This window comes from Tinamus guttatus, unplaced genomic scaffold, assembly GCF_059628265.1.
Source record: "Tinamus guttatus ecotype Peru unplaced genomic scaffold, ASM5962826v1 Tinamus_guttatus_pri_ptg000213l, whole genome shotgun sequence".
In the NCBI taxonomy this organism is placed as follows: Eukaryota; Metazoa; Chordata; class Aves; order Tinamiformes; family Tinamidae; genus Tinamus; species Tinamus guttatus.
In genome coordinates this window covers 2,346,375-2,418,463 of record NW_028288747.1, presented here as the reverse complement: position 1 = coordinate 2,418,463, position 72,089 = coordinate 2,346,375, and positions in this window count along the sequence as shown.

Below are 72,089 nucleotides of genomic sequence, written 5' to 3'. Positions count from 1 at the left end.
AACTAGCTTAAATGCACATTTGTGAATCACGTTCTTCAAGGGTTCAAAATGGATTAGGTTCAAAAATGGATGAGGTAAACCATTGCAGCCTCCCAAATGCATAAAACCTGAATACAAAGCTTTAGTTCATGAGGAAATACGTGTCAAATGAACTTTGCTTCATTTAGCTGCTTAACATTCATATTTCAGTTCATTTAACTATAATTTGATATTTTAATCCACTAGCTATAGATATTTAATCCTTAAGTGACCATTTTCTAATTTTATCAACTTCAACCACTTAAACCTTGAGATAAATCTCGTAGCATTAATTCTCTCTGAATGATTGCATCTTCAAATGCATATAAATACGTGCATTTCTATGAATTTTTAATTTTTTTCCAGACACAGGGTTTTACATGATCACTTTTCAACAGTACATGTACTTCTTCAAAATGAAGTTATTAACAAATTCAGTAGGTATTTTGCCCATTTTTGTCAGTTTTCAACTAATACAAGGGTGACCAATGAAGGAAGTAGTGCATTCTTCCTTCAATGGCTATAAATATCAGATCATTACTTAAAAACAGCCACATACAGAAGACAGAAGTACAACTGGTATACATATTTTTACTAGTAAATAAATCTATGTTCTGATTTTACAAAGTTTTCAGCAGATACTTCCCTTAATATCATAGATTATTTCAAAAAAATCTGGAAAAGAAAAAAAAAAGAATGCAATTGCAACTGCATGTAGTTTAAATATTCTGCCTGTTAACAATACAACAAAATTAAAGAGTGGACTGCTGACTCAGCTACATTAACCTTTCAAAAATCAGGTATCTTGATACACATCTTGTCTTCTATTTTAAATTGTACATAATTTTTCTATTATACCTTTATACACACCTTTTTTCTATTCTAACACACTTTTTATGTGAAAAAAATATTCATAACGTTGTTTGACTAATTTAGTTAAGAATCAATATTCTGAACCAGTTCTGGCAGCAGCAGGTTGTTTTACTTGCATGCAATTTAGAGCACAGCCCAAATTCTTCCAAAGCATTTGGGGCCTAAGCCATAAAGAATCAAATCAATTTCTTGGTAAAGTCTGCGTATGAGAAAAACTTGACTTGTCTCTGGAAAGTTGTTGATATTTTAAAGACAAGAACTTTGAAGAAGTTTGCATGACAGAAAAGCGCACAAAATGTTGAGACTGAAATAATATGAGATTTGTAATATTTATTTCTTATACAAAAGTGTATTTCTGTGCTAAACTTGAAACCTGTTATGATTTTATTTGCAGTTAATACTGATTTTACCTTGATCATATACTCTTAATAAACACACAGTATACGAGATCACAGATTACTTCAACTGAATGGAAGCTTATAAATCCCTCAAAGGATTCTGCAGATTTTATGATCAGAATCGCAGAAGCGCAATCAAAACAGTTAGTGAAAGCCAGCTCAAACGACAGGCTTCGGACTGAATTATCTCAGATGCAATGAGTATGATGAACCTGGGCATTATACCTATCACAGGCAAAAAGCCACAGCACCAAATCTATCAAAATCACAACTGAGTATTCTCCAAATTGAAAAACAACTCCGTATGTCAAGATAGTTATATGTTTCAGCCTAGGCATTTTTAGTTCTCATTTGTTTTGCTGGATTTATGTTAATGTATTTAAAACAATTAGGATTCTATTTACTTTAGTAAAGTAAAACATTGATCTATATAATAATGGATTTTTCAATTTTAGTAACTTTTTTTTCTGATTTCAGTATCAAATGCATAATCAAAGATGCCGAGTTCTATTATAATTTTCAAATAAAAAGGTTTCAGAAATAGAACTTTTTAATGCAAATTCAAACACTTCTATTTTGTGCTGTATATTTTTATAATTGACTATTTACATTCAAACATGATGTCCAGCTATGTCACAATCTTTTTTCTTGTCTGGCCACTTAAACTCTTCCAAACTGTTTGAATGCTACATAAGCTCTCATCATGGTTGGATTTTGTTTTGCTACTACCTGTAGTTTTGCAATTGCATGTGTTGATCTGGAATGTAGCATGAGCTAAATGCTTTTACCACGAGCTACAAGCTTTTGTAACCACAAGGACTATTATTCACTGCTGTGTGAAAGACTCTGTGCTCTCAGATTAATCGTCTTTTCTGCCAGTTGTGATATTCCTATTAAATGCTCCTTGACTTTATTTTTCGAAGGAATGATCAGCTTAAGAAACCCTCAGAACTTATGGGAAGAAAAAACTCAGAATGTGTTTTTTCCAAAGGACCATGGAGACTTTCAACTTCCTATTGCACCAAGGTCCAATCCTTAGCATATACGAACAAAACAGATACGGATTTCTACTAAACGCAGTAAGATATATGGAGAAAAAGGTGGGTTTTAACACACAAGGTCTTAAAAACTTTTCCAAATACAAATATCCACTACCACATGTATTTTATAGCTACCATTACTAAATATATTAAATGTTTTTATGAATGGAGTGTCTAGATTGTGCTGGCTTGAAATATAGTATAATTTAAGAAGCAGAAGAGAAAACTTCAAATTCAGTATGATTGCACACAAGTGTAAGTTCAGAGTTTTGGAGTTCTTTTGCAATGTGCTACTTTCACGTTCATTCAATTTCTTTCAAAGTAACAGAATCTTGCTGTGATCAGTCAGAGATCATGCAGCATAAATGCAATTTCAGTAAATATAAAATGTTCCATGAAATAATTCTCCTAACTTTTTATAAAAAAAGCTATAAAGTAACATCACAGTGAAAGACTCCTGCACTGCCTTCTCTCTTAGGTATTAGATAACTTGATGATACTTGAATGCCTACAGCCTGATTGGCGGCACAGCTCTGCTGAAGCAAACGCAAGGTCATGCTACATTAAGGAAGTTTACAATACTTGTTATGCTTTACACATCCTACAGCTAAGGCTCTTGGAAATGAATTGCCTCACAGATTGATGCAAGTGACAGACTCCAGCACACACTACTGTTTGCACCCAATTGGGGCCATTATCATTCATTACAATTTTGGGGTTTGTTTTTCTTAGGTAAGTAGTAATAATTTTCACTACACAAGGCTTCAGTGCACTTTTTTTACCCTTTAAATTGCTTTCAGCATTAAAGGTGCCACAACATAATTTATACTCTCATGAGCAGTACTTACTTCAGTGACAGTTGCCACAGAAGTCACAAGGATGTCTTTTCCAGATCCTCCCACTCAGCACTTCCTAGAAGGCAGGGAGCAGCTCACACTGTCTACAGAGTGCAGTGTTAGGGCAAATCAAACCTCTGAGTCAATGAGTCTTAAAAACCTGTTGAACAGCCTCAGCAGAGAACCTGTAGCCTACAGATTTTGGTGTAGTCACTGTGACAGACTTGGTTTGCTCTCTATTTAAAAGTCAAATATAACAAATATAACATGACATTATTATTTACCTTTTAAATCCTGAAGTTTCTGAATTTAAAAAAGTGTATGACTAATAGAGAGAAATCTGTATTACCATAATAGGATATACTAAACATTAATAACAAACACCTTTAAACTGCTTTTATGAAGAATTTAAAAATATTTATAACATATCTATTTAACTGTTTCTATCTTTTTTCCAGAAGAATGTATAACATCCAGAAGAATGTATAACAACATTAAGAAAAAAAAAAAAAAAAAAACACTTCAACCCAAAAAGCTAGGACTACCTTCTTCCATTTAGATACAAGAAAACACCAAAAATGTATCAAAGAAGTTAAAGAATGTTTTCACTGAAATTGCTCTCTCAGTAACATAACCATCTGTTGCACCACGTTGCATATTGACATTGTACACTTGAATTACTACAATTTGTATTATATTATCCACATCAAGGCACTCATCTCCTACCAGTTGGTGTAAGCGCATCAGGACTCACCTTTGGGCACTTGGATGCACACACTGCAGACAGCAGCGAGGACACTGGCCACTCACATTGCCCTGTGGTCCTGCAGGCCATGTCAGGCCTTCCTGCAAGCTTGGCAGTCCACCTCCAGGTCGTGTTGCTCTGCAGCACTATTCAGTTCTATGAGCAATACTTCTTACTCATCCTCTTTCTCGTTTGTGTTCCTGTCAGCTCATTTCTCTAGCTGACAGAGATTGCTTTGAATAGACATACTTTGCCGAAGTAAAAACAGTTTGGAAACTTCATTTGGTAGATTCAGAACTCTCCGATCTGTGATTTTCCACACAGCTAGTATGTCATTATCTTATGCAGGCACCCAGTGATCTTTCTTACTCCCTTGGCTGACTCCCATGATTTCCTCCATGCTTTTTATTCTAGAAGATCTCCTCAACTAAACAGTAGCTCTCCCCACATAGTTAAATTAATCAGCATGTTTCTTGTATCGCCTGGAAGTTGTGTGTTTAGTAATTAAGTAATTTGTCTTCCCTTTCACAACCACAGTGAACAGAATTAGTACCCTTTCCACAGAGACATTTTCCAATACAGACCACCAGAGCAATCACCCATCTTCAGTATGCTTTAAGACATACTGCAAATGTGATCTGGACCCTTTGCAGGGTCAATGAATTGATCTCATTTAATACACTCATTTCAGGGACACATGCACATGGCTTGCACTAACATTTCAGCCTTAGTAATTTGCTGCTTAGACATGCATAGAGTAAAACAGAAAGTACAATTAAACCTCCCGCTCTAGATGCTTTAAAAGCTTTGAAGCTGGCTGAGCTTGCCCCCAAGGGAAAGCCCCTCACACAGGGCTGTATAGGCATCCTTACAGAGCACCCTCGTGTAGAGAAAGCCCTATAGAGCCTGGGGCCAAATGTGCTATTGTGACATACTGCTGACAACACAGTGAGCATCACCGATTTCTGCTATTCTCAAGGTCTTCACTATCCCTATAGATTCTTGATTCTAGATTCTTCTCAAAAAGTAGGTATACACCTCTCCAGAGATATATCACTCATTCAGTTAATAATAATTTATCATCTCAGCCCAAAAATGAACACATTGTCCCCAACCTCAAAACAGTACCACACTACACACGATCCCAAAATTCAGAGCAATACCCCTGCATAACAATCCCCTACATGCTGCTACAGTCTATCTTAAATAGCAAAATTAGTGCACTAATTTTAGGAAGAATATTCAGCAAGAACTTGAAACCTCTTGAAAACAATGTATAGCATTGCCATGCTAAAAATGTATTCCTAGCTGAAAAGATTTAATTCAAAAAACAATTATTTCACTGATTTTCTGTTGATAATTAGTTTTAAAATCTATAATCCGATTCCAATCGTTTTACATTGAATATATATTTTTGGATAATCTTCAGAAGTACTCTCACTTCATGCCTTCCTGCATATTGCTTCCAATGTCTAAAAAAAATCTGTTTTAGTGGAGGGAAACACTTGTACACTAATCATTATACAAAAGAAGTGTTTTGCACAGAATGAGACCATCCAAAGTTACTGACTTTGAATTGAAACTTACCAATTTAAAAAGCTCAAAACATGCAGGCACCACCTAGCACATAGAATTATTTGGAAAGCTTAATAAAAAAAAAAGTGAATTCCTTGTAGTTAACTTCCTGAGTATGAGTTTGGAAAATAAATAAATAAATGTGCACAGCCTAGTTTTGTGGAAGCCTACAGAAGCAACACAGCTAACCTGCAGAAGTTTGTAAATATTTAGCCAGTCTGCCATGCTTAACAGCATGGTTTTGTCCCTCCCAGATTTGTCTAGGAATCATCTGGTAACTTTGCATCCTTAGATTTTAATGGCAGAACAAGGACCATAGTTTTCAGCAAGATTCTTTTATCTCTATCATAGACTTGAAGGCAGGAATCACTTTTATGAATAGCTCACATCAGTTCAACTACTTTTAAAAAAAAATAATATCATACAATGCAAATGTGCCAATGACTAAAAAGGCACCTCTCCTAGTTTTACAGTACGATGTATTTTATGTTACATTTAAAAAAAAATGCAAAAGGTTATCATCAGTCTGGAAATAAGTAGAAGAGAAGAAAATGAAAAATTGTAACTATCAAGTATGGAATTGAATTATTACACATTTAAGAAAAACAGGCAGTACCGGAAACTGGATTAGAACACATCTTATTCTAAACAGAATATTCACTTGAGCCATGCAACAAGATACATACCACAAAAGTCTATTCTTTCTTCAGAACAATCTCCTGATGACTATAAGGAAAATGTGGAATGTATTATGATGACATATGGCCAATTTTACGTGAGGAAGACAGGTTATGCTTTACATCAGTGCCTCAAGGAACGCAGACTACTAATACTGCTATTACCAAGCAATTTAAATCATAGTATAATTATGCAGACAGATGGATTCTGAAACCCTTCTAGTTTCTTTTCAGCATTTAAATTGGAGTGAAAGATAACCAGAAAAGTTTTCAGTTATAAAATGCCTGAGAAGTAATGGATGAAACTGACAAAACGTGCAAACTAAGCTTAGTCGAAACCGCTTAAGAGAAATCAAAAAGGAGTATTTTATTCTAAGTACATGGTAACATCAGCATAACTTTCACAAGTATTTAACACATGCATGGAGAAAAAAAAAAAATCAGGAAAGCAAAATGTCAGCAGAAAGACTTCAATGCACTTCTGCAGGTTTTCTTTATTTAGTATACCTATGATTATTTTACCTTCAAAAAGTTGAACATTCCAGAATGGTTGGAGGTAACATTTTTGAAAATTTTTCTGGAGCAGCAGGTTAGAGAGCCCACAAGAAATAACCAACCCTGTAAATGATCCTGAGTAACACACAAGACTTCGACTAACATCTTGAAGGGGAAAAAATAGCCATAAACCACATTTTTCCTTTCTGTGATGTAAGTTTCATCTACTAACTAGGTTTCTATCACATTTTTTTTTCCCCCCCAAAGTCTTCATTTTGCAACAAGTTTGTTATGCAATACATTTAGCAAAAATATTGTATTTGGTTTTTGACTTTACCTTATTTTCTAAAGAAAGTTCTCGTGTATATGATAGTCTGGCTATCTGTCTGGTTTTGCTAGAGATAGTTCTTTGAACTTTGGCGAATTTTAATTACTTTGAAAGAAAGAAATTGCCAACAAATAAATGTCATCACTTGCATAGTTTCATTTTCAGTCCTTTGATGTTTGTCTTGAATTTTACTGAAATATCCATTCTACTTTGTATTTCAATTAAAACAATGGTTATTCCATTACTGTCAAGCATACTTACCTGTAAATAGACAACAGACATACAAAAATCAACTTAGTCAAAACCTTATAGTTATATTCAAATATACTGTTAAATCTAGGGTCTTTAAACCCCTCCATAAAGTTTACAGAACCATACGGAATACACAGGAAATTTTGGTACCAAGCTTAAGTCACAGGAGCAGTTTACAGAATAGGTCACTAGGCAGCTACTTCTGTCACGCTGTACAGTGCACCAGCACCACTTGAGCAGCCTTTATATCCTCCAACACCCTCTACGCACGCTTGGCATCGCACTGTAAGACCCCACACTGATAAGCTACAATCAAATTGGATACAGTCAACATGAAAAGACTAGACCTAAGCCGTGGGGGCATAAGCCACTGTTCATCACTTTGCCTGAGGGCCAAGAGCCACTCTGTGCTGAGAATCTTAGGCAATGTAGTTATAGCCAGAGGCCAAGTACACTCCGCCGCAAACCCCCCGCACGGTCCCTGCAGAGTGTGCTGCACTTCTCCCGAGATGCCTGGGAAGGAGCAAGGAGCACAGAGAAAACGGTGCCCTCAGGTCTCTGCACCGACACAGGATCAGGGGTATTGTCCAGAAGTATTCCTACGTTTCTTAATATTCATATATCCGTAACTGCTCCTAAAGAAGTCTATATCCATTAAAAGTAAATAGTATTTTTGTGTTCTTCAGACAGACATGCATGTGTAAATGCAAATATGGAAACGAACTATAGAGATAGCCAATAAACTAAGCACCTTAGGCCTGTCAAAACATGCACAGAAGTTGATTTGCAATGTTGCCGATCTACAGATAAATGACTTTTACTAGAATTGCAGCTAAAATGAACTTCAGTCATCTCCATGGAAACAAACTTGTATGAATAAAATAAACAGAAAAATATGTGTTGAATGGTTTTCCAAAACTAGTGACAACCCTTGTGAAAAAGAAAAAAAGTGAAGAGACTCACATCAGCTAAAAAACCTATGGTATGATATGAAACACAACATTACTTTTAGCATGATATGAAATACAACGTATGATATAACTCACAAATCTCCATGTCTTGAAAAGACTCTGAATGTATTATTTAAAAAAAAAAAAAAAAAAAAAAAAAAAAAAAGCAGCATTCACCTAGTAGTATTCAGCTACCGTAAAACTTGTTCTTAAAATCAGTGGTGATATTCAATGATACACCCAGAAATCTGATGTTCTGCCTCTATTTCGTAATGAGTAAACCCACAACGATGCCAAAGTTGCACACTCAGGTATCTAAATAGTTTAAAATGACTTTTAAAAGTTAAAAAATTGTATCTTAAATAAAAACTGATAGCACACCTATATGCATATATATGTATACGCACACACACACCCCTACTTATATTTCTATATTATATTTCTATACAAATCTAGGCAGATACCAAAAAGACCTATTAAAAAGTATGCTTTGCATGCCCTTCCCCCCCGCCCCCCTTCCTTTTTCTCTCTCTTCTGACAAACTTAATTCAGTTTAGATTACAGGTAGAATCAACCACAATGACCAAAGTTCCTTCACCAGTACTTCCCAGAATCCAGGAGATTTTTTTTTTTTTTTTTTTTTTTTTTTTTAAAAAGACTGTCTACAGTCAAAGCCATTTTAAACACTGTGTACCATTAAAGCCAACGGGGAAAGAATTTCAACAGTTACTGCTACTTCTGTACGGGGAAATTGTCACAGCGTGTCCATTAGACAAAAAGTACCTGTATCTGCATTAATCCCCTTCAAACGGTAAGATCATGAAGGAATCAATTAGCGTACAGTAGAGGAAACACAGAAAGAAATTCAAGCTAGTGTACGGCGAAGCAGTATAAGGAAGGGAAGAGCGAGCAGGAACGCTGAGGAGAGCAGCAGGAGAGCGCGGCTGGATAAGGCACCGGAGCGGGGCAGAAGGGCTGAGCGCGAGCGGGCTGCGCTGCCCAGCGCTGCCCAGGGCTGCTCTGCCGCGAGCGGAGCTGCACGGCCACGGCACGCGGCTGCTGTGATGCTGCTTACGGCACTGTCGCATCACAGGCACCTGCGGGGAGCAGGGCAGAACTCTGATCCTGACATGTGCTGGGAGGGACTGCTGGGCAGCATCTGTCCTGCACGAGAATTTTAAGTACTCTCTGAAGCATCTAGGAACTTGAGGCACAATAATAAAGAGATAATGACAAGACTGAATATCTGACCCATAAATAATATCTGATTTATGGACTAAACTTAAATGAATTGTTATGGGAAATTTAAGTTCCCTTAATGGCTTTTAAATAGCTTAAAAATGAATTATTGTATTTTTTTAATTTCAAATGAATTTCCTATAAATTAGGAAAGACTTAAAACCAAGAGGATCATGGTAACACCTTCAGTAGTAGGAGTGATTTACAAGACTGACATGAGTAATAATACTTCAAAAGTCGATTATTGTATTTAATTACTTTTAGCATTAAAAACTGGGATTTTTTTTTTAAATCAAGAAAAATCTGAAACATGTAAAAAGTCAGGAAAGCATTTGTTTTGAAATTGAGAACAATTCAATTTTGAAGACTAATATAGCTTTTCCATGTTCTGTGACCAGAAATTCCTTTATGAGATTCAGCAGCACATTCTAAAACACATAGCATAGCACAACACAAAGGAAAGAACAAAAGACTCAGTAAGGAAACTATTTTCAGTTGAGAAAGATGAGACCTAAATATATCTTACTTCTGAGATACAAAAGCAAGCATTTGAATAGAACTTGGTGCTTAGAAGAAACAGAGAATTCCATAAGGAATTCCATACTAAGTACTTTAGTTCAACTAAAAGCACACTAGAACATTAAAATACTATGACATATTCCAAAATTCAGAAAACGAATACTACTTGTAAACATCCACCCAAATTTCAAATAAACTGGTTCACATTAATACTTGCTAGATGATGGATACAAATTTTAAAAGTTTCTAGCAACAGGTTATTATCCAGCTGGGATTTGAATTACCTCATTATTACTGCTATTATTTGCTGTTTATCCTTGGAGCTAAGGGACTTGTCTATTCTTCAAAATGACTTTTAAATCAGACCCTCATTAATCACCACAAAATACAGCGTTAATATAAAAGGAGAAAAATAAAATCTTCAAGACTGAATAGGAATTACTACAGGCAAAAATCTGAACGATTAAGAAAATTTCAGCTTTGTTTTCTATGTAAATTATTTTACTTCTCTGAAGGTGATCTACGTTTCTAACAGTATGGAACAAAAAGTTATACAGATAAATAACAATGATATATGCTATAAGTTATGAACTGCATCAAGTTCTTTTTACTTTTTTTTGTCTTCCGTTTATTTTTCTCAGATGTTTCTAGATTATTATTAAGATACTAGATGTACTAGAAATCTGTTCTTATTGTGGAAGTGTTAATAATATTTATATTTTTATTTTGTCTAAGTAATGGTGTAAAAATCCTGTGAAGATCATCATGCTGTATCCCTACCTTTCTGAAGTATATATCTCTTTAATTTCATAAATAATTTTATGTAAATAAACCGCATATGTGCACACAGCTGAACACCAAGAACATGGTGGATATTTCTGCTCCGCATTCCTTTAATATCCCTCAGAAGTTTTCTAGATAGAGCTCTCTGGGCTAACTAAGTGCATATCAGAAGCCCATTCTCAGACTGACAAAAGCAGGAATTAAATCACAGAGCGGACCTCAAGGGATGCAACGTTGCATAAGCAGCCTATGAATGTGCTACGATGTGCAGAGGTATGAAATATAAAATGCTATCCAGGTTGTCAACACGAGGGGCAGCGATACATCCCTCCTGAGAAGGAGCAGCTCCCTCCAGCTGCTACCTCAGGGGAAGATGGAAACTATTGAGATCTGGCAATGCATGGCTATGTTCAACCTTGTTGCAATTGGCCCTGCTCATCGGCAAATACTGCTTGAGGCAGGTGTAAAACAAGCACTTGAACGCAGGCTGCAAACTCTGGTCTACCTACAAATTTGTGCTGGACTTTTTAGTGTATAGGGTCCAAAGACAACTGCGCACATCTTTAATGTGCTTGAAAGAATTCATTAACAAACAAACAAAGAGCTAAGCATTAATATTCAAAATAAACCTTTTTTTTTCTTTTTTTCTTTTTTGGGGGTGCTGTGGGAAGTAGATCAAGATTAATCAGATTTAAACATAAATGGAAGGAGATATTCCCTACAACAAGCTCCGAGTCAAAAAAGCCAAGTATTTCTTTTGAATACTAATGAAAGTGTTAGAGAGTTCACATAAGTGGACTTATGTCCACTATTACTGCATCTAACTATACTTGAAAAAACATATATATATAAAAGCATCTGCATGCCAATATATAGTGAAGAGCCATAGAGTGTGTCAGCAAGAGCAAGTTTTATATGCCTGCAGTCAAAAGGGTATGCTCGTTTCAGGGTTATTATGTATTTCATATTTTTATGACTAGGTACATGATTTATTGCTTTTTCATTTAGAATAACTAGATTACAGACACTTTACACGTCTTAGGACACGTAAGGACTAAAAATAGCTTTTGCACAAGAGAATTTTGTGAATGAGAACAGTCAAAGACATATAGGACAATACAAAACAACCTAAATCCTACTTGGTGGGCTTTCTAGGAAACTTAATTAAGACCTCTACACGAGGCACCCCAAAAAACAAGCTTCTGTTCAAAGTCAGTTACACAGTGTTATAGAATTTACAGGTTAGTTTGAAGAACTTAATCACGTCACACGCTCATTCATTAGGATCTTTCAGACCAAGAAAAAACAAGGCAAAACCACAAAGAGTCTGAAGGTACTACAAAAAAAAAAAAAAAGTGCAAAATTTATTTTAGCTAGTTTGACAAGTTTCAGTTACTTCTGGATTTGCATTCAGACTTCTCACATCCTCCCCAAGTGCATAAATCTTTCCTTCAGTATCACCATTAATTCCTGCCTTCTCTACCACAGTGCCTCACTTCCTCCCTTCCTGTGTGTCCTGAAACCCTGTCAGCATTTGCACTTTCCCCATGCATGCCCAGGGGTCAGTGCTCTGAGCACTTTTTACAGCAACTGCTGTAGTCATCAATATCTCTGCAAGAACTGACTGGCCAAAACTGTGTGTGCTGAATGAACTGCTAGAAGGGAAAAGAAGAAGAAAAAAGACAGTTGAGGTCTTCTTTGCACACCAGCAGTAACTATAATCATACTTGCAAACAAGATGTTTCTTAAGACCACTTGGAGATGAGTTTCCTCACTGTTTTATGGTCCTTACTTAAAGGACCATGGAATGGCACTTGTGGGTATGCTCACTCACTATTAGTGGATTTCTTAGAAAGTATCAGTTGTAAAAATGTACAACTTTATGGTTACATTCTTGCCTGAAGAGTATGTGAAAATAAATCATAGGACAGGTCTGAAAAGAAACAGGTCTGAAAGGGAATCTTAGACATGAATTAATTCTGTTCTCCTACCCAGATAGATAATCAAACATAAAAGGAACTTACCATCTCATGTGGCATCACCAGCTGAAGAATTTTGCAGACCTCAATGGCAGTGAAGCTTTTGTATTTAAATAAATTCAAAGACTACTAATAAATTCTGCATGCATTTGAATGCATGTGATCTGTTAGGAGTCACAATTTAGAAGCATATTAATAATTTATAAAAAATGCTTCCAAATGAGTGAAGATATCACAAAGTATAAGAGAAAGGAAGAAACCAATGACAAATTTCATAGCTAAGAAACCACTGTCTATAAGACCTGACAATAGCATATATACTGATTATAAAATTCCTCAGAAAGGAGTGAAGAAGAAAACCAATATTTTTCAGTCTAACTTGAATGGATAAATATTCTGGAAAAGTTTGGATTAGATTTATAGGATAAAAATTCCAAAGAAACAATATAAAAAGTTAGCCTTGGTGGGTACTACACCAAGATGGAATGCATCAAAGGAAAGCACCAAGTGACATAAATTTGACCTTAAATCATAGCATTAACAAAATCCGTAAATAATCTTTATAGGTGTCACGACAAACATATCTAGAAATTATAGTAGTATTTCTCATAAGGAGCTAATATGCCATATACGTTCTAGAGCTCTGCTATTTGAATATGATGCAAGGGAAGAGTTCTACTAGATTCTAAGAAACTACTTTTTTAGGTAAATGTAAATCAGTATGATTATACTCTCAAATAAACAAGTCCTAATGAAAAGAGAATTAGATTTTAACTATTTGTGATAAAAACTCAGTAATACATAAATAATACAAAAGCAATACAGAAATGTATCCGCTTCAGTCAATTATGGGTTAATTTGCAGAAGATGATGTAACACTTCTTGCCTTTATTTCCAAAAGGAAAACATCATAACTGCAGTAGTATGTATTTGTATGTGTGTTCATATACACAGGGTCTTAGACTGTGTGTGCACACATTTACTGAAATCACTAGAAAGGAATATGAAAATAATAAATAATAAACTTTCTACTGACACATTAAGATATAAAAAGAAAATCTTATGCGAATAGCATGCCTGGCTTAGTTATTAACCATCTCAATATTGCCACAAAAAAGCTCTATCTTGCTGCTAATAGCTAAAATTAAAAATGCTTGAATAGTGATAGAATGCCAGAGATACCAAAGTAGCTTAAAAAGAATAGCTATAGGACAAAACAGCATCATTAGTGTTCACAGGTTCCATATCCCTACATGGTTGCAGGCCCAAAGCTAACATCATCTTTCATGGAGAGGAAGAGGTTGGGCACAATTGGAAAAATAGCATCTTTTATTTTCTCCTGCTGTACAAGTTTCTGAACCTATTAAAATTTTGAAGTTCATTTGCAAGAAGTTGAAACAAATAAAGAAGCCTGAAAGATTAAAACATCTCTGATTTTATCTTAGTTAGCAGTAGTAATATTGCCTACCTCAGTATATTGCACAATTTCCTATCTACAAGACAAGTCTTAACAACAAGGAGTTCTCTCCTCCACAATCTTATGTACCTAGAACTACTTTTCTTAAAAGAATTTGGCAACCTCTCATGTTGTATCAAGCAGAATAACCTTTATTAGACTTTAAAAATAAACAAAAAGGCTTTTTCATTTCAGAAATTAGTGTGAAAGTCAACAGCCTTCCTTTCATCAAAGCTATTTTTATTTTCTTTCCTTCCTCCCACTTTCCTTCTTGTCCCCTTCTGCAATATATTTCAAAAACTAAAATATGTACTTGTTCAGCCTAGCTTTGGCTGCTGCAGTAGATAAAAGGGGAAAGTGTGAGGCATTGTAGGCTACTAAGCAAGTGCTTACGCTGCAAGGGGATTATTATAGGTTTATCACTCAAATAAAGGCAAACTGCAATTGCAAAGAAATAAACATTATTAAAGCTTTTGCAGAGAACGTTCTCCAGGAAAAATAAATATAGGTAATGGAAGTCATTTACCAACAATGGGTATAGTAAGTGATAAAACATACACGTTCATAAAAAACTCATGCATATATCAATGGATGAAAAATATACAAAGCATGTAGAATATGTACATCTTATGTTTAACTATATTTGAAAATACTTCAGGAAAAAAGTTTTTAAAAATTCCTGTCAAAAGATGCATCTCAGTTGGATTTGCTACACTTTAAATACCTTCTCTCTGGTACAGTATTCCCAGGTCAGTTTTTCATCCTTTTATTTTCTAATTTCCATCCCTTTCAGGTGGAAATCACTTCAGTAAAATAGGTAATTGCTTCTGCTTTGCAATGTCAAACAGTTTGCCTCAGGTTACAGCAGTCTCTAAAATTAAGACAAATTTTTTTCTTCTCGCATTATCTTTCTTTCCAGCATTCCTTCATCTAATCCTCTTCAACAGTGTCCAAAGACATCCTTTCCATTGTTTATTCTTTTCTATTGTATTCTCATATTTAGTTACAATTTTACTTTGTGTCTTCTCTATAATCCTTCACCTTCAGCCTCAATTTTAAATGTCAAAATTTTACAATGGTTGAAGAGGAAACCTAAGTATGTTGCAATTCAATTGCTCAGTCCACAGTATTTTCAATACCAGCCATAAATCTTCTGTTTGTCATTCTATTTTCCCCTCACAAAAAGCCTCTATGCTAAGAATTCTGCTATATCTCAAAGTTGAAAACAAATGACTGTTTTGAGACTACTAAATATACACCATATTCTTGAAATCTTAAAAAGCCTGAAGATAATACTATCACTAATTTCCATATTGTTTGGCAGTGAAGTTCTTAGGAAAAAAAAAAAAAAAAGAAAAAGAAAAAGTAGTACCATGCTTATTTAAAAGGCAAAGCACAGAACTGACAAATGGAAGACAAGCAGCAATTTACAGCGGTTCCTGCTGGTGGGTTTCCAAACTTTGGAAGAAGGAATGGAGCATCCACTACCTCTGCATCACCCTCATCACAATCCTTATAAGCCTACTTATTAACATCAAATTGGACTTTCACGTTGAAAGGACTGAAGAACAAATTTTGGCCTCCTGTTCAGAGGCCTCTCCTGAACAGTTCGGTAAACTTTAGGCCCCCTTGGGCTGGACAGCATCACATGACTGGGATACTTTTGAGGACTATGTAAAAAATGCCCAAGCTTCATGATTTAAGAAGTAGATTAAAAAAAACTCGGACATAACATGCATAAAATCCTCACACTACCCTATCTACCCATTGTAGCTTTTTTTAGTAAGATCTTGGCTTAGCAATATGAGTTACAATATTGCAACAGGAATGGATTTTCAGAAGTTTAGAAATGCCATTGTATTTATTATTTATGCTAAAGGTAATGAAGCAATGTAACATTTATGTTCCAGTATGCTTTCCAATTAACCAAAAAAGTTCAGTCAGTCATTTCAAAGGGATTTTTTCAACATCCCAGAAGTAATTGCATTATATCATAAATTATTCACCTGTGGTTAGGTTTTCTTTTTTTTTTCCTAAATATAAAAATACATTGTTTATTTACATTGTCTATATTTAGCCTGTATTTATAGATGTGCATATTATATACACTTTGTATTAGAGACTATAATATATATAGTCTATAGTTATGTGTACATACATAATGTTTAGTTAGAGCCGAGTATCTTACAAACATTAATTCATCAAATAAATTGTTTTTCAAAATAGAAGTTCATTTACCTCAGAAGTTTTTAAAACAAACACCATATGTATATCCTCCCTGAAAAAAGCTCTCAATAGTATGAAAATCTCATTACAGCTTTAATGTCAAATGGTTAAAAACTAGAAAAATCTGAGCCCCTGTATTTCCTCCCTAGAGGTTGCGATCATAATGAATACACACACTCTTCCACCCAAGAGTCCTAGTTTCTGTTCAGACATGCTCACTGAAAAGTTACTTTTAGATGTTTTGTTTCACCTCTCTCGCAGCAAGCTCGGCTTCATGACTACCAACCACATAAAACTAAATCTGCACTCCAAACAAGGAAATTCTCATTTCTCAATTTGTACTTTGCATGTATTATGATATTAAGTCATGCAACAAAAACACTGGAAAAAGGCTGGGTTTTTTTAGTAATTTCCACAGCATCACACAGGACCAATCTCAGAGGACAGACAGAAGCCAATTTCAGATGTAGTGATCTCAGGTATCTATGGCCTCAGTTACTATGCTTAGCATTGCAGAAGTGGCCGAAATAAAAAGTTTTGTTTTTCCATTTTGGGGTACAAAAATGTCTGAATGTCATTTCAGGAGGTCTGAATGTCATTTCAGGAGGTCTGAAGAGAATATCTGGAACTTTTAAGGAATAGCCATTGGCCCCTTTTTTCCAAAGGGCAGCTTAATGAGATCATGGTAGACTTCTGACAGATACTAACAGATGACAAGGCACAAGATCGACATAGCTTCTTACAAGTATTTTTTCTAATCTTGTTGTCTGAGACAGGAAAATTACCTCTTCCCTGAACTCCTGAAATTACTTTAAGATCTAGCTTCAGGCAGGTACCATACTTTAAAAAATTACAATGAGCTTGAAGGAAATGAAACCAACTCTACTGAGTCTAGGCCACACTGACACACTATTATCAAGAATTTCCAATTTCTACTTTGTCACAATCAAAGTAGAAAATACAAAAAGGGCACACTTTTCTTGATTCTATTTCAAAAAGACAGAAAGACAAAAAAAAAAAAACTCCACATTTTTGAGGGGGAAAATGTGATTTTTAACACTAACCAATGTTCATAAATACTATCCTATTCATTAATTTCTCTTAATTTCAATCAGATAATTCCTAATAAGTCTCAAATGGTAAAGAAAATGCTTTCTTCTTCCTTCCTCCTCTCTGTTTCTAATTGTTAGAAGAGTTTTAGATGTTTTCACTTTCCTCACAACATTTCAGGGGCCTGACCAAACAGGCAAAAAAAAGTTTAGATTGTGGCATCTGGTGTAAAGTGAGACTATGGGACATCTGAGACTACAAAAGATCTTGAACTCATCACACATAAGAAAATATTCTGTCTACCATGATTGACTACTTCCTGATTGCAACTCTATTACCTCACTGACAGAAAGAAACAGATTTTAGCAACAGGCTGAAACGCTGCATTCGTGTAAGAAGGTTGTGCTAATAGGACCAAAGTACATTTCTTGGATTTATGAACTCCATGTTACATCCAAATAAAGTCTCGCTAAGTGAAAAGGCTGTTAAAATCATGGATTACTGCTCAGGTTTTAGTTTTATTCTCCTTTTCCGTGATAGTTACATTTTACATTTTTTGAAACTAAGGTTTTTCTACATGGAGATAGATCTGAGGAGGGCATCTTGATACACTAGGCTGCTAAATTGCAGATACACCCGAATTGCAACATAGGAACACATGGCAAAAAGTCACTAATCTGCAACAGTGCAATGAAACACAAAGTTCCTAAGATTTACTGCAAGCAACACAAGATAGTTTTAGCAATTGACAAAACAGAGAAAGAATAAATAATGTCAAAGACCTCATAATACTAAAAGACACAAGGCAGTATGGGTGTTAAATATGAAAACATCTATCATCACATTTGATTTCTACCATTTCAAGCAGTCTGCATGGCAGGTAGGTAATTTTTTTTTTTTTTTTTTTTTTTTTGGTAAAGACAGACTATCACACACACAAAACATTTAGAGTAAGCTTTGAGAAAATAATAATATATAAAACAAAAATCAATGCATGTGCTTAGGCTTCTTTCTTTAAAGAAATATGAACCTCTAACCTAATATATGATAAAAACCTCTAACCTAATGTATTACAAAGGAGTATAAGAGAAAAATCAAATGTTTCCGATAGTCTCCTCAACTACTTTAGTGCTGATCTCTGTTGCACAGTTGGATTATTATTGAAATGTGAATTTCACCAAGGTTAGTACTTCTTTATACATATAGGAGCAGCATCTCAGGCTAGCCCAGAAACAAATAACCTAGACATAAAATTGCAAGACATCCTAAAAGCTCTTGGCTATTACTTGCTTGTTTTTATCAGCTGCTTCTACCCCTTTTTCCATAAAAACCATAATTAAAAAAAGAAAACATAATCTTCCATCCTATCGCATGAATAAAGAAAGAAATAGAAACAACAACTGAAATAAATTTGGTCAACCAAGCAATGACAGCACACACAGCACTGGCTTTTATCACAGATAACAAGGATTTGTTAAGTATTTACTAAGAGGTGTTTGTTGACAGAAGTTTTGTATTTTCCTGTCAAGAACTGTCATGATATTGAGTGATTTTTTTCATCTTCATTTGAAATGCCAGTTTTCTACATTCCAGAAGTTTCCCTTGTATACCTGATCTTTCCAGGGAAAATAGACAAACAAGAAAACCAGCCTCCACAGACTTTAACACATTGGCAGTAAAGCTTTGTAAGAGCAAAGTTATTTAAATGGCATTATCTGCTATTTGTCTTATTCTATATTGCCATTTTTTCCCCTGCTGAGTGCTAATAAGTGCTTACCGTTGAAGAGGTTTACATTTAACATCTGTCACTTGTATCCAGAAGTAGCACCTACAGGGAACTGTCAAATAGATTGTTATTCTCCTCTGTAGCACCAGCAAATCTGTCTCACATCATTTACATACAGATAGTTATAGGCATTCATCATTTCATTATGCTGACTGCCTCACCATTCTAATGTATAATGTCTCTTTAATGAGCCTCAAAAAATACAATATTCCTTGATTTATGACTGCTTAACTGAAAAATTATACAGATTGACGAAAAGCATCATAAAGCATTTTCTGTGTTCCCACTACCTTGCACTTTAAATTTAACAATGATTCTTGAGTTAATCTCATAATTTGTTTCTTTGACAAAAGAAATGATTAAATTTTAACACATCAGACTTTAGTGTCACTGCCATTTTAATAAGTATAGTTCAATGAGAAAACAATATAGAATCTGACAGTCAAAATCGATCACTTGGTGAAAGAAATAAATGTATTGGACAATCAGTTTCAATATCATTTTAGGTCCATTACTATAAGCTTCCTAACTTACATGGAATACTGTACACCAGTCACAAGCAGATACTAAGGCCTGTTCACGTGTTTAAGTAAATGGAACTATGCTTTATTCTATGAAACTCAAATATTTCATACATACAAATGTTTACCACTGAAGAAGAGTTTTGCTGTTAAAAAATACCACATATTGAAGCATCACAGATATGCCTAAAATAACAACCGAGAGGCAGAGTTAATAACTGAACTCCATGCTCAGTTTCTCCTCCTGCATCTCCATGCGGTTACAAAGAATATAGGCATACAGTTAGAAGCATCTGTTTTTCCCCTATCCAAGCCAAAAAAAAAGTGCTTTCATCAGAACACTGAAAATAGTCTTTAGAAGCAAAACTTTTTTACTAAGCAGTTTACAATGCAGTTGAATGCTTGCACAATTCAATGTAGTTACTGTCTACTTAAGGAGTTTAGAACTGTCTGAAATTTTTTCGCACAGAGATAACTGTAATATTTTACTCCCCTGTATATTTTCCAATGACAGACAGTTCGATGGCGTCATATTTGGTCAGTATACAACTATCTCTTCTCTGCTCAGTCACACGTCATAAAAGTTCTTTAGGGATTTAGGATTGACACTTTTCCATCTCTTTCAATACACCCCCAATGCTTTTCCAGTTTCAGAAGTAGTAAGTGCACACAAACAGATAAGCATCAATATGTCTTTACACTGCTCAATTACATAAGCTTTGCCTTTATTATTTGCAATAATAGAGCCAGCTAAACAGCCTATATTCAATGTAGTAGAAATGTATATAGAATGAAGCAACAGATGGCAAGCTGCAATCCCTAGATCCCTCTAAAAAGTCAACTCTGAGAAAAGAATCATGAAAAACAACTTATAGTACTACCGCATATTCAAGAGCCCTGAAAAAAACTCAGTAGCTGCAGAAATATTTTAAGATGATAGAAAATAAAGTGCCAAAATTATACTGATCCCTTTTAACCTGACAGAGCGTCAAACGTCCAACACAACAAAAATTCTGATTTCTGTTGCTAGATTCATATCATACCAGTAGTCATGCACTGACTATTCCAGTTAACTTCAACATCCCTATTTCAGTGATTTTAAGAGCTTGACTAAGCTTTTAAAGAATATACAAAATTCTCTTACATTTGATTTCTTCTTCAGTTAATAAAAATCACAAATCATCTATGGTAGTAGACTTTTGTGCATTAAACTTCTAACTACGAATTCAGAAAACTAGTGTGCCAACTCAAATACCCATTACAAATAAGATAAGAAAGATAAGAAACCAAAGAAACATTTTTACACATAGATTCTCGTAAATTCAAAATATCTCAAAACATCCATTATTTTAACAAAAAAGGTAAGTTTTTACGTTAACTTATATCACTGATAAAATTCAGCCTGAAAAATATTAACACTTTACCAATCACAACAGAATCTGTCATTCTGACCATCTCAGAATTAATCCTTCTGTGCCCCATTACAGAATTGACAAGTACATAACAAAGAATAACCACAGACAGTAAGTATTGCTCTGTCTGTGCTATCTAATAATTTTGAACATGGAAGAAAATGGAAGTGTTTCAGGAAAAGGGTGATCGGAACTCTTTATAATTTCTTTATTTTGTAATTCTACTTTTTCCTTTTCTTGACTTATGACTAAGATACATCTCAGACCATTACACGTTCATTCAAAAGGGATTACATTTAAATATCACAGGATCTTAGTCTTCACCCTATTGTACAGAGGGTTCTGAAAATTGGCCAATAGCGTCTGTGAATCTGCTTTCCCTTCCTAAATCTAATTTCAGAAGGGACTTTGGGGAGCATCAGAAAATGGCAAATTGTTAAAACTGGAAAACGTTTTAAGCTTCCATATTGTTCTCTTAATATTCTGTGTGCACGTAAATAAATGGGAATGCTTCCTTGGGAGAGAACTGAATCACCTAAGAACCAAACATAACTTTATAAACTATGTTTCATTCTGTTGGAGCCTACTTACAGTAAGCTGGTCCTATGACCGGATTCAACACTTCAGTCACTGTAGACTGTATATAGGAAGAAAATCCAGAATGTATTCTGTCCTTTTGTTTAATTTCCTGTCCTTCTGGAGAGACACCTAGAAAATAACCAATGCAGAGTAAGTACGAATATATACAGAAAATAATACAAACTAAATCATTTGAAACAGATTTTGCGCAGACTTTGCAATAAATTATTGCTCAATCTTCCTCCAAACGTAATCACATTATAGAAAATAAAAGTTTAAAATTTGCCCTTATTCATATCTACAGTACTCAAGCGCTTCTAGAGTTCTTCCATCTCTCACTAGCAAATAGAATCAAACAAGTTACTGTTATTCCTAAACAGCCATCTGGTGGCCTGAGAGGAGAAACATAATGACCACAGAAAGAATCGGTACAGCTTTCTGAACCAGCCTAACTAGGTTTTCACCAGTTTGGAGATCAGCAAGACAAGTATTTATAAAACCACAAGTCAAGTCTCTTTTAATAACAGAGTTAATTCCACTGAAAGATCAAATAAGAGAAAAAAAGTGCTACCTGATGTAGTTTTAGCAGTTTCAAATATTCTGCCATGAGCATGTCCCTTGTATCTCTGAATTTGAGCCTTGTCTTCCAATATGACTGCAGCAAGAGTCCTCTCTATTATAAATCACCTAAGCTACCACTGAAATTATGGAACAGTCCTAGAACTGGTACAGACTGTTGTAGAATTCCCTCAACTGTTTTTGTTGTTGTTGTTTTCTCCTCCTTCTTCCCCCTCCTAGAATGACTCCAAAACAACTCTGAATAAATGCAATTTTGTTTCCTGTAAGCTGCACAGTAACTTGAGAGCATTCTGATATACACCATAAAATCCCTACCTTGCTTAAGAGCATGTCTCACAAAGCTTCAACAGTTTACCAAAATTAAATAATGTCATGTCCTCTACCTCTTAAGGCTTCATGCACTATTTTTTTCAGTGAGATTGGGTTGGACTGACTTGTTCACTACAAATCTATGCTGACAGTTCATTCTCTTAAGGGTGCTTAGAAAGAAGAGTCTGATGAATTGTTTTAAGTCTCTGAAATAGAATTATTAATATAACTGATCTACTATTCTTTAGATATTTTTTTCAGGTATTGTATTTGTCCACCAAACTTTTGAAATTTCACCATCCTTAAGTTCTCTTTTTCTTCTGTTACTATATCTCTTGTATATCTTTTTTTCTATGCACATGTATCTGCCTTTACAAAGGTACACAAATGACTGTCTCAGCATAAGATCAAGACAATGTTGTTTTAAAATAATACAGCCTTGCAGTCAGTTTGTACTGATATTTTCCTAACCAACAGCATGACTTTCCATTTAATTACTTTGTTTTGATAGCAAAAACCACTGCAAAAAATTCTACTATAGCACTCAGCAAGTTTTGAATTTTCTGTGGTATTCTATGTACTAGCTGCACAAAAAGATTAACAGAACATGAGACATTTGTTTTTTAAGGAGGGATCCAACTGTACAAAGCTTTGTCCCACCATTTGCTCTGACCTTCCTGTTTAAATTTAGTCTCAGAAAACAGTATCTTTTTCTCCTTAGTTCAGTTCACTATAAAGTTCATGTAGAGAATGGATTTTTCTATTTCTTCAATATAGCTAAATAAAAAAATGGCTATTTTCATTTTATGAATACAAGTTATTTTTGAAATGGATGCCCCTATTTGGGAAATTTAGAACAGCTACTGCAGAAAGCTCCTCAGCAGGTAGAGGAATATTAATTGGATTACTGAAGATCTGCTACTTGAAGGAAAGCTCACCAAACACAAAGAGAGATGAACCTAAGACTAGTCACAGAAGGTGTTGCGATTCCCCAGGTTTAACTGTGTTAACTCACTGGCAGGTAACTGGGGCCAGTCTCAGTTGACTCTCATGTGTGTGTGGACACGCATGCAAACATACATGTAAACACTTCTCTGACATAGTCTATCACTTACTTGATCCACCCAACAAAATGAGCTTAATAGTGTCATGTTGCTTAGTGTTTCTTTCCCTGTCACATAAACTGCTGGAAGAGGCACACATCTCACATAAATTAATGAATTACACATCCATGACAACTAAAGATCTTGTTTGCTTTTGTCTCCTGCATCTTTCAGCTTCGTCTCTACTCTCAGTTTTGTCTTTCTTTTTTCCTCTATGCTCTTGTTCCTGTTAGGCCTATCAGCTTAACATATCTTCTTTAATCTTGTGATAGAAATTATAGACTGGAAATTTCCTTAGTGTTTACTGTATATGCCTAGTGCAATATAACAAAAAACAAACAAGCAAACCAAAAATCACGCTCATCAAGTTTGACACAAGAATATAAAATTAGAAGTAATACACACAAGTCTCACTCATGCAGACTTCTGTTTAAAAGGGGTCTTAAACCAAGGGATCGAAGAACTTGACACATAAAAATTCTGAGAAATATAATCTATCCCTAGTTATGAAACTTACACTAACATTTGTATTTTCAGCGTTGCAATAGATTGTTTCATAATACTATATTTGGCTTTTTCATAATATCCTACCCCCAATATATGAAATGCCTCTTAAGGAAGGCAGTTCAACCCTATAGTTCTACTACTGGAGTTCTACTAGCACTCCAGATACTAGCACGCTCCGATACTAGATACTCCTCCAAAGATACTCCTCTTCCAGATACTTCCTCTTCCAGATACTAGATACTCCTCTGAATGTGCTGACTTTTGCTTACTGGCCTTCCCCTACCTAACACTTCCCTCTTATGCCCTCTTTGTGCCTAAGCACCGTTGGAACCACTTGAACTATACAGCTCCAAAAAAATTTAATACACTAAAAGAAATGATTTAGGAGAGTATTTCTGAAAATAACCGTACCTTGGAAAATAATCACTAAATCGCCACATAACGGGAAAAACACCAAAGCTCCGAAGCCCGTCTGTACCCGCGGCTCCAGCACGACGCCTCGCACAAACATGGCGGCAACACCCCGCTCGCCACGTGCGGCCATTAGGTGTTTGGCGAGCTGGTAATCTCGCGAGAAGGAACGAGACGGCGGGGGAGGGGCGGGGTGGACGCTGCCGTCGCGAGGCGCTGAGGCAGCGCTGAGAGGCTGTTAGCGGGCGTTAGCGGCTGGGAATGGGACTGTCACTGACAATGACAGTTTGTGCCTTCGAGGCGAGCGGCAGCTGCCGGCTTCGCGTCCCGACCTTCAGGGATTGGCACCGTGGGAAAGCGCCCGGCTCCTCCCGCTTAAGGAGCAAGAGTGGAGAGGTGGCCACAGGGCGCAGTAGCCCGTGCCCTCTTTTGCGCCAAACCGGGCTGCCTGGAGGTTGGGTGGCAGCAACAAAGATGCAGAGTGTGTGGCCCCAGTGCCCTGCAGATAGGGGGCCTCGTGACCAAGCCTAAGGAGAAGCCTGATACACTGTCTTCTTTGCCTCAGTTTTCACTGATAAACTCATCCTCTGCCTGCCTATGTTCCAGAGCCTCTTAACAGAACATGAAGATATAGGAAGAAAAATATGGAAATCAACCCACTTGGATGTACAGAAATTCATGGGACCTAAGGACTGACCAGTGAAGGAAGCTGACTAAAGTCAACATGAGGCAATTGGAAGGTTTGTGATAACTGGGGGAAAAAAAAAAAAAAAAGGCAGACATAGCAGCCATCTTCAAGAAGGAGGATCCCAGGAACTACAGCTTTGTCAGTCTTACCTCAGTGCCTGGTAGTTATGGAGCCTCCTTAAAAGCCATTTTAAACATGTGAAAGACAAGACAACTGGGAATATCATGCACAGCTTTACCAAAGGTTGGTCATACTTGACTATACTTGACAAGTGGATGTTGTACCTCTTCATTTTAGCAAGGCCTTTGGCACTGTAGCCTCTACTCTCCTTATCAGCAAGTTGGTGAGGTGTGGGCTGGATGAATGGGCAAAAAGGTGGATGGAAAATTTGCTGGGCTACTGGCCTGAAAATTAGTGGTCAGTGGTGTAAGCTCCAGCTGGTGGCTAGTAACTAGTGTGTTTCCTCAGGAATCAGAAATCAATAGTGTTAGTAAATGCAATCTTCATGATCAACCTGGATGGTGAGACAGAGTGCACTCTCAAAAAGTTTGCAAAAATGCCAAATTGAGGAAAGCAAACTGGATTGTTGGGCTGCTGCTTACCCTGACTGGAACCTCATGCAATTCAACAGCTTTGCAAGTTCAGAGCTCTGCATCAGACATGGAATAGCATGCAGCAAGGGGAATAGGTTGGAGGCCTTAATTTTCTGGGAAGAAGCTCTGCAGAAAAAGATCTGGGTGATCTAGTGGGCAATAAGTTGAACGCTGGATGTCAGGAACGAGCTCTTGCAGTGAAGAAGGCCAGCTGCATTCTGGGCAGTTTTAATAAGTAGCTAGCAGGCCTATAGAAGTAATCCTTTCTCAGCTTGCCACTTCTAAAGCCACAAATGGAGTACTGTGTCCAGTTTTGGGCCCCTTGATGAGGCCCTGATGCTGTCCTTCTGTTTTGGCAAGGAGGTTGGACTAGGGCCTCTTAAGGTCCTTTCCAACCATCATACTTCTACGATAAAACCTAAATTTTTAGTATGTACAAGCTTAGAGAGTTTTTGAAAAATTGAAATTAGAAATGGCATTACACAGTGCTGCTTACATATAGATATTTATTATGCAATTTAAATATATATGATCAGCTCCTTCCCAGATATTGGTATCTAAACATGCATGCAGTGTAGGGATGAATGGGGTTTTGAAAAAGAGGATGCAAAGTATAAGAAAAGAAAATTAGTGTAATTTTTGAATTTTGAAAGTGGTTGTGCTGTGTTGCTTGGCACAAGCCTGAAATAAATTATTTCTTTTTTTTTTTTTAGAATAATCTACTCCGATGATCTCCTTATCTTTTTTTCCATTGTTTTTCACACAGTTACTAAGATAAGCCTAGGACACATTAGTTTGGTTAGGGATATATCATTTACAGTATAACTAACATGTCTTCAGAGTTTTAGGTAATTAGATTACCTTATTTATTGTTCCTATCACTCTTTGCCATTTGAAATATGGAATACATGATTTTATTTTTCTAGAAGTATAAATACAGTTCTCTTGAACAATGTATGTTATAGAAAAAGTCTTTTTTGGTCTTAGTGGAAAAATGATGTCCAATTACTATCTTTAAAATATGAAGCTAATTCCTGATAAGAACTCTGAGAAGATGACAGATAAAAATTAAACTGAAAAAATAGGCTTATTAACATGGAACGTAGCACACATGCTCGCTGTTTTAAAATACCAGCTACTTTCTTTATGATAATTCTAATCATTGGTCTTCACTGCTGCATAGTGAAATGGCACATTTTCTGAAGCTGGCTTTGATAACATGAAGCTTTAAAGACTTGACTGTATAAAATTACCAAAAGGAGGGGAAAAAAAATGCAATAAAATTAATACTTAAATTATTAATATGTGAAGCACAGCCTGTGGAAGCCCCATATCTCACATGAACACTATAAAAATATTATATAGATAATTCTTTAAACAACACGTAAACTGTGAGCTATTATGAAGCTATAAAAAGTTCATGACGCAATTCACACTGCTTGGAAAGGAAGAGTTAGAGCAATAGAAATTTTATCAATATCTTATTACACATTATGAGAAATGACATACCAAAGGCTTGCTACCCCATACCCAGAAGAGAGAAGTTTGAACAATGCTTACTTGTATACACTTAGAGCTAATCAAAATGAAAACTATGTCCCTCTAAATTATTAAATTTGCCAAAATGAGAAAATGAGAAGAGGTTTTTGCCACTGTTTTCCCTTGTAACTAACTGGAGGTGTTTTCTTTAGTAAAATTTAGGTACTACTGGAGGAAGATGATTGCTAAATAGTCCATCTGCTGTGGACAACATATTTCAGGTAAGGTACACTTGAGTTGGTTACTGCACCTATAACATGGATAAAAATGAAATGAAAATTTATTTTAAAAACAGAAACTGTTGAGTTCCTGATTATTGGAAATGTAGTTACAAAGGAAACCATGAAGAAAAAATCATGAAAAAAAAATGTTCAAGTGATTTTGTGAAAGTCCATTAGAAGGAAAAATATCCCTTACCATGTGTGGAAAATAAAGTGTGAAAGCCTGTAGAGACAGCATTGAAAGTTAAATACAGATATGTACAGAAGCGGGCCAGATGTGGAGCTTTCAAGTTATAATGTTCATTATTTTGTGTGAACTGAATGTAATTTATGCTTTCAATATATAGATTATATAACTGAATTGTACAACCTTTTAGCACAGTAATACTGACTGTAAATAAGCTTTCACTAACTTTTCTTCTACAGGTTTTTGGGGGTTTTGGGTGAAACGAATATAAACATTCTGATCTCACTGGAGCTGCAATTATTTTATCTTTATTAACAAAGAACTACACATATGAGCAGCAATGTATTATAATTTAGTTCACCGAGAGTGACAGGCCACTATTTCTGTTTTGACAGGATGTCACTGTAGTAGGTATGCTGGCTATTTAATATCTCAGGAAGTCTCTTATGGCCTTCACTAATTCATAAAAATAAAGTCCATTCTCCTCAAATAGGAGGACTTATGACAATATATATATTATTTTTAATTAAAGAGAGAGAAAGGTTAATGATAACTTCTTTAGTATAATGTTTTTCTTCAGTGATTTAATTTATAAAGAATCATCTTGCCTGAATTATATTTAGGGCTTCAAAGCATGTGGTCCTTTCAGTATTTCAATGGTCCTCTTTTGGTATACTGTATAAAACCCTCAGAAGTGACATATCGTCAAACTGTCAGGGATCTACTTGATGCATGTCAAAGCTTTGCTATTCAGAGCTAGTGAACCCAGACACCTGAGCAGTAAAAAACATAGGAAATTTTTACTCTGTACCCTTACTGTAATGTATCCATGTATGGCTGCCTCAGCAAAGTAGTAATAGCTCTTGGCAAAGAGCATTCATCTTGGCTGAAAGGCTGTCAGCAGCAACATGGTGGATGTCAATTAGAATAAAGTATGAGGTGCAAACACATTTGCCAATTACATGCATTAGACCTCATAATGACTGATGTCACAAATGTAGTTTGGTGATGAATTATCTTAAGGACAGTAATTATATTTTTCCATCAGTTGGATGTATCCATTTAGAAGTTACAAAACGAACCTGCAGAAAAAGTCTCTCTTTAGGTAACAGAAAGTACATGAATGTTGGGGAGGTGGAATGGTTTGCTTTTTTCTTTTGCAACTAGACCCAGTTTGGACTTCTAAGAAAATATAAATAACTCATTTTTGCGATCATACGAATGTGAGGAAAATTAATGTATGTAACACTTTTATAATGAAAAGATACATGAGGATTTTAAAGAGGTTTTTTTTTTTTTAAGAGAATTTAAGTGGAGTAAAGAGATTTAGGAGACTTAGTTTGGAGAATTAAGTATTCTAAAGCAGGGATTAGCAGAATGAATTACATGAATCCGAATAAAAGGGAAAAAATGAAATGGAGTCAGGCTTCATTAAAATATGTTTTAATAAAGAGAGCCATCCTAAATTACACAATATCACTTTAGTAATGTTGCAGTTACGATATGCAGAGACAACTTTTAAAAAGGCCATTTGAAGGATAATGTAGTCAGTCTGTCAAATATGGGAGGAATGTGACCTTAGAGATTTGAGATATTTTTATATGTATGTATGTATACACACACACACACAGCCACCAAGCACAGGATTTTGAGTGTGAGAATGATAACTCCTGCCAGAATGACTGAAATCCACAGATAAACAGATGAACTCACAGCAAAAATGGGACTAATAAGTTCACTGATGATGGGTATCACTATAGAGATAGGATATCTGCCTTTACGGAAAAAAAAAAAAAAAAAAAAGAAAATTGAACTGAGTTAGGCCTACAAATCCTAATTAGGCAGTTAAACACAGAGGAGGCAGAAAGCATATAGTGTGTATAGTAACTCCATCAGTAATTTACAATTGAGAGTAGTAGAAGTTGGAAATTTGAAACTCCGGTATTATCAAAGGAAAGAAATAGTTCTTTTAAGAGACATCAATTTAGGACACTTAAAATATATTACTAAAGTTTAGACAGTTTGATTAGACCTTTTTGCTCCTTCTAATCTGCTGTCCATTTACTTGCATATTCTGATTAAACATATTTCACAGTGCGGAAGGTCTTGCATCAGAACAAATTTAATTTTATAACTCTGTAACCAATGATGAATTAAGAAAAAGTCTTTAGCTAGCTTAAAAAAAATAGAATGAGATTCAGAAAATCAGAGGTGGAAGAAAAAGCTCTCTTTTGATTTAAAAGGTGCCAGATCTGTGTTACTTAAGGAAGCAAAACTAGAGACAAGACTAAATTGGAGGTCATTGCTCAATGAAAGCTAACTAAATTAACAAGTAAACTTTGGGGATTAGAACTATAATTTGTGCTAATAAATCCAAGTGAAAGAGCATAGATTGCATGACAAAGCGTAGATACAGGAAAAAATATGTATTTGCAATACCATAAGGAAATAAACTTTTATAAATAATATGGAGGTAATTTTTTATGCAGGTCTTGTCCTTTTTCCAATTTTTGCAGATTAGTTTACCCCACACCAGATCTGTATTTCACTCCTTTATCTCTGACATTACCTTAGGGATATTTAGTTGATAGCTTGAGTTCACATTGATGAAACCGAGCTCTTTATCACAACTTTTAACATTTCATTTTTTTTCTTGATTATTTTTGACAAAACAGTTGAATTCATGATGCAGGAGTCATCTTTTACTCAGACCTATGCCTAGGCATTTGTGTTCAAAAAAAAAAAAGTCTTGCCAGATCTCATAATTTTGCATTTTGATTTGTTGCAGTATCTTTTCTCCTAACACCCATAGTTGAAAACCTGTCTGTTAAACTGGATATTATCATGAGTTTGCCTAATTACACCGCAGTCTTGCAGAGCTTTTTGCAGCCTGCCTTCACCCTACACAGTGTTACAGATGAGATTGTCTACTGTCTCTAATCACCTAAAGTATATGTTAACTTTTCAAGTTAAAATATTTGCATCTTTTTTTTTATGTTGACAAGCATGTTTAGTAGAAACTGTAGAAACTGTGCAGAAAGCTACATCACTGTAATTTAAAACTTTCCTTTTGCATGGTAACTGTCCCCCTTAAAAAAACTTTTGAAAATAATTAACAATGTAAGATCACTTCCTATATTCACGAACCAATATAACGTCTTTTTTTCTTTTATTCCTTCGTGGATGTCTGTTAGCATCGTTGTCACCTGAAGACCTTATTCCTGTGCACCTATATATAAATATGCAAATTTTATAATATCTATGTATACTGAAAGTAGAAAATATGTGAATATCATGAAATATAGCTGTTATAAATGACAGGTAACTCATGGAGTCTCACAGATGGCAAAAAAAGGAATCAGAAATATATTTAAGCAAATATTTCATAATGAATTACAATATTTCTGATGTATAAAGCTTTTACTATGCATATCTATTCATGCCTTCATTTTTTTTTCTTTTTTTTCTTATAAAAAGATTGGTTCAATTTGTTTTTCACAAATTAGAAACTGTATGTATATATGCTGCAAATTACCAAGTTTCCATTGACTTCAGTGGAGTGAAGTTTCACCTTATATACTGAAATCTGTAATTAAACTGTACTTTCTTTGAGTATCACAGCATGGAAAAAAATCTTACAAAAATCTATTTTTTTCCACATTTTAATAGATTTCTAGATAGCAGTGTGTTTAGGTAAATAGCAAGATGTATACTAAATACTAGGTATTTAGTATAAAATACTAAGTTCCTACTTTCAGAAAAGTAGAAACTATTCACAAAGACTATAAGGTACCTTGCTAAGAGTCAATATCTTTAAAGCTTCTCATTACATATATGAAATAATAATTGTTTCTTCCCAATTTTTTTCCACATGCTGTCTTTGATTAAAAAAATATCAATTGCCCTTTTATTACATGTTCCCTTGGAATCATCAGGTCCTTCTGTATTTTTTTTTAAAGTTTTCTATATCAACATGAACTTTCATAGCAAGTATACGATGATTACTGAGCTGATTTCTAATTTTAATGTTTAATGTGCAATATATGAATCATATGCTGATTCATAATAACAATTGCTTTCCTAATAGTGACAAAGTAGGAGCAATGAATAAAATTTCATCTATTTTATTTCTATAGCAATGCCAAAGTTGGGAATTAACAAAAGAAATGGATTTTTTTATTTTCCCTGAGGAAAATACTCTTTTAAAAAGACTGGCAGAATGCCTTTCTACAACAACTTTTTGGCAATGGTGGTTAGTTTCTGAATCCAACTCATAGAGACGTTCTGCATTCTATTCTCCTTAACAAAGAGCAGGAAAAAAAGAATAACCTTCTGCTCATTCTGTGGATGGAATATAGGGGTCCTACCTCTGCAACCCTCTGTGTACATTATTATGTTTCCAATTTCTACCAAATTTATACCTTTTTAATAGGGATAGGAGGAGAGCACCGCTTCCCTCCATTTTTGGAAATAACTGCAAAGAAGCTAGCGTGTATTTCCTTAGTGAATAAATAAGTCACACAAAGGTAATTTTTTAAATGTTGTACAATATACAGGGTAATCAAGTCAAGGTTGCTCTTGATGCTAGCTGGCATCTTTCTGCTGTTAATACCTGGAAAAAAATATGAATACACAAAACAGATGGCATAACCTTCTCGAACTCTCTTTCAAAACCTTAATCTAGAGAATAAAGCAAATAAAGAGATTATATCCATTATTCTATTCCTAAGTTGTAAATAGCATTACTCCATATATACATATTACCAAGTTTTGTTTAGATTTAAAAATCGTCATCATCATCAGTAATTTTGGGGAAACTAGAACAATGTTTTTAGACTACTCTCAAGTTTTTACATGATGTTTTATTGTAGATATCTAACCTAATGGTAGTAACTCAATGTAAATGTATAACACTTAGACAATACATGGTTTAAATACACAGAACTAAAATCTGTCATTGTGAAAAATAAGGAGGGTAATATTGTGTTTGGTACTATCATCAATGAGAATGGGAAGACTATAGTGAGGACTTGCCCCCAAGATCTAAAATTTCATTGTCGGGGGGAAAAAAAAAAAAAACCCTCTGCTGTCTCTTGCTGAAAAAAAACCCCACAACTCTGTCAATACTGCTCAGAGAAGATGTACCTAGATTATAACAAGAGAAAAATAGAGATCATATGATGAGAAAATAACAAGATCGTGGTTTAAGAAATGGTATGGTGAGAAGAGAAACATAGAAGAAAGGTTGTTTGAGGGAATGGGGTCTTATTTATGCAGTAGACCTTCCTGGAGAGAAGCCCACTCTTTGGACATCCAAGCTAGCTCCAGAACTGAAAGAAAAAAACTCCTGTCAGGCGTTCTATATAGATTAATAAAACATTTTGAGGTTGACTCATGCAATGGAGGCAAACTGTTGCTTCTGTGCAGTGCTCTACCCCATCATAGAAGTTCTTGCATGACTAATTCAGAGACATCTAACCCTTTTTCTGTAGTGTATTTTACTGCAGAGTAACATATGCCACACTACGTGGGTGGGGAGATCAATTTTAGCCACTCTTATTCCTTTATCATTTTTTTTCAAAATGCCATTAAAATACAGTCTGTAGATGGCTATAAAAATGAGAAATCTGAAAATGACCATGTGTTATGTCTTGAAGCTGTGCTAAAATTCATTAAAATTATTCAATAAAGTATGGAGTTAATCATTAGTTTCAGGTGTGATATATTAGTGCAATGCTCTGTCACCACAAGAACCTTTGTTCTTTTTGTAATCTATGCCTATGAAGTTTTTATATAAGCTACAAAATTAATTGTCTCAGAAGGTAGAATATTCCCTAATAGGGAATTTTTGCTTTTCAAATATACTTGCCTAATCAGGATTATGCAGAACATACGTACCTTGAGCTATGTATTACTACATGAAAAGTCTGAGTCAGCACTATCATTCTGCAACTAAAAATATATTTTTGCAATTAGTGTTTAGACAACAAGAAAGTCTCTATCTTTATTCAAGTCATCACATGCTTGCCTAAAACTTCACCATGTTATAGCGAAGTATATATATATTATACACTTTATTAATATTTTGTTTTTAGTTTACATTCACCCTAGGAAGGATGTTCTTATTAAAACACTAGAAACAAACAGAAATCCCATGATAAAAGCTTTGGAGAAGAAAAGCACAAACAGCCCAAATTCATCACAGGTAATATTCCCATGATAGGAAAAAGAAGAAGTTTGTCTTCATAGGCAGATGCGAATAGACTGAAGTTTGATCTGTCCATGTATACTTTGCCCCATATACTTCTGTGTTACTATACTGTAGGCAGTTTAATACTGCCACAGGTAGTTTGAGGCAAGGAATATTAACAGAATTATTTTACGTTAAAGTGGATAGTAAGAATATCCAGTCACTGATGTTTAGAGACAAGCTTGAAATGCTGCTATCTGGTTTTGACATCAAAAATAAATTTCAGGCAACATTATCCTTCCTACCAAAGATACCCACCAAAAATATCCAAATATTAGGCAGTTGGTGGAACTGTCACGTCACACCAAAGATAAGCAGGTCATTGTTCCAGTCAAGTTATAAAGAAACAGCAAGTAGTTCTTTCTTCTCAATCTTTGATCCTACAGAATATCTTGATGGGACAAAAAACATAATCTGTAATTTACAGATTAAGTTATGGTTTTGAAACAAATGTTATAGTTTTGAAACAAATGTTAATGTCTGTCCTTTGATCTACATTAATACAAAGGGAAAGCACAGATGCTGTGATTCCAGGATGTATAGGGCATCTGCTAAATGGACTCTCTGTTTGTGGAACTGAACTAATTTCATTTCTACTGGTGTAGTATCTTGAATAAATAGTTGAAAATTGACAGTTTTATTTGAAAAGAATGAGGTCTCCAAAAAAAATCCCTCCCCCAAAGCATGCCCATTCCCTAGCCGCATCTGCTAATAAAACAATAAAACGAATGCCCCAGGAAACATTTCACATACTCCAGCATGCAGAGTGCTTCCTTAGATTATCATTTCTAATGCTAAGTATTCTAGCTCACTGTTGTCAAATTATAATTTCCTTCTTCTGTCTGAACTCTCAGTCCAACCTTCTAAAGGCAAAGTACTCCCCCACCCAACTCCTCTTAACTATGCAGGTTTCTCTGTCAAATCACATTACAGCCACCTTGGTTTTTCTGAAACGTGCGACTAAAACAAATGAGTATGTGTTTCATACATATCTTCCAATCTCCTTTCCAAAAAGGATATACTTTCTTCAAGAACAAAGGTTCATTGTACTTGTGAAGATTTTCTTGTACTTACGAAATATTGGCAGCATCTTTTTGCAAACTAGTTTTCCACTAGTTGCTCCATGATTTGAAATAGACTTTTTCTTTCAATGAGGTATCTTTCATTTCAATCATGACTTAAATGCTTTACATGAAACGAGATTATTAAGTGAACAAACATAACTCAGACTAAAAGTGAGACCACATGGAATATTTTCATCTGAAAAAGTAGAGCACCTTCCTTTGTCACTCATTCCAAATTTTAATCCTTTAGCAATTTATAACTCAGTGTGATGTGCCGAGCTATCTACTGATAGCTCTGGGCATACAGCAGGGTAGATGACATAAATTTCTGTCCATAACTATTAATTCCAGTTGCAAACTTCTTTGAAAATGTCATTACTAATACCTATATGAACATAAGAAAAGTTGATCTGCAAGAGCGATAGAGAAGAAGTAATTACAATTGAATCTTATTTTCAACCACTGTAAACAGAGATTGCAGAACTACTTTTTGAATATTTTCTTCTATAGTTGTTTTAATTAAGAAAAAAGAAGTCTGAAATAAAGATTTGAAGAGCTGAAGAACATAGAACTATACAAAATCCCACAAAGTAATTTACTTTTTCAGTTATTACAGTACAAATATGAATACTAAAGGAAATATAAAATGGATTTTAAAAATTTCTTTGAGGACCATTAAGCATTTTTTGTGCTTAAAAAAGAACAACATTACTATATTTTCTCGAACAGTGTAGTGCCCTGATTTCTCCTTCTCTTCATGGTTGCACCCACTGTTCAAATTAGTTTCTGCAGAAGAAAAATCCTCAAAACATTCAACCAAGGAAAACACTATTTCAACATAGTGCTTTTACTTCCAAGTGAAAATAAAACAGACTGTTAGGAGGATCTTTGGAAAACAGAGCCTCAGAAATGTGCTCCTTCGTATGAAAAGATAAGTCAAAGTCTGCTTGTCAAGGTACAATGAGAAAATTAAAATCTGAATAGTTGATCCATGTGGAGAAAAAGGTTTAGTCACACCATGATGAAAATTAAACACATTATTTCCTTCATTTAAAACCAAATTAAGCTGTCATTGCAATTATGTTTTTATTTTATTGTATTTCCTAAAATCAGTCACTTGTGAGCTCATCTTTAGTGTTTATTTAGGAGACTTCTGAAGATGTTGTAAGAGACACCTGTGTCTTGTATCTTATCTCAGTAGTTCAGAGAAAGAACACACCTGTATTATATTAGCTAACTTCACTTGTATTAAATATAAGGCATGATTATACATGTTCAAATAGCAACAACTAGCAAATACTTTTTTTTTAAGTAAAAAAAAAAAAGAATACTTTAGTGCAAATCTTTCATTTCAAAATCCAAAAGCATAGCAAGTCCATAAGCATAAGTGGCTCTTGTGATGTAATTGTCTGATACAAGTATTTTTCATTTAATTCTAAAGTGCTAAGTGATACCTCTGATTTTTATTTCTATACTGAAAACCAAAGAACCACACATAGTACAAATTCCAATTTTGGGTAACAGAATTTAGCTTTCTATCACAGTCAACCTTTAAATTATAGCAGTAGTAGGCTTTGGTGCAGCTTTTCAAAAATATTTTAGTGGCTTCTCATTCCATGTTGTTGGTGTTTTCCTTTTTTTTTTTCTTTCCTAATTACTTCTCCACAATTAAGTTGCAAAAAATAGAAATCTAACTATTAATTTATTCAAGTTTAGCAAGAGGTCAGGTTATGATAAGTACCCATTTTTCCTATCTTGTTGAATATAGAATAAATGGCAAAAGATAACTATACCTGACATTTTACTTGTATTCAATATTAGTTAATCTGTAAACTTACAGTAAGTCCATGCATCTGAAGTAAAGAAAACTATTTCTGTCTCTGGTAAAAATCGTAAATCTCTAATTGATGATTGTAACAAGAAATCTGGCTATACGGATATACTTTATTCTGAAGTTGTTTTCTTAGCCTCTACCATGTCCAAATTTAACTTTGAACCTAAAATAAGTAACCCCTGCCCTCAACCCCTCTCCTAGCCCCTCTAAAACAGCCCATGTGCTTTTGGTTAGAACAGTGTTAAGCTAAGATATGCTGGGAAGACATTTGCTGTGCATTAAGAGGGAAGACAAGATATGACATGTAGAATTTGGTATTTCTACTACTGGTAAAGGTTTTCAAAAATGTCGTTTTCTTTGGATTTGGCAAGAGATCCTGTAAAATGCAAGAGTAAATTATAAATTGGATGCTCTTTACATCAAAGTGCTTTTGCTTTGACATCATAATCGAGCAGTTTCTTCAGCATGTGCCACTGTTGGCAGCTTGTCTAGGAAAGAATATTTTGCACACCAGCTGGCCAACCTTTCTAAAGGAACTATAATATATGGTTTGGGGTAAAAGGTTCTCATTCTGCGAAATATTTGAATTGTCTCAGAGTAAAGAAACAACTCAAGAATCTATTTGTAATCTAATTATTAGGAGTTTTTTTTTTTTAATTACAAACAGAGTGTTGAAAAAATAATTCAGATACCCATATTATCTAATGCAGTTCATGTCATATTCCTTAAATGGCTTCATTTTTTTTTCTTTCTCTCTTCTTTGAGGGGCAAATTTTCCTATTATTACCTTGGATAATCTAAAGTTCAGTCATTTTTATACTGTACTTATTTATCTTGTCATTGCTTGTCATTTCTCCTTGTATAACCAATATTTTTTAAACTGAGAACTACAAAACTAATTATTATGTGAAGTAGGAAACAATCCATCAGATTGAGTTTCTGTGCTCAGAGAGAATTGGTCCCTAAATAAAAAGTTTGTCCAAATTAAACCTCATTTTTATATACTTGACATATAATGTTTTCTTCCATGGATAAAATCTTATTGGTAGTACTGATATTTTCAGAATACAGTTGAGACCAGGATTCCCATAAACTGCTATTTGTCTGCTTTAAATAAATTACTTTGTTAAATTTAGTAAATGGCTTTCCACTAACAGATAATCAGGGATATAGGAAGACAATCAGTTATACTCGAGGATGTAGGAAAAATATACATTCAGAGTGGAATGTGTATTTTTATTAGTTATGGTGTTTAGGAGAACTATTATTTATGATCTGATCGCTGACATGACATATTGAAATCAATATGAATATATTTTTATACTTGAGTGTGCAATATCGGTAGATGATGCAATGCTACTAGTCATCTATTTGACATTATACTTAACTCCTATTTGTAAGAATTTAACCAGGCTTCTGACTACTGAAAATCAACTTTTGGTAAAGGTTCATATGTGATACATGTAATGTACAGGCTATTTCTTTTCATAACATTATCTAAATTTGTGTTTTGTCCACGTAAGTGTTTGTTCCAATTTGTGCAAATGACAACCTGCTTAGAGTACTATCTTTGCAGTGAGTCTGAATCACTCAAATTCTTTGGTCTGTTAATGATTTGACTCAGAACTAAGAATATATCCTACACCTGCTTATATTGAGTTTACTATGAACTTTAGTGGCAAAAGATTTTCAGCACTTTCAGGAAAGCTCTTCTGTAGTTTCTCCCTTATTGCTACTGCAACCAAAAAAAAATCACAGAATGGTTGAGGTTAGAAGGGACCTCTAGAGGATCACCTAGTCCAACGCCCCTGCACACGCAGGGTCACCTAGAGCAGGTGGCACAGGGTGGCCTCCAAGCGGGTTTTGAGCATCTCCAGAGAAGGAGACTCCATGACCTCTCTGGGCAGCCTGTTCCAGTGCTCCTAGCATTCTCATCAGCATACTGCAACCACAACAGTATATAGGGCACAAGGTGAATATACTTTAAACACGCATTCGTAATGGAAGAGTATCAGTATTAAAGCTATAAATAACTTTCTTATTAATAATAATAAGAAAAAAGGTAGACTCTGCTCAATTTATGAACAGGAAAACAGGAAGAATAAGAGGAAACAGTTGCATACTGTAATGGAATACTAGATTTGTTGACTTAAGGCTTTCAGTATTACATCCTGAAAATTTAGGTAGGAGTTTCTAAAACACTATTTTCAGCTGAAATTAACTTTGTAGAAATAGACTTGCTTTTCATTGTTTCTATCCACACTTCATACTGTGTCCTACCACACTAATGCATTACCAATAGCTATTGTCACTTACTAAAAGCAGTATCAGAATTCATAGAGCATTTCAAAGCCTTATTCCTCTGTAGCAACTTTGGCAGAGGCTCTGACATAACGAGAACATGCAATATTTTCTAGATACTGTAACCTGAAACCCAAAAAGCGGAGTGTGTTTCGCGTGAATGCTTTTGCACTCTGTTCAGCTACTTAACAGGAACAGACTTCCTCCTACCTTCAATAAATATACCATAGAGAAAAATAAAACACCCTGCTACACCCTGCTACACACACCCTCCCAAGTGACTGATCATGCTAGACATCCATCCCCCATCCTCCAGAATAAAAGAGAATGATTGAATGAAAAAAAAGAAAGAAGCTGGGGTAGCTAGCTTGCCATGGCTACATAAGGAAGTTCTGCAGCAGTGTCTAAGAAGCATGTTACAGTGTATTGATTCCTTTATAAACCTGAAAAATATTGGTGAACTTGAGCTAGCCTGAGCACAGGTCAGCAGACCTGAGGGTGGCCAGGTGGGAGGATGCAGAGCTTGTGGGTACACCCAGGTTCCCGAGAGCTGCCCCAACATCATCAAGCTGCAAGTAGCACTAGCATTTGTAACTTTACTCTGTGTTAGGAAAGTGGGGTTCTGTCAAGGAAAGTCAAAGTTCTGTCTTTATCTTAAGCATGGTCATGATTTCAAGACTGATTGATTTTGTAGTGCCAAATTGAAGTACCAATGACTGTTTCAGGAAACAGACCAAGAATTGTGCACCATGGTTCAGTTTAGAATACTATGCATCTTTTTATTAATACATTTTTTAAAAAATTGCTTGTGAAACTTAGAAAATATAGTGAACCCCTTACATGAGCTCTTCTCAACTATGGTGTTTAGATTCATTGTCCAATGAATCAGGAAATATCTTCCTGAAATCTGTTCTACTTGATCAGCCAGTCACTTGGAACTATGCAGGATATTTAAGAATAAAATTTAAACATATAATTTAAAGCAACTTAATGCTGTGCTTCTTCAGTAAAAATCTATGCTTTCTTTTCAATTGTAGAAGATGCATTTTTATGCAATTTTATTTTTTAATTACATTTTTAATCATTTCAAGTTGAATGAACTCCACAAAGCGTGCCAATTGGCGCACACAGATGCTAACAATTCACTCACTGAACTTCACAAAGCACTTCACAGTAAGTCACAAAATCAAGTAAGCTGACAATACACATTTATTTTTTTCTTTCATGTTTGGTGTTATACTCCAAATTGACAGTACTGTAAAAGGAAGACTTATTTTACTTGCAGAATAAATGCAACAAAGAGAGTGCACTCTTCCAATGTCAACACAGGAGAAAAAAATAAGACACTTAAAAGCAGTTAACAGAAATCCCACAGTTTATTTTATACTCTGTATTATCATCTCCGTGTCTAAGTACACTGAGTATTTATTTTCAGAGCACAGCATGCTGTGCGATGAGCAATTGGGTTCCACATTCACAGACTCAACATGGAAGTATATGAATGGCTGAAGCTGTTTTAATCCACCATGAAAGACAAATGTTCTTCCCCAGGCTGCAGCATTTGTATCCAAGTTCCTAATTGCTTTCTATGCCCTAACAGTTTTTCTTTTTACACTGATGTACTTTCCTAGACTCCCGATCACTCCCCTAGGCCCAAAAATCATTATGGAGTTTTACATGTTCTGTCCAAAATTCAACTTTTCCCACTAATTATTTTCCTACTTCATTCTTTAGTACATACTCTACAACCACAACTCAACTGAAACAAACAGCTCTATTTTATTAAGAGCAAAATGATATGCATAGCAAGTCTATTTTTTTCAAAATGATACACAGTAGAAAGCATATTACTCTACTGTCTTTCAATTAATATATTGCAATAAATGGGTATTATTGTGTCATATACACTGGATTACTGTATATTATTTTAGGTGAGAAGCAATAATGGCAACAGAAATTATTGTTGTCAGTGTTATGGTTTAGCTTTTATAAAATTCAGGGAACACCATTTAATATTATTTATACCGAAATTATGGCAAGTCTATAGTGAATAAACTTTAATGTCTTCCTATACTAAAAATCAATCATAGAATTAAATGAAGCAGAAAACCTATATTCAAAGGAATCAAAATAATCAAAATGAAGCTCCATGTGCTGTGGGGTACATCTGTGTGAAAAAATATATATTTAGTTTGAAAGTCTTGAGTACAATTTCTCAAATGTTAAAAAAAAAAACAAAAAGACTATGCTCTGGCTATATACAGAATTGTATAGAATTTTAGCACAATGCCCTGGAAATTGGATTGTGGTATATAAACACATAGCAGGTGTCCATCAAATATTACAATTTGGGGAAATATTTAATCCATATTTGTAATAAAAGCTAAGAGTAGTCTTCCCACTGGCATTTGCAAGTTTTTGTGGAGTACCACAATTATTTTCCTAAATATCTTTATTTTATTAGTTTACTAGAAACTTTTCGTGTTTCTATTCAGTTTATAATATTTTTGAGTACCAAATATATCCAACATAGGTACACTACACCAAACACAAAACCATAATCCATTTGATGTTACTCAAAAAAAAACAAACAAAAAAAGCACCACAAGTAAAGCTAAAACACAAGCTTACAATGTCTCAGGAGTATATTGTGCCTTGACAACAATGCCAAATTCAATATAAATTTAGATAAAAGTTCAATAAAATTTCAATGTGGTTTCAGATCTATGAAAACCAGAAATGTTAAGAACTAGAAAATTTCAAGCTCGTATTCCTGAGCTTGACAGGAACAACAGAAATTATTTACAAGTACTATATGTGTTCTGTCGTAAAGCAAACAGCAGAAGATTTGTTGGAGTAACTTCATGAAGTCCATATTAGGAGGAAATCTGAACAGGCTGGACTGCTTAAGTCAGTTTGTATTCCCTCAGCTTGATTCCCATGAGTCTGATCACAAAAAAGATGCAACTGTGCTTCAAGAATGCCAAAATATTCTCAGCTCCTTTCATTGTGTTTGTCATTAATGAAACACAGCTTGCCACAAGAGTTATCAGCAGTGAAGTGAAAAATAAATGAATCACTCTGGATGATACTAAATGGGTAAAAGTGAAAGGCTCCAAATGCAACATAGTAGTTATATAATTTAGCAGCCTGTAATTTGTACATCATTTGTATGTTGCTTTTACTCTTCAGAGTCTAAAACAAATGCAGGATTTGTGTTTGTGTGCAATGAGTCTTATCCATTATAAAGCAAATTAGAGTTGTATGGTCATCAATTTAAATTTTGTATTCACTTCTCTCCTGAAATGTCAGTTTTGCTAAACATTCATGTCTTGGAACTCTAAAAGATCTCACTTTTGGTTTTGGGTTTATTTGTACATTTGTCTGGAAACAACAGCAAGAAGCTTTGCTGTTGGACTTCTGTGAAATACTGCTGACTTACTTAGGTAACAGCAGCTACCACACTAATGTGTTTAATAAGGGTAGGGGTAAGCCTGACTTAAGTGTTTATTCTCTCTTTTCCTATAAATTTTATTACAGAGAAGATAACGGTAGCACATTAAATGGCTCTGCAGTTTGATAACAGTTAATAATATTACAAAAGTAACCTAAAATCCAGGTATCTGCAGTAATGATAAGCATGTGTTGTTTATCCCTAAGCCTCTGTGCTTATTCCCCTACTTCAGTATGTGCTCCCCTTTCCTCATTTCCCTATTTCAGTTTGTCTTTTGCTTTCTCTTTAGTCACTATAAAGCATTACCACAAAAAATGAGCAAAGACCAGTGCTATCATACAGTCCTCTGGGGTCATCCCACCTACTAATGTAAAAAGATCATAGAGTCTCCAGATAATTGTAGATATATCTTCATTTAAATCTAAGCTCTGTTTTAAATACAGACTTATCTAGATAGTGGATAGCTTTTTTTTTTTTTTTTTTTTAGTTTCACATCTGCTAAAAAGTAGTGTATAGAATGCATTATATAGGTGTTGAATACTTAAGAAAATTTTTGGAATGAGAATAAACAAAGCTATGTTTAAGGAGCTGCCTGTTTAAGTATGTTCAAATTTGGCATATTTTCCTCACTGTGCAGTAACACAAGGAATGTCACACTTTAGGAAATCTGTGGAAACATGAAGATTTTTAGAAACTTTGAAATAGCCCATTCAGCAGAAATGAGTTCTCAAAAACACTGCAGAAGGTGCTTCACTAAGTAATTCTCTTGCTTTAGTAGTAGCACAAGGTATTGATTTTCAAGATTTTTTAAAAATATATTTTTTAATTTGTACTGTGCCTTAACTATGGCCTTAGATATTATTTGGCCAGTTACTTGAAATGAATTTTGAATTTCCCTATATAAAAACTTAGTAGATGTAGTACACATTTAGGATGTGTACTAAGAACAATAGATTTTAGGCCTGAAATACATTTGGAATTTGAGCTGCAAAGGAAACAAATTGACTTGACAAGTTTTGATTACTAGAACACAGTCAGTAATTGTAATTGCTTTATTCTGTGACTGATGCAACAGTGCCTGCAGGTGGTGTTTTTTTTTTTCTAAGACTCGCAGAACTAAGGTATTTAAAGATTCTAGATGATCAAAAAGCCAGTCAATGCAATCTACATAATCAGAAAGATTTGGAGTACCCAGAAATGTCATCATGTGACTAAATAAATAAATAATAGTCTTTTAGTATCTCTTAAAAAAAAAAAGATACAGGAAGACGCTTACCGCATAAAATAATACTTATTTGATTCAGTTCTGGTAAGTTATCAAAGAAAAAATTACGCTGTCAAAAAATACTAAAGAGGTCAACAGATTACACTACCTAGAGGTTCTCATTCTACATCCAATTGTCTCAAGAGTATGAGCAGACCAACAACATTCTGATATTATTTTTAAGAATGCTCAAAAAAACCCCACAAACAAAACCCTCACCAAGTTCTCTTTTTCACCACTTCTCAAGCACAGTGCGGGAAGAGGGCAGGAAGAGAAACACATCAAATTTGACTCATCCCTTTTTGGACAATATATAATCAGAAAACAGCTCATCTGCTTGAGAGCAGAGAGAACAGAAAGAAATGGCAGGTCAGAAACATACTCTTTCAGTCACTATCTTAAATTCTTCTGATTTTGCACTGGAACTGTACAGAGCCAGGATGTCTCGCAGAATACACAGAGCCTGATAGTCATTCACAGAGCAAGCAGTGAGCAAGTGCTCTCGTAACGATGGCTTGTGGAGATCGGCTCCCTGAATTTCATGAGTACTATGTTATGTAGGCTGAACTAAAATAGCCCAATTCCTGTTGAAGGAAGCAATGTGAAGCTGTTTCAATCCAGTATGTACGATTAAAATCACCAGTGGTGCTATATAATAATTCAAATCTATTGCAAGTTGGCTTCTATGCTGAATGGGTTGAAGTCTGCTCTCCACAAAATGCCGGAATATTATTTATCCTTTGACAAAACATCAGAAAATAGAAATTCATATATACTGAAGTTTTATTACAAAGGTCATAAGGGGTTAAGTGTCTTTCATTATTTATCCAGTATTGACATTTGTCACAATATTACCTCTGGAAATACTTTTATTATTCCCTACCATGCAACAGTAGTGGACTCAGTATGACAGTGGCTATTGGCCAGGGAAAAGATATACAACAAGAAAAATACTGCTGTGACAAGTTTTACTACTTGGTGTGTTTATTGATTAATTATCTCTGATTCTTGAGGTTCCAGTTGCCTCAATGTTACAAAATCTCTGGCTCAGTTGCATCTTTTTACTTGCCAAAACCAGGAGTTCCATGGAGAGGAGGTGCAGATACTGACTGAAAGTACCATTCTGCTTGTATGAGTCTGCCAGTGAAAAATGGAACTTTACAGAAGCATGCAGAGAAAATGAATATTCCCCCACGCATTTAATCAACAATATCTTTCAGCTCAATTTGGGCATTTCAGGCTCTTTATTCTATGACACCTTTCCTCTTTGTTTTGTGTTTTGTTAATCCTATAATGTTTGTAGTAGTGTTGTAGTACACAGTTGTAGTGTTGTGTAATATTACTATAAATGTTATAAAAGAAAAAGTACAAATGCAAACATACTTTGTAAATGACATTCCTGTACTTTGTGTACATCAACAGTCTCCAGTAAAAATCTGAAATTTCTAAATACATACTGGAAGCAACTACTTAACATACTGGCTACAAAAACAATGACTATTTGATAATCGGTACTCCGGGCATTAACAGTATTCATTTCTGTTGACTTGTATAAACTTTATGTGCCTACACACATGTATTAAATGCCATGCATTCAAATTGTTTACCTCAGTCAGTATATTGATTGAAAATACAATGAAACCACAGACATCTTCCTGAATTTGTGAAGTTTTGTTGCTTAAAAACTAAACAAGAGAATAGCAATCATCTATTTTGTACATGGGCACTCTCCAAATGTATCCTAAGATTAGAATTGTTAATTTGTCATATTGCTGCCAGCAGCTATAAAAGTAGATTGTTAAAGTGATCAAGTAACAAATTAATCTACATTTAAAGCTTCATATTTTAAGGCCTACACATAACAAATGTCCGAATGGACAAGATACCTTAGGACCAAAATAGAAATAATTTCTTGTTGCATGCAATTACAAGCAGAACAGTTTCTATTAGGAGGTGCCAAATCTGGTAGCCAGATAAAAATAAGGCTGACACAGCTCCATATCCCCAGGTCCAGCAAGTAGCTGGACATTTATTCCCAATAAACACACGTCCTCATAATACTGATACCTCTATACCTGTGGCTGGCCACACAGAACTTGGCCAATCTTCATGAGTTTCTCTCACTGCAGACTAGGGGTCAAATCCCACAAAAATCAAACGAACAAAACCCAGAGAGACAAACCTTCATTCTGAGGACTTTTAGATGGAAAATCATGTCTATAGAGTGGGTTGCATAATACTGCAATGAAATTTTAATAAAAAAGTAATTTAAAGCAGTCAAAATAGTGCTGTCTTTTGAGATACTGCCCTGCGCTTAAGGCAAGAGCAATCTACCCTGACATACCTATATAATTTATACTATAATCTTAGTGTTTCAACATATTTGTTTCTCCCAAGTTAGAGAAGTCTCTTAAATCAATATTCCATATCAAGAGAGCATAGCAAATCACTCATGAATTAACACGAATTTCTGGAGAGGGAAAAAAAATAAGTCCTTGTTAGCTATTAGTATATATATATATTTATATATTATATAGATATAGATGTAGATATAGATATATATATACACATATATAGTTCTATACACGTTTTGAAAATGCTGTATAGGTAATTTGTATAAATATATTTTGTACTAATCTATCAGTTTGGCAAGCAATTTGCTCTCCAGCAAAATTACCTGTTTTATTCTTTGCGAGAGTACTTAATAGTTATGTTTGGAAAATACTACTAGTAACTGATGTTTGTTTAACCATTATTATTGTGCTCTGAAGTCCTCAATTATAGATCAGTGTCTAAACTGCGAAGCTCTCCTGCATTAATATAAAAATAGTCATTATTTGGAAGCAGTAGAATGATTTTTCTGAGCTCAGATAAAGGCACTCTAAAAAGATTTTTTTTTTTTCCCCAGTATCCTGAAGGAATACTTATATAATAACAAATAGACAACTCCCTACACACTGTTAAAGTTAAGTAAGTGGAGCATACTGATAGGGCATGCGAATTTTCGAGGACGCATGTTAAGCAGGTCAACTTATGGTTTTAAGATAGTGACAAAATAACAGAAATGATTGCAGAATAAAAGCAGCTGGCACTTCAAAATCATCCTTCCTGGCAAAATGAAGTTTAAAATGACAGTGGGGCTGAACCACAGCTTCTAAACCTCAGGTGGTTACAAAACCACTGGTTACAAAACTATTACCTACTCCAAATCAGACCTGTCTTGAGACTTGAGAATGAAATTAAGTTGTGGATATCAGCTTTCCCCCATGAATGCTAATTGCTGGCAAATATTCAAAAATTACTCGTCAGTTTGTCGTCTTCCCTTGCATTCTGTTGAAAATACTCTATTCACCATATTCAGTGATCTATTTATTATGAACTCTTAAAAAAATTCTCGTATTTCTTATTAGCTTCCTTCAAATACACTGACAAAGTTTTCTTGGAAATTCAGTCCTCTTTCAGGTCTGCTAAAGCTCTTTGTTCCTGTCTGTATTATTCTCGGTACGATTATTTTTACCTCCTTCAACTTTCTGGAGAGGTTCTGTAGTCTACATAAGAGAAATTTGATTTTTTGTGATCAGCCCACATTTCACATATTGGGAAAGTAAGCCATACTTTGCTTTGGCTCCATTGTCTGTTTACCAAACATGAGAACAGCACGCAAAACTGTCGCCCAGGCTGCCCTTCTCATGCCTACGGGCTGTCAAAAACTGCGCTGTCACCTCAGCCAAAGTCCTCCTCAGAACTCCCCTGGGAGACACGGCTATCTTAATGCGGGCACAAATCCCAAGGGATGCAACCGTAAATGCAGCCAGCGGCTTCAGAGCCTACGAAAATGAGCTTGCATCTCTCTGCCTACATCTGTCTCTATGCAGTTTCCCTGAGAAACACAAGCTAAGTAAGTTGGACGTTGACAGAACGTGAGCCTGAAAACTCTCTTTGCTCCAGCTTGAAAACTGTAAACTATTTAGATGAACTAGGAAATGTTACAGACTCTCTTCTAATCTAGCCTCATACGGCTTGGATTCAGAAGACAATTTAAACACAAAAGCTATCCAAAAAATTTTTTCTGAAATTTACGATTCTTGCAATCATCAAGGGAAAACCAAAATATTACTAGAAAACATCCTTGTGGCTTTTCCACCTGGCTTTTGCAAAGTAAAGACATTCAATTGAATTTTCAAGCATACCGTTCATTGTTAAAAGATACAGTTGTTTTTCAATGGGTCTAATTAACACTGTCGTCTCTATATAATTGTTCTGTACTTAGGTTTATTACACATCTTTTTTAAAAAGCTAAATCTTTTAATGTAAAAGAAAATGTAAAATGATTTAACAATCATTTGCAGGATGCAAGAATATTTATACTTCATCATTCTAATTAGCATCAAGTTATACAACAAGCAGTGCATATTGACTTTATAGATTATTATTTTATGGAATGAGATAACAAATTTCAACTGATCTTTCATTTACATGTGCAAAACCGATTTTTCCCCAGGTATGACAGTCCATTAATGCATTCATAATGAATGCAGTTAATATCCTGAAAGCTATCTATTATGTTCCATCACTCTAGCATATTGAATATTTAATAAACATGTGCAAGACATGCCAAGATAACATGATCGCCATGAACTTTAAGGATAACTTCCTAATTGTCCTGTTTTTTATTATCATTTTCCATAGCCTTTCCAGGATTTTATTTCATTGTTTTCTACCACTAAAATGTAAAGATTTTTATTCTTTTTCTGCTTTCTGTCCTCCTTCCTTTGAGGTGCTTAAGTGCATTGTTACAATTCGGTAATGATTTTTAGTGTTAAATAGTCAGGCATTGTTTCAGTTTTTCCTCTCTGTAAAATACATGGTGCCTATACTAAGAGAAAAAATAGAGAGCTGAAGACATTAACTAAGAAAACAAACAAACAACAACAAAAACACATTCAAGACAAATTCATAATATAACTGTACTTTCAGATATTTATTATGCTCCAGTACAAATCTGGAAATGACTAAAATGACTAATGCTGATATAGTCTATATATACTTTCAGAAACAAATGATTGCAGGTCAGTGAAATAAATGAAAACAAGCAGATGAAGGATCTCTCAAATTTCTGTAAATCTAAGCTCATGGAATGCTTTTCATCGGTAGAAATAGCTTTATATAAACATGGATGAGTACAGAAAATAAGTCTGTGAATGGAAGAAAAATATTTTAGATGCTTTAGCACTGCAGAACAGGAAAGTGTACAAGGAGTTGTGATAGCAAGGAACTTTCCTTTTGCATAATATGCAGATATAGATTATGGAAATAATTTATAAAATACATGATTTTATAGAAGTATTGGTAAGCAGCAGTCCTTTCACTTGTCCTATACTTCTGAAACTTTCTACTTGAGTCATTTCCTTGAGATACAAACTAAAGCAGACACCCACTTGATCAAGACAAAAGACACGGGCTATCTGCTGGATATTATACCTGCAACATAGACGTAGTTATGGCTTCCCGGACTGTTTCACTGACTTTTCTCTCTAAAAAGTTGGTAACCCCAGTAATGTAACCCATCACATCTGAAGAGCCCCCCAGGCTGAATTCCAATAATGTAATTAATATTTTCTCCATAATATCTGGAGGAAAAGTGGATTTTTAATTGGAAAAAAAAAAAGAATGAATTGATTTAAAGGAAAAAAAGAAAAAAAAATTGGTCAAAGCTGCAACTCCTCAACTTGAAGATTAGAACCTGAAGTGGGATCTTCTAATCTTATAAAGGAGTAGTAAAGTTAGTGACAAATGATAGAAACAAAAAATATCCATTTTTTATTTAGGAATAATTAGTAAACAAGTATTTTAGGAGGCAGAAAAATGTCATCTGTTCAGACATTTCCTAGAAAATCAAAGCAGTTTTTAACATGAAAAAAAAAACAAGTCTTAAACTTCAATACATCGAGCATGCTATTTTTCCTCCTCTTTCACATTTGAATAAGACTTCTCTGGTTTCTTGTTGCTCTCATTTCTTCTAGCATATACTGTACATTTCTGTATGACTTGATGTTAGGCAAATGTGTCTTTCAGAAAAAGACAGTACATATAATTCAAGAGGGAAGAGATCTTTGAATTTCTTCTCTGGTTCTGGAAATATCTTTAGCTTACGATAAGGTATTTTAAGTAGGGAGGACATTGGTGTCCCTACAAGTCCCAAAGGTTTTCAAGTAAATAAAGAAATAGAGAAGTTCAGTGTGATTGTCAAAGAAATTTTTAGGATAGTAGGAAAAAAGAAACAGTAATTGGATAGGTGGTTCTAGGAGATTAAAATAAATATTGTAAATATCAGAAAACTTCTCTTTCTCAATCCTGAAAATGTTTAATACTGGCAGTTTACATTAGAACCAGTGTTTATGAGTGTTCATTCACTGATTCGTTTTTATTGAATGTTTATTCAATAAATGTTTCATTCATTTACTTCATCCGTTTTTCCTGTTACTGCTTGATGTTAATTTTTTGAGCAGTTGCCCAGAAGAAATTTAACAGTAAATATTATTATTTTATGAGCAAACTTTGGACAAATCCAGAGCCCACTATTTTTCTCCATTTGAGTTAATAAAATAGAAAATAGCAAAAGCAAGGAGAACTAGGTACTTTTTTTTTTCTTAGGTTATTTTTCTCTAGGGAGGCCGAAATCCCACCAAAATGCACAGAAGCTTTGTCTACAGCTTGATGCTGAATATCAAAAAATAGTTGAGAAAGATTATAGAGAACTGAGATGAATGTGTTTGAGCAGATACTCCCTTTAAAAGCCCTTTAGCTTCAAAGAACAAGAGGAATAGATGTGGATATGAAGAGAGGGAAGTTTTTGAAGCAAAAGAAGATGCAACTATTTTAGTATGGAAGAAAAATACCTTCATAAAAAGTCTTAAAGCCAGCAAAGCCTGGAAAAGTTGCTCAGGAACGGATGCAGGGCCACTAGCAATGCTGTCACATTACTCTGCAAACTGATGATAAATGTAGTGGCAAAAGAACACCATTATTTCAGAAAAAGTGGCAATGAAATCTAGGAGTTACTATTTTCTGGGGAAAAAAAAAATCTGTAAACAAGTCCTGGGACTATGCTATTGTAATGAGCTAATCAACCTCAAATATGACATTGTAAGTGAAAGTCATTTCTGGAAATTTATGTAAAATTATGATCTGTCTTTTGCTTTGTCTCTCTCAGTTATGAGAAAAAAAAAGGCCAAATTAGCAACTTAATTTCTCAAATATTAAGATTATAATTAAATTGAAGCAATGTTCAGCATTCATGTAGTTTCTATGGGTTCAGACAAATTCACTGGAGCTCTATTTTTTTTAAATAAGATTGAAATGAGCTGACCTATGAAAGGATTTATTAAATAGGTTTACGTATTACATGTACAGGCTTATTAACAGATTATGTTAGACCATGTTTTGAACAACTGAGAACAGTATATGTGAGGAAAAAATGGTTTTCTTGATTGCGTTTACTGCAAAGTAGGCAAAGTATTTATACAAATATGAGTATTTTCTTATGAAATAAGAAAACAATAATGAAACATTAACTGAAAATTCTTGCCTTTTTTCACATCTTAATAAAGATTACTTAACCATATTAAAAAAAACTGTAAAAGTAATGAATTCAATGTTCTAGCTAAAAGAAAAAAGAAAACAGACATATTTGAGAAAATGCAATTTAAATATGTAGGAATTGGATGGAAATCAAGTTGGACTTTACTGACTTGAAACAATAAGTCTCTCATAAGGAATAGTAATTTTATTTACTGTTATTATATAGTTATTAATTTTCATTACAAATGTCTAAAACACTTTTGTCTTTAGGAAAAATATCATGTCCTTTGAAATCAAACAGACCTTTCAAAGACATCAGTCACTTCACTGAGGAAGTATTATAACCCTGTCACTGGCACCCAAGAGATTCCTGTCAGTCTGCAGCATGTTGTCACTACAGAATTACAGTTTACAGTACATTATCAATGCCTGCTGTGTCCTTTGAGAAAGTAAGCTCTGCTGGCTGAACTTTCCAATTTAGTCCCAAAGGCAGAAGAACAAAGCTTTCAAAACTACACAGAACATACTTTATAAAATTCTATAGAGACAAGATTGCATTTATTAACAATGTTATCTTGTATTATACATTACTGTGCATACTAGCAGAGTTCTATGCCTGTAATTAAGAGGGAAAAAATCCAGTAAGAAATGTCAAAAAATATGGCCAATGCATTCAAAACAAAATAGGGAAAAAAAGCAAAGCTGTCTCAAAGCAGTTCTAATCTCAAAGAGTTAAAAATCTCCCAGCAGGACTGTATCTTTGAAATCAGCCACATTTCATCTAGACAATATGAAAGGTTTTCATTACTGCCAAATCTTAATTTGCCACCAAAGAAATAAAAAGAGATAAAGGATGTTGCCCAGCTCTAATCCTGTAAGCAACCATTTTTATTTCATGTATATTTCTGTTTTATACACAGAGATAGACAGACAGATTCATATTTATGATTTTAAAGTTTGCTAAAGAAATCCCACCTTCCCTGTTAGGAAGATGAATATGAGGAGCTTTTTTGTTTTGTTTCAAGCTTTTATCATAGAAAGATTTGCATAATGGCAAACCGGTGAAAGAAAAATATATTCTTGCATCTCATGCTGGCTTTTTTGACAGGAAAAACAGGATCTTTGATATGTCCTTTTGAATGAATGATTGTTTTGATCAGAATCTGTAAGCATTCACTAGCAAGTTCTACCTTTCTTTTCTCCTTCCTAAATTTATTAATAGTATGAGTGTGGGTGGAGAGGAGAGGCAGCGGAAAGGTGAAAGCTAGGAGAACACGAGAAAAGCGTGGGAATGTTACCTGTACACGATGGGATTCCATCAGCTCAGCAAGTGTGGCTTTACATACAGGCTATGACAGATATCTTGAGACAGACCTTACTACGGGTAAGTCGACGCTTAGGTATTTCCCTTTATAGGATAGTTTTTTATTATCAATGCTTTGCTACCCCAAGAAATTTGCTTCGCATAATATATGAGGGTTAGATTAAATTGTGTGCAAATGGTTTAAGCTTTCTTCCTATTCCTTCTTTTATGTATATTATTATATGTATTTTCCCTTCTTCAGTCTTCTTTCTTTGGATAGCACTGGCTATTTCTTAGGATTTGAATCATGATTTCATATCATACAGTTAGCTCTAGGACAAATATTTGCAAGGGTATATGCCAATTTATGGCTCAAACATCTCTCCTCAGATCAAAGGGTTCTGGAAACATTCGGCACCTCTCATTCTTTTCTCCTGAATATAAACTTACAAAAGATTGATAAAATATGTCACCTGCCTTCCTCCCTCAATGAGAAAAGTTTTACCTGTATAAATTATATGAAAAAAACTTCAATATGCTTCCTAAATTCTTTTATTAGACAAAAATATCCATCATTTGTCATAAGTGTCATCTCTTCTCCTTTAATGGATAACTGATATGATTTCTTCCTACTCAGTTAACTTGTAAAAAAAAACAGGCAAAAGAAGTCTTCTGTAAAAAAAAAAAAAAAAATCCAAGTTATCAGGAAACTTTTAATACCACTCTATACATTTTATGTTTCCCTATAAACAAAAGAAGAAAATGGCAGTACTCATTTGTATTATTAGCCAATACAACACGCTAGATATATAAGAAAAGTAGTTAACCCAACCCAAACTTCAATGAAGTTACTATGAGTTTTCCTGTAGCCTAGTGTGGGGGTTAGTCCCGTGCACGCACTTTGTCCTTCTGCCATGCTGGCGTGGGACATGAGCAGCAGGAAGAGCATAAAAGGTATTAAGAGTACTAAAGGCTGGACTGCCATACTACAAGGGAGCCATTTCCTTGTCAACAGCTGAGTTAGGGAAGCACAGGCATTATCATCATAAACCAGAATTTAAACTGTTCTTGCCAATGCTTGCCAATGCAGACACCTCAGCAGTTTGAGTGCGTTAGGAGTTCTCAGAACACCTCTCTGTGTAGATGTTAACTGTAGCCAGACAGTTTTTGTACTGTTTAAATTATTGAGTCCCACTTTTATCTATGACACTGAAGGCTGCCAGTAAATTCAGTGGGAGAAGCAGCAGGAGCTGTGAACTAACCAAATTTAATTCCTCAAACAGTAATCCCAAACACAGTTTTTAGGAAACAACGAATTAACAATTCTCAAGACTGATTATATTCATTGAATTCTCAAGAATGATTATACTCATTGATTTATTCATTGAGTATTTTCTTCGGTACTAATACAAACCTTTTTTTTTAAAAAAAAAAAAAAAAGCTACTCCTATTTTTCCAGAATTACGCAAAAGTGTCACTATTTTTTTCAATTCAAGCCCTCAGATGTTGTCGATATAATACCATCTGTTATTCTGTAGAAAATAGTGTTTCATTCAACATTATAGCCCTTCAGATCTTGGCAGTTAAACTATGTGCCTCTTGATCTTGCTTCTAATTTATCTGTGGAATTATACAGAAATCTCTTGCCTATTTGCTTAAAACAAAAACAAAAAAAAATCTTCCAATTTCTGTGTTGAAAAGGAAGGGATAACGAAAGCAGATAAGCCTTTGAGAATTCCTTCTGAAATCAATAAAATTACTGGTGCAAGTCACATGTATGTTTGCCAAACTGTTATTCTTGCTCTGTATTCCAAGCAGATTTCCAATTCTTTTTCAGCTTTAAATAAATTACGCATGTCATATATAATTGGGTCAAATTCCTTTCCCTTCTTGTATGACACATCCTTCTTCAGAATTGTGACATCATCTGCATCTTCAAACAGATATTTTCAAGCAGTTCTCTGGGATTTTAAGGGATTTATTTTTTTTTTATTTTATTTTATTATACACAAAACAGGCACCCTCTCCTATAAACCTATTTCTAAATGCTCAAGTATCTACAACTAAACACAAAAGTCTTACAATTGCCCATCTTTTAATAACTAGCTTTCCAAGATACAACTATTAATCTAGATCCCACCACTGCTAGGCATTCCCCACAAATTTTTGTTTTTCATTGCTAAGTCTGTCAGACTGGACCTGCAGCCTATCTAGCTTTCCTCCAGTGATCATAATGCACAGCTCTGTCACAATCTGACATCTGGGTTCTTGAATATACAGAAAAGCAGGAATAGAGGGAAATTAATGCAGTCCATGCTGATTTAAATCTCTCAGGAAACAGTTACTTCAGCTTCTTACTACAGAGGATTAACTGTGCACCTTCAGGACATTTCTGGCTAAAAGGAATCATAGTATTCTTCTCCTGGACTTAGCGAGCAAAGCTGCAGTATCAGAAAAAAAAAAATGTATATATATATATATACTGGATTACTGTATTCTGCTTTACAGATTTATGATACTAACTCGTAGGAGGCAGTAGAAGTGAGTTTGTTGGAGGCATACACAGCAGTAGTTTGTCACAAGAATCACTCAAGTTAGCTTTTTGCAAGGAGCACTCAGTGTCCATTGATTATATACTCATGAAATGTGATAACTTGGTACTGACTAAAGAGTCTCAGCAGCATTTGTGAACAAGCTGGTGAAAGCCTATGGCATGATTTTACTAGTTTTTAATTGATATGGAGACTGTTGACTTAGGAAGGATTGTAAATTATATAAAAAGATACTGCAGCTTTAGTTTAAGAATATATAAATATATAAGCATATATATACATATATATGCACAAAGGGCAGCCAACGTATCACAGTAACTTTATTTAGTCTATGTGCTGTTATACGCTGCATTTTTTCCCTAAACACACAAAACTATTGTATGAGGCATTGAGATCAATGTTGCAGTAAATATTTAAGCTTCTCACGTAAGATGACCTCAAATGTTTACATAAGAAATAAACAGAGAATGAATTAATAATTTCACTCCGCTGTAAATAAATATTTCAGAACAAAAAAGTGGAGGGGCCATCCCTTCATTGACACACATCCCAACACAACTGCACCATCAAACTACAAAAGCAAAGAATTAAATCCTAATTTAACCCATTCAAGAACCACTAGAAAAAAAAAATCTTCAGAGTCTCAAAACAAAGAAAAGCAAGTGCCCAAATTAAAAGAACTACATACTAAAAGAAATAAAGACCCAGTAAAAGTAAATTGGAATTATTGATTATCAAAACCTCTAAAAATAAAAATATGGGCATCTTTTCTTTAGGAAAAAAAAACTGTCATCTGTAATGTTAATTCATTCAGCAGTGAAACTGCTTACTTGCTAGTTATGAAGGATCTGTATATTGTTTGCTAGAATTGTAAAATCAGATATGACTGCCATTTTCTATGTCTCTTTAGTTGAGAAGAGAAATAATCTTTAATAAATAATATCATTTTCATATCACCACAATCCCAAGATCATTCCAGAGAGAACTGAGAAGCTTTCTTTTTTGTTCATTTGTTTCTTCTCTTGCTTATTTCTCCAATGCATGGTTATTTAATTGCTTGGGAAGGCCAGTACTGTTGAAGACATTGTAAACACTTCATCAGGTCTATTCTAACTTTTCAGATACTCATATGTAATTTGCTCACCACTTGGTCCTCAAGAAGGAGTCCACATTTACTTCCCAAATTGTGCAACATGCTTACATAATGTTTTTAGTAAATTTGAAATTTTGTTTGAGTGCCAAAGAGTAAGTCAGTTCTGATGATATGTTGTGGTAAAACAACCTTCATAAAGAGTTCACTTCAGGCCAGGCTAGACACTCTAACTAGAGATGCAGGATCCTACTTGAAAACCGTTGTGAAAATTGGCATAATTTTTGATACCATCACTAGGATACTTACATGTTGTCTAAAACTTCCTAACATAATTTCATTATCTCTTTCAGTTCTGATTTGAATTGAAATTGTGACATTATCCTGGCAGTAATTTCATCGAATTGTATGTCTCTGGTAAAATGAAGACATACATTTTTCTGAATGGATTAACAAAAAAATACCAGACTATAAGCACGTCTGCTACCTCTGCTGCTTCCACTGCAATGAGTATTTGAGATGATCAGGGATTGTCTTCCTTCCCGTCCCCCGCAACAACCCATAAAAAGTATCCATATAATGATAAAGGGTGGATATGGTGTGACGTAGAGTGGATAAATATGGACTATATCCAAATACCCAACATTCATGCATTTTACAGTTTGCCATGATCACACATCATACGGCACAGAGATTCAGCAGTGATCAGTACAAATTACTGGAAAGCCAACTCAGCCACCACTCAGTGTTTTCTCCATTTGTATTAAGGAGGCAACTTCTCCATTCCCATTAGGCAGCAAGATGGAAGAACACATAAGGCTCTGACAGACTTGAAACACAAAAACACCAAGGCTGTAAGCAACCCTGGAGCCCATCTAGTCCAACGTCTGTTGGAAGCAGAGCCCTAGACTAGTTATCTAGGGCCCTGTCAAGCCAAGTCTTTAAATTCATTTCCACTGAGGGGATCCTACTACATCTCTGGGCAACCTATTCCAAAGTTTAATCGTTCTCATGGTGAAGACTCTTTTATTCATATCCAGACACAATTTTCCCTGAAGCAACATGTGCCCATTGACTATAGTCCTATCAGTGTGCATCCTTGGGAGAACACCTCCACTACCTCTGTAATTGATTTTTTGCCATTGGAAGGTTGATTAGATCCCCTTTGTGGGGATCTGAACATCTTCTCTCCTAGATTGGGGAAACAACAAAAAAAATACGGACAAAAAAAAATCCTTCAACACCTCACTCTAAATTGAGTCCTTCAGTTCTCTCGATCTATGGCCTCCTCCTGATCTGTCTCTCATTTTGACTCTTGAGTCAGAACCACTAAGTAGTCCCTGGCCACCATCCACTTCAAGGACTTTGAGAATCAGTGGAGTTAGTATATCCCACAAGAGTTTTCCTTCTCTTCTTCATTGTTCTGCTCTTTTGAGATTGCCCCTTCCCTGATCAGGGTGCTCCTTGAGCACACCTGCATTAGCAGTTAGCAAGGCTATGCACATTCTGGGTAGAAATTTGTCTCAAGTCCAAACTCCCAAGTCTTTCAGTATAGGCTCAAGTTTCTCTGCTGCCGACAACACAGCTGAAGACATGTCCTGGGTGCCATGTGGAGAGCTTCATCTGCAGTGTACATGTGAAGCTCTCCGATAGCCAGCTCTTTACTGGAGGATCCTGCATGCACAGTGCACAGCTAAGCCTACCAGTACAAACTTCATTTCAATAAAGTAAGGATGTGATGGTGATATATTGTCCTAGAAACATAACAGCTCACAAAGAAAATGAAATGAAAACCCAATCCTTTCTTCTTTTGTACCCAGATATCATGCAGCTCTACCCACTGATTTCCCCAGCTGTAAGCCTTTGTACTGAATACCTTCCCAAAAATGACCTAGTGTGTGACATGAGACAAGCAACGGGAGGTGCAAACTTCAGTGGCTTGTGTTCAAACGGTAAAAATATAGGCACATAACAAAATCATTGTGGATATGGCTAATAACTTAAAAAATCTAAAATAAATGACTTCAGGGTAGTTCTACAAGGCAACTAATATTTGCCAGAAACTAATTCCTATATTAGACTCAATGGTGTTTTTCACTGCAATGTAACAGAACTTCACTTACATTCTCCATTTATTGTGGAGAATTAATATCTCACAGCTAGTCGGCGAGAGAGGCAGAAATACCAAATTTGACTCATTAAAAGTCTTTTCCCAGTTTCTGTATGAATACTTCTGATTGGAGCATAATAATGCCTCAAAAGGCTGCTTTAATACCTACTCCCTATACAAATTCAAGTCATCATTTTACTTCACATGAATAGTGCTGTAGTGAGACAGATGAATTTTATGAAGAGTACGTGCATTCATCTTTAAAGCACAGTTCAGTCTGTTATTCCTATAAAGAGAAATAAACAGTATTTAGCATTTTTTTTTTACAGCTTAGGAGCTGAACTTCTTTCTTGTTTAGGTAATTAGACAAAATCATCCTTATATGTCTAGATTTTTAGACCATGAAAAAATACACCACAAGTGATTAGCATTCCAATCTTCTGCCATGCCACCACTCTTTTCAAATAAGAAATATAAATAAGCTCTTACTGAACTAAAAACTTCTGTGCTTTCAGGTTAAGCAGTTTGAGTAAACAACAAATCTGGAAGTTCTATGAATATTTATATAAAATATAGGAAAATATACGGAATAAGACAGCTGGCCATTTAATTTACTCTGTTTGTCACTGGAATATTATTGTAAACAACTATATTGGCGTCATGGGAGAATCATTACACTCAGATGCAGAAAGCCATTCTTCATGCCCCAAAGAGCTTACAGTTTAAGACTTAAAAAAAATATAACCATATAAAGAATATATTACTGATAACTGAGCAATTCATCATATTAAATTGGGTAAGATAGTCTTGCTTCCACTCTAGTGTATGTACCATGCCTATGAAAGCAATGGCTGAAGACGTATCACCCCCACATGTACCCTCCTAAAATGCAAGAAAGATTAATTAAATACTGTCTTAGTAGGGATGCATTAGCTTCATGGACTTCACAGTTGTGCTTTCTTTTCAGCATTTTGTTTTATTTGGTTTTCAACTTGGAAAAGATAATCATGCTGATAACTCAGAGACCTCTGATGGTAACCCCCACACGACATGGCCCAAGCAGAATTTTACTTTTCTTACTTTTTGTTAGCAGAACGTCAGACTGTTGAACCTTAAAAAGTTACAAGTCTCTCACCTGGTGTCTGTCATGGTAAAATAGGGCTGTTTGATCTGCATGGTTGTTTGAATGCTGGAATTCCACATTAATTTAGATATCTGATTCAAAGTTCCATGCTACACAAAAATACAACCCCTCAGTATATTTTAAAAGACATTCTGTTTTTATAAAGTGTGTAAGAATGGTGTGCTAGTAGAGAAGTGGCTGATATATTTCAATAAATTTATTTCCAAAGTTACTTATTCCTGATGCACTATCCATGACTAAATGCCAGATCTTTTATAGCTACCTCTGACTGCAGTGATCTCTAGCTTTTGTTTATTGATTCAACACCTGAATTTGGGCTCCTATTGATAGGATTGGTTCCATTTACCCAATAACTGTTTTGGTGGAAGAATGTAGAAGCAGTTCAGTAGCACACCCAAGAGCACTCTCAGAGCAATGATCTTTCAATTTTTTTCTTACTTATTTTCTTACTTATACTTATTGCATAATAATAAAACTACCTAACCTGTTCTTTCGATAGCATACAGGACTTGAATTCCCTTCAAAAGAAAGATGTCACACCAGAAGACAGCTGTTTCTGCTGTCTGGATGTGCCCTAAGCACTGTGCCTGTCTATGATCACTATTACCAGCCTTCTAAAGAGAATATGTTCCTCTCAATTATGTGCTTACTCCTAGAAAAAATATGCCAAATTTCTCCTGAATGTAGAAAGACTTTTAATGTACAGTTTCAAGTCAGCCTCTCAAGCCCTCAAGGAGATGTGGGATCTCAGAGAACCCCCCGTAGCTAGCATTTTCTGTTAACTAGATGAGTACATCTCAGCGAGCATGTCGCCCTTTCCACCATTCCACAGTCTCCATGATGTACAGTGGAAGCTCAGGTGCTCAAATTAAGCAAACAGGGTTGTTCTGCTGCATGTCACAGAATTAAAACACGTGTCTGAATCCAGTCTGCAAAGCCAGACCATCCACAGCACAGGCAGCCAGTGACAAAATACATCCTAGTGGAACAGACATCTTCAGTTCAAGTGTGTGCTATGACTTCAGCACAGTATCAGATAAGGAAAGTGAAGAAAGACAGGAAGAAAAATGTCTTGTAAAACAATATTAGCTGAGAGTGACACTGCAACAGGAAAAAAGGCACCTGGTAAACGAGAGGCAGAGCCATTCAGATTGCAAAGCAGATTAAATTAGCCGCTCAGAGCAATAGAGTAACCCTCTCACTGTCATTCCACACAACAAGTATCAGTGTCAGACTGAAAGGACCATACAGCCAGTCACCACCGGACTAGAGTTTACATTTTTTTTAATGTAGATATAAAGAGATATAAAGAGATTGATTCACTACATTGCTGGATTTCAACCAAACAACCGGCCTACCTAAAAGTATTCCTCACAGTAAAGCACCTTTATGTGATAATTGAACTACCAGATAAGATATATGACTATTATATAAAGTGATTATCGACTACAAGGTGCTTTTGATTTAGTAGAAAATGTCTTTGTGCAGGAGCTCTCCGGAGCCAGTGAGAAAGGTTACATTTAGCTCTTTCAACCCGGTAAAGGAGAATGAGACTTCTACTGGCCTCTTGTATATCAAGTCATCAAACAATGCAAGTAAAATTAGGTAATGATAAAAGTCATTCTATAGCTTTTCACATTCTGCCAAAAAGGTAATTTTCAGAGAAGTGTACTAGAAAGAAAATTAGTTGAATCTGAAATTTACTGACAGTATTTCTTTTCTTAGTGGCTACACATGTACTTTAAAGATTAAAGTTAAGCGTAAAGATTTAACATTAGTGAAGGCTGAAAATTCACTGAAGTAATAAGAAATTAATACACTAATTTCTGCCAAGTTAACTGTAAAAATAAATCAGAAATAAAATTCTCTCAAATGAAATTACAAAAAGAAGAGATCCACCAATTTAAAGACCATTATGAATTATTTATTTGGAATTTTTACCAACCTCATTATATGAAATTTTATTACAGAGCATAAATGGGACAATAAGACAATCTGAAAATTGAATCGCAGAACGGTTTCAAGGTACTTCTCACCCTGAAACTCTACAAAGATCTCGAATTCAAATCCAGATTAGACCAAGTGGTGTGAAACTACAGATACGTTTCACAAAAACATATAGCCCAGGGTATTGCAGTCCTATTTTATGAGAATGTGTATACTAACAGTTGAGGATATTTGGTTAAGGTCAGCATTGTTCACACTTAAACAGCGATCCTTGCACTGTAAGCTGCCACATCAATTTTATCAACATTCTCTATACAAAATATTATACAATTCTTCAATATTACATAATTCCTCAAAATAAAGTGGGTTATGCGATCGACTCAACAGTGCAAGCCTTAAAGCCTCTTTTCAGTGGAAAATTGGAGTGCTCTTATTTTCCCAATTGTTATTTATACAGGGAGCCCTAAAGTAGAGACCGCTTTACACATTTTCTAATTTGTCAGCTAGTATTTGCACAAGTCATAACATTTGTTGGCGCAAATAGAGCAGGTTATAACTTCCATGTGGACAAGATTACACTCAAAGCCAGTAATGAATCTAAAGGATCTTGAATTAAATTTACTCAAATATGTCATAGGATATTTCTCACCAGTCTTATTTAATAGTAGTTTAACAGCATTTTCATCATACATTTTTTTTCCCAAATACCTGATTTTTCAGACTTCTCAAAGTGATTTATTTTTAGATTGAAGCTATAGCTTCAATATTGAAAGTTATTCTATGCATGCTCTGTTTTGCATATTTTAAATTCTGGCCTGAATATGCCTATTCAGGAATATGAGCAAGATTGTGTCTTAAGATTTTTTTAAGAGAGGTGATACTCACTGACAGATGATACAAAAATAGGCAAGTAGAATTGAAGACTGCCAAATATATACAAGAAAATGAAAATAGAAGAAGCTGCGATTGTTTTAAAAACAACTTGTGCAAAACAAACTGTTGGTTTACTGCTATGATCTTTAAATTAGAAATTGAAATGTAAAGCTTATAAAAATGTTAACTTCGCATGAAACTTTTCTAAGTGCTTCCTATATATTCCCCTGGAAAAAAAGAAGGATGAAGATTTTCTAAATATAGACAGCATTTTCAATAGGGAATAGAAATATGAAGGGGTTATTTTGTTTTGTTTTTCACTGTTTACCTCATCCTGCTCTAAGAACCAGAAGAACAAGAACTCACTGGAAATGAAAGAAAATAAAATCAGTTACCCTATTCTCATTGTCTGAGTAGATAAAAATACAAAAGGGGGGGAAAAAAAGACTAGTGACACAAGGCAAAAATCACTATTACAACTATGTTGGATGGGACATTTATAACAATGAACTCATTCTTACTAGCCTTCTGATAAATCTATGCTATATATTTTCTTCCGATTCATGCCTGTTTATTTGGACAATTTATATGTTGTCTAAGAGTGGCTGACAAAGCATGTTACACTGAAAAGTGTGCAACCACAAAACATTTGATCTTTAGTCATCTTTCACTTAACTAAGTCTTTTATTTACATTAAAGAAAATAAAATCCTATCTTCAGAAATTATGCCAGAAAAAAAAAGTTAGCAAGATTAAAATAACCAAAGAGAAACACTGGCCCATCAGAAAACTCTAATGTTAGCTTCCAATTCAGCAGCTTCACAACCAATTTCAGGACCAATATTAAAAAAAAAAACACAGATAGAAGCTTCTTATTTTTACAAAAAATAGTAAGATACTATTAGAAAAGAAGGAGCATCTATCTGGAGCAAACACAGTTTCACTCTTGAGGGAGCATCATGAAGAAGAGTCTAGCGATAAAGATCCTGAAGAGAGCAACACATACGATAAGAATGGCAAATGTACCATTGACAGTGGAGAAAATGTTTTCAACACAGATTTACCCCCGCAGACAACATAGCCAAAGCACTGAGGGTTGTGGGGTACATGTTGACAGCCTTTAAGATCATGTAAACCCTGAAGTTATCAGTGACTTAAATAAGTTTCTCTCAGAAAGCTGCTTGTATTTAGCGATTTTCACGGTAGTGACTAGAAGAAAATATTGAAATACAGAAAGGAGGCATCACGGCGATCATGCAGTATATTTGGCAGTATTTATCAGAAGCAAAGTTCTAAGGCACAGAAGGCAATTTGCAGTACCTAAATAACAGAAAGCAAAGTCTATACTTTTTTTATTTAACATAGAACAAATTTTCTTTATAACTCCCTGCAAAACTTATTTTAGTGTATAACAGACTGCTGATTTTAAGTAAGTACAGGTATAATACGGTATATTATTTATATACATTACATGTGATAATGCCTTTGAGCATTTAGAAGATGGAGTTAATGCAGAACATGGCCACACAGGTGAGCTACTTTTCTTTGTACATGGCACAAGCTACAGTCTCCACTGAATAATGAATTATTTTTTTTCTAATGAAGCTCCTGATGCTAGTTTGAATGAATAGTTTGTGAATAATATCTAAAATACCTTACTGTCTTGTTACATGGCTTGCATTTTTTCCTGTGATGAAACAGTATTTATGCTGTGGTTATTGAGGACGTATAAACAAGAAATCACCTACTGATAGACAAATCTCTGTTTGCTGGTCCCTCAGAATCCAGATTTGGAAGGCTTAAAAACATTAGGACATACATTCATTCATTATCTTGGATCAGTGAAGGAATCTTTGGGAAATCTAGGAGAACTTCAGGAATGCTTTTCTTCTATTAGGGTTGATAGTACAGGCAATATACAGTATTATTTTCTACATCTTACATTATACTGTATGTGTTTTGTCACTGGAGATATTTTTAAAACATGGATAGGCGTTTTGAAAATGCTATAATCTAAAAAGTAAGGACAGCTTCACTCACGGTGGAAATATAAAGAAGGAATTCACTAAAATGTAAAAAGACATTAAATTTAGAAGTGATCTCTCAAAAGCTGGATGGATGTGATAACATGACAGCAATAAAGAAATATAAAATACAGCCTTGATACCTTTGTACCCAATGTATGTCTTTTCCCTGGGTGTGCTGGAAAGCTTTTCATGAAGCCAACACCTCTTTCACTGACATCAAACCAGCTTGCAAGAAAACACAGTAAATTCTGGTGCTACTCTGCGCAAGCATGAAAACTGTGCACAACTCTGAGCAGATCACATTTTTGTGCTAAGAAAGAAGCTTCCTTACTTTTAGGCAATATATTATTTTACAGTATTTATACAGTATTTTAATCTAAATATGTGTATATATATAGTATATATATATAAAATTACTGTATTTTCTCCTCATGCTTTCTTTTTTCTACGCAAGGTAGTACCTAAGTAAGGTAAGATGATGCCACAATAAATCTTTTCCCAGGCTTGTGGCTTATTCACAAGGATGGTTTGAGACTCAAATTTTACTCCCAAAATATGAATTTAGGAGGCACAGTCAGACAATGAGTGAGTCAGGGAAAAGGACAGTTACTCACAAAGCTCAAGATACAGCATCCAAGGCTGATCAGTGAATTTGATCTCAAGTTGTAAATGCAGCTAACTACAATAATAGCAGAAGTGCAGAAACAGATGACACCAAAATAGGAGAGCAAGAGTGAAGACATGCTCAAAAGAAAGCAAGTATAAATGAAGTGCTGAGTAAATAGAAACAGTGATAGAAAACTTCCTTAACAAAGAGCTATTGACAGTAGATGGCTGCAGACTACATAAGCTATATTCAAGGGTCAGCTGAAATGTGAATACCATATGGGATTTTAACATACGATCTGAAGGCTATGAAATTCCCCTAAGTAACACATGGGAGAAAGGTGTGCATAGGTAGTGAAAGTGAGAGCATGACAAGGTAGCTAAGCTTACAGTTTAACTACATTTTCCAGAATTCTAAATATAAATATATATTCTCATACATTTTATTAGATGTGCTGCATATGCAGGTGGATACATCTTGTTAAGAACAGGTAATCTAATGTCCTTTTCAAGGACAAAGCAGAATCTGCAGTCATTAAATATCATACTAGCCAGACGAGAGAGGTCTTTTCTCTAACTAGGTCTGAAATTGTTATGGCACAGAAGATTAAGAGCAATAATGAAACCAGCACAAAACCTTCTCCTAGCAGCCTACAGAGGATACCAGGTGTGAGACAAGGTCCGCATTTTTTTTCCTGGTTGCAAGGTTGTCTAGAACAGATCCCACCTCCTCTTCTCCCTTAAGTTTTAATCTCACCCTTACACTGCACCTGCAGTTGCACAGGAAAAAAATATATATTTTAGTGCTTTGAGATGATTCAAAATAGTTGCAATTCCTTCTTTTTTTCTCTCTCTCTTTTCGCTACAGAATTACTCAGTCTAGATTGGTTTTCTTTGAGTCCTCTAAATAACTCAAATGAGAAGGTAACTTAGGGAGCAGAAAATAGTAGTCAGAGAATAAGAGTTGGAACAGTTAAGTTAACTTTTCCATCAGGAAAAATATCCATGGAAGACCAAGACTTTTAATGCCATGTGCTGTTTTGAAAATGAAAAGATTCTATGTGAAAGCTTTTTAATGAGGGGAGGTGGGGGGTGGGGGGAAGCTTCAGAGAAAATATCATTTTCCTTTCTCTAATAAAGTTTCTCATTCATTAACTGAAGATAGCGACTCTCCCTGAGGTTCTTTACCATTATGACAACTAGCAGCTGCACCAAAAATTGAGAGACCCCTTCACAGTGTCACCCTACACGACACTAGCGGCAGTGTGAAATTGAGTGTGATCACAGCCCCAGTCAATTCTGCTGGCGCGGGGAGTTTGCAGTGCAGGTCAATCTTATCTTCAGATGCTCACGCTCTTGAATCACAGAAATAAAGAAAACAAAGGCAGAGGAAAAGAGAGTAGGATAATAGTCTGTAAAAGGGAAATAAGGGCAGAAAAAAAATTCAGAAATTGCTAAAAGCTATTCCAGTCCTCCAGGAACACAACTCCAGTCAGCCTGAAGTAAATTCTGTGCATATAAAGAGTAGTTCTACCCACCCGCCTAAGAACCTAAAGAATCAGTGCAGTGTTTGAGATTCAGACACTTGCTCAAGGCCCTGTAATAGCACATCACAAAAGTTTTTACCTAACTTCATCTATACTAACATGCCATCTCTTACTCAAAAGTACTTTAACAAAAAAAAAAAAGAAAGAAAGAAAAAAGAAAGATTTTCTCCTCCTCCCCCTTGTTGGCTGATCTCTTTGTCCTAACGAATTCTGACAAGATAGTATTTAAAATTTCTCTCTAGTGTTTTTTTTTTCATTTCCTAACTCCCTTCCTTTTCTTTTTTATATTAAAACCAATCCTTATTCTTTCAGCTCCTACAAAAGGATGACTACTTGTCATCCCCCTTGATTGTTCTAGCAGCTGTAGCTGGTTGCCAATCAGTCCCGTGCAATCTCCTCTCATTTTCTGCCTTTGTGCGATTCCTTTCCTGTTTTTGCATGAGAAGCCCAGGAGCTGGTGTGAGTGTTGTGCTCACCAGTTATGGAAGTACTTAACTCGTGACTCTGAGGAAGGGTGGCAAAAGCCTAACCCTTATCCTGCTTGAGCCAATCCTGTATTGCCAGTGTTACCTGTCCCTGTAGTAAACACTGTGCCATCTTTATTAAATAAAAGAGAGAAAAGTCATTCTAGAGCAGCCTGCAACAATCTACTTTTTTCCTTTTTCCGGAAACACATAAGCCACAATAAATTTTCTGCAAATTACGGTCAAACTAACTAGTTTAGCCTTGCCATTGCAAATTAATGTAGCTAAAAAAAGGCAGCTAAAATCCAGTTAAATTAACAGTGTTCCAGTGAGTAGACAGTGCCTTCTTACTCTGTCTGATTCGTAAACTCTCATAGAATCAGTGTGGTTGGAAAAGACCTTTGAGACCAACCGTAAGCCCCTTAACACTGTATGTCCTTTGCTGACAGCCTAAATCGGTCACATACTTACAAAATACAAAACAAAGGATGAAGCTATATTAACTATCATCTCTTTTATCCAATGCGTGAGATTTCTCAGACCATCAGCTAGTCCATTTAGATTCTCATCCTGAATTTTATCCTCTTCATTGTAATAGCTAGTTGGAAATGTCAAAAAGAATTACCTTAAGAAGGCTTCTATGTTCTTTTAAATGTAGGGTTTTTATGCCAATATAACATAAAATTAGTTTTGGTAATCTCAGTTGTCCAGGAACTAATTCTATCCGTATGTTTTGCTGGGGCTGGCAACTTGTACTGTACTGTACAGTACTTTTACTGTACTGTACTGTGTGCCTTACTGGGGAGGTACGGCTCATTGTCAGGAATAGACCTGCCAAAAGGAAAACTCCAAGTTTCTTGTTTCCAAAAAGGAAAGTATTAAATAGATTTTACTTCCAATAAAAGATTGCGCTTCATATCTCTTGTTATATCAAGCTGTAGCCTTAAAATGTGAGCAGGACTCATCATCAGATTAAGCATGTATGCAGAGTCTGCAAGGAACAGAACCTAAATGGGTTTTATAAGCCATAATGTTGGATGGTTATCACTGCATAGATCAGTGCAATTTCAGATAATTTTTGTTAACAGTTCAAATGCTTTTATCTGAAATCCTACAAAAAATGACCAGTCTGCCATGAAGGGTATTAGCTGCCAACACAGTGTCTCTCAGAGCAGATTTGGAGGTGTTGTGGTCCAACCCTTGCCAGGCTTCACTCCTGCTGTGACCTCGGGCCAGTGCCCGCTGTGGAGCAACGTGGGCCTCGCTCCTCCGTCCTCCTCACAGCGCCTGCGCGGGCGGGTGGGTGGACACGAGCTCCAGCCCTTCCCCTGCCTCTGCCCTGCTCCCTGCCCCCCAAAACAGCTCGTGCTCCGGTGAACGACCGGACGGCTCCGTATCAGCATTACCCTAGCCCAAGAGACGGCAGGTTAAAAATAAAACTGAAAACAAAGTAGAGAGCAATTTTGGGAACAATGCTTCAGCCAGAATGATTTGTTACTTATTCCTTCAGCAGAGATAACATCATAGTGATTTTATCACTACTTTAAAGGCAGAATGATTCCTGAATAAACAGAATGACTGTCTAGCAGAATGGAAGAGTGACTTGAACACTTCCCTTTTAATATGCAAACCGTTCCTATTCCAAGAACTCCATATGGGTCAAGCTCATACACAGCGGGAAGGCTGCGAGGCCGCCCTCTGCTGTTCTCCGCTGTTAAACGGTAACGACAGCGCATTCTGGAGCATCATCACCTGGTTGGCATTCCCTTCCCCTAGACGGGAGCAAAAGCTTCAGCCCGCCTTGCGTATCAGCAAGTCTTGCATGTCAGTGCAGGCCAGCACGGGAGCGGAGGACCTTACAGATCTCTGGCAAGTAGCCCTATTTGTGAACAAACGAAGGCAGAGCCACGCTGCTGCCGTCAGCGTACCGCAACAGCAACCTCATGGGCAGATTTCTCTACGGGTGATTATTTAGGGCTTTTGCACAAGCAGTTCTTACTGTTCAGACAATGCTGAAATAATATGTTTATTTCCTGAAAGTGCATCTGCTTAGCCACGGAACTTATATTCAACAGGAGACCGTTCTGCTGTCATAACATTCTGTCCCACTTAACATTAGCTCTTAATTAACGCTGCAACATTTAGCAGCTATTAGGAAAGACATTCTCAGGAGTTCTAGATTGCAGCAGAGCTCACAGGCAAACTGTCTTTATGGACTTTATTGCAAAAGTTTAATCTTAGAGATGCAGTTTGAATTAACAAAACCAGTATTGTTGACTCATTCACGTAGTATTGCAATAGTATTTGCAAGTGCTCCACACTAATCTTTCCACCCGCCACGGTTAAAAGACTTTCAACACTACAAGAACCTTTGAAAATTCTTTCTTACTTAAGTCTATTTTGGGAGGTAGGGAGTGTAAAAAAGCAAAATAAATATAGAAAGCAATTTCAAAGCAGGTAGATTGTTTCCCTTGCCAAGACTTTTTGAATCAAAGAGGATCATATCAGTGTGTATGCATCACTAAAACCAGGTTCAGTCTCTCTGTGTAACAAATCAGTTATCAAAAATGCTACCGTTAGTCATCTTTAAACTATTAGCGGTCACAAAGTAACAGGTTCAAATGTAACATTTAGTTTCTTTATTGACTTGACTGAAATGAGGTAATTGCATGAGCCTGAATATATTCATAACAGGGCTGCAATTGGTCTTGTAGGAAATAATCTTTAACACAATTCACTGCTTTAGTCATTGTGATAATTTGCAGACCATGACTTTGCTGAGCCTTTAGAAATCATCAGTTTATAACCTAACTTGCTACCTTTATTTCAATAACAAGCTATTATAAAACAAGAAAAAAAAAACCAAAAACTCTTGATCTATGAAGCCAGCTTAGTTTTAAAAAATCAGAGGTACTAGTTTCCGATAGCTATCACAAGTAATTATTACTTTACTACCTGCACTAGAAATCTTTTTGTATGTTTTCAGATACTAAATTTCAAAGTTTGATCACTTAAATGCATTAAATATTTTGCACCTCCCGTTCCTACACTTTATTTCAGCCTGGAAGGACGTGCAGTGTATGCTGAAGCTTCAGGTCAGCCACGGGCTCTTTCACTGTTATGACATAATCAGAAGCGGGTGGCCGGACGTTGACATCCCCTCACCAAGCCAGCACTATCAATATGGTTATTACACAGTCTGAAGAACTTATTTCCTCCTCCCCTCCAGTTTTGAAATCCTATTGAAATTTAAAATTCAGCTGTGAGTCTAGTAAATACAACTTTCCTAGATATACTGGCTATAAAGCATTATTAAAAATATTTAAGAGCAGAAAGGTACTCTTAACCTGGTGAGGACATAAGTTTAATATTACTGTTGCAATGTTGGGATGAAATAAAGATTTTGAGTGGTGTAATTTGGAAGCAATACAGAAAAATATGGGTAGTAACATTGGGGAATCTTCTTGCACGGATTTGCCGATAAAGAGGTGGGAAACGGCAGAGTAAGAAAAATATGCAGATAATATGGAAGAAATGCATCTGCATGTTTTCTGAGGAGGATTTTTTCAAGCAGAGATCATTTTCTTGTAAAACTTGGCCCAATGTCATTAAAATACAGTATAGAAAGCATACAAACAGAATTCCTCAAAACAGCTTTATACAACTGAGTATTTAACGTAGAGCATTCTGGATCTATTTTTGTTCTGTTGCTTTTTTCTCCAAAAAAACATATTCAACATATTCTCACACTCCATGCTATATCAAAGGCACCGTGCAAATCCAGATGTCAAGACATCAGTGTTTTGTAAATCTTTGATAACACATTCAGCTCTGTATTTATCAGCTGTTTGGAAAGTCGTACTTTGGGTTTTGGAGCAAATCCATCGTTAACATTAAACTCCATTCAAGCTAACATTTTTATGGGGGCTCAGAAAAAAAACGTCTCCTTTATTCTGTTTCTTACAATCCCTGATTTGAGAAAGCAGAGTCAAACTCTGATTCAGAAGACATAAGCAACACTTACAATAATTATTCAAATACTGTGGCAAGTAGCCAAATATAAGAGAGTATTGAACCCAAGGGTGGAGTACGGTAATAGTGAACAGAGCAAGACTGGGATCCAGCGCAAAATAACCCCCTGTGAGGACTGCAGTATCTGATACAAGAACAGAATAGGCTGGGTTTACCAATTTGAGTGGAAGTTTTCTGAAGCTCAGGATTTTCGCTGACTTCCATAGGAGTATGGGAGACACACAGTCCAAGTCCTTTCAGATCTATTTAGTCCAGTGTTTGGGGGGTTGATTCTTTGATTGTTGTTAACTTGAAAATGAAACTGTTTTGAATACAAAATGCAACGACTAAGTTCAAATAAATAAAGGAACCCATATGTGCATTAAAATATTAATAGCATTAGTCCCTACAGTAGTCCTTAAGTTAGGATATTAGATTTAGCAAAATAAATAGGACATACAATTTAATTCAGTTTCTGGCATGCATTTTCCTTCAATGCACGTTTTTGATGAAGAATGTGGCATACATGTTCTTTGTGGAAAAAAAAATCAGGCATAAGTTTGCCTTTTGTTGCTCTTTTATGTCAAGTTTACTGCATGTTACACTGAGAAAACTTCTAAAATGAAATGCAACAAGTCTACATAGTTACCGTGCAAATTTCTCATGGAACATTTTCAAGTTACATGAGAAATATAGTGGGGCTTGGAGCATAAAGAGAGATTACAAAATAAATCTGAACCACGGAGACGCTGAATTGCAGATCACTGCCATTGAAAAGTAGTGCTAACTCAGTA